Source organism: Heteronotia binoei, chromosome 13 (genome assembly GCF_032191835.1).
Source record: "Heteronotia binoei isolate CCM8104 ecotype False Entrance Well chromosome 13, APGP_CSIRO_Hbin_v1, whole genome shotgun sequence".
Classification (NCBI taxonomy): domain Eukaryota; kingdom Metazoa; phylum Chordata; class Lepidosauria; order Squamata; family Gekkonidae; genus Heteronotia; species Heteronotia binoei.
The window spans coordinates 22,167,892-22,239,520 of NC_083235.1; the positions used below are offsets into that span (position 1 = coordinate 22,167,892).

Genomic DNA, 71,629 nt, shown 5'->3' on the forward strand with positions numbered 1-71,629 from the left:
CTACCCTTTATGAGCATCAGCATGGCTCAAGAAGACTTTAAAATAGTTGTTTCTAGGGTTGCCAAGTCCAATTTAAGAAATATCTGGGGACTTTGGGGGTGGAGCCAGGAGACTTTGGGGGTGGAGCCAGGAGACATTAGGGGTGGAGCCAAGATCAAGGCTGTGACAAGCATAATTGAATCCAAAGGGAGTTCTGGCCATCACATTTAAAGGGATGGCACACCTTTTCAATTCCTTCCTTCCATAGGAAATAATGAAGGATAGGGGCACCTTCTTTGGGGGCTCATAGAATTGGTCCCCCTGGTCCAATCTTTTTGAAACTTGGGGGGTATTTTGGGGAGAGGCACTAGATGCTGTACTGAAAATTTGGTACCTCTACCTCAAAACATAGCCCCCCCCAGAGCCCCAGATACCCACAGATCAATTCTCCATGATTTTCTATGGGGAAAAATCTCCCTAGGGAATAATAGAGTTCCCAGCAGACATTTCCCTCCCCTCCCCCTGCTTTCTGACGACCCTGAAGCGGGGGAAGGGTCTCCAAACCGGGGGATCCCCTGCCCCCACCTGGGGATTGGCAACCCTAGTTGTTTCATGTATATAAATGAGCATATATTTGACCTGATTAGCCCAGGCTGGTCCAGTCTCATCAGATCTCGGAAGCTAAGCAGGGTCAGCTCTGGCTAGTGTGCAGATTGGAGACCACCAAGGAAGTCCAGGGTTGCTATGCAGAGACAGGCAATAGCAAACCATGTCTAACATCTCTTGTCTTGAAAAATTCCACCAGGGTTTTCAAGACAAGCGACAGCTGTATCTTAACAGAGAAAGAAAGAAAGAAAGAAAGAAAGAAAGAAAGAAAGAAAGAAAGAAAGAAAGAAAGAAAGAAAGAAAGAAAGAAAGAAAGAAAGAAAGAAAGAAAGAAAGAAAGAAAGAAAGAAAGAAAGAAAGAAAGAAGCATACACCAATTGCCAGGGGTGGAATTTTAGCAAGAGCTCCTTTGCATATAGGCCAACTCTCCCTGATGTAGCCAATCCTCCAAAAAGAGCCTTGTAAGCTCTTGGAGGATTGGCTACCTCAGGGGTGTGTGGCCTAATATGCAAAGGAGCTCCTGCTAGAATTCCACCCCTGCCAACTGCATTCATCGTGAGGAAGTATTATTCTTACACTTCTTTCTGGTTTCTAATTAGGATGTGGGCAACAAGCAAAGCAGAGAAGCACAAACTGCACTGAAATCCAATGTCATGGAAACAAACAGCTTTACCAGACCAGGAACAGAGCAGCTCTTCTAGACTGGGAAGCCAGATCGAAGGTGGTCACATGCTAGAATGTGGTCACAACTTACCAGCATTTGCCCAAAGGAAAGAAAAGGCTGCAAGCAGGAGGGGGATCCACAGCTTCATCTCCAGGCACAACTGCAGTGGCTTCCAGATTAGATTGCCTTGACAAGTGATGCTGAGATAGGTCCTTCAGATGCAGCCTTTTAAAGATGACAAGGACCAATCAGCGTGCAGATACAGAGGCCAAATGCAAGGTTTTCTGCAAACGGAACACGAGCTCTTCCACTGAACTATATCCTCAGAGAGGCTTTAATTATGAACTTATTGACTTATGCAACTTCCAGAGTTCAGCAAACACGCTTAAAGAGTTCAGCAAACACACATGGACTGGGAATTGTATTCCAGAAATCTCTTTACTGGAAACTGTATTCCAGTCATCAAACTTCCTCAAAAGGATGTATTGTTCTCAATCGAATCAGATGCAAGTTCTGAGAATTTAAGATGTTATGTCATGTTTAAGTACACGTACTGACATAAACCAGTTCATATTGGTTTAAAATGAATGCATGGCTCAATGGTAGAGCACCTGATTTGCATACCGAAAGGGCACAGAGAAAGTCTTTGATATTACAGTACGCTTGAGGGAAAACAAGCCAAGTCTTGTGTGGAGCATCAGTTGAATCCCACAAATTCCATTATACTGAGAAGAAGAAGAAGAAGAAGAAGAAGAAGAAGAAGAAGAAGAAGAAGAAGAAGAAGAAGAAGAAGAAGAAGAAGAAGAAGAAGAAGAAGAAGAAGAAGAAGAAGAAGAAGAAGAAGAAGAAGAAGAAGAAGAAGATGATGATGATGATGATGATGATGATGATGATGATGATGATGATGATGATGATGATTTATACCCCACCCTTCACTCGGAGTCTCAGAGGTGCTTACAGTCTCCTTCCTCCCCTCACAACAGACACCCTGTGAGGTAGGTGGGACTGAGAGAACCCTGACAGAACAGCCCTGAGGGAACAGTCACTGACCCAAGATCACCCAGCAGCTGCATGTGGAGGAGTGGGGAATCAAATCAGGTTCTCCAGATTAGAGTCTTAACCACTACACCAAACTGACTTTATTGAGCACACAAGGGGTGGGGTGGATCAGTATACAGTTATCAATGCGACCATGACATCACCTGTATTGTCCAGGACTGCCAGTTAAGATCCTCTTCTGAAGCCCAGCTCTTTGTGCCTCCAGTTGCAAGCTGGAGGCAGATAGAAATCAGAAACAGGGCCTTTTCAGTGGTGGTGTCATGCCTTTGGAAATCGCTGCCCCTTGAGGCTCACCTTTGAGTACCAGGCATTACACAGGCTTTTAATTAAGGTCTATTGTATTACACGATGAGCAGGCTCTCAGATTGGTGCTGAAGTAGATAGCTGAAATCCATTCAGCAATTCTGCAGAAGGACGATGCATCCCTTTTTATTTTATTTCTTAATTTGTCCATGTGTGTGCTAAGTGCCATCAAGTCAGTTCTAACTGATGGCAACCTTATGAATTAATGTACTCTAAAATGTCCCATTATTAACAACCTTGCTCAGGTCTTGCAAACTGAAAGCCATGACTTGAGTGGATTGAATCCATCCATTTCATATTGGGTGTTTTCGCACTCACATTTTACTGGCGCCACGACCCTCCTCACGCCGGCGGATCTGCATTGATTTCGCACTAGAAGCGCCGGCGCAGCCCATTGCGCTGGCTACTTCCGTCGCTAAGCCAGCGCAAACGTTTTCCTGCTTCTTGGCGGTTTCCGTTTGCGCTGGCTTAGCGACGGAAGTAGCCGGCGCAATGGGCTGCGCCGGCGCTTCTAGTGCGAAATCAATGCAGATCCGCCGGCGTGAGGAGGGTCGTGGCGCCAGTAAAATGTGAGTGCGAAAACACCCATTGAGTCTTCCTCTTTTGTTGCTGCCCTCAGCTTTTCCTAGCATGATTGTCTTTTCTGATTACTCTTGTCTTCTTAAAGTATGATAGCCTCATTAGGGTTTGTAGAATCTTTCGGGATCAAGTGCCGTGTTCTACTAGAGAAAGTTTTCCTTCCAGATGTTTCGTTCTCAGCTGTGCACAGCAGCCAAGAAGGTCTGAGCACCTGCTCCGGCTGCAACGCCACTGAGGATGTTCTCCGCAGCTGAGAACGAAACGTCTGGAAGGAAAACTTTCTCCAGTAGAACACGGCACTTGATCCCGAAAGATTCTACAAACCCTAATGATGTTACCAGCTGTGAAAACCTGAAATCTTTGATATGATAGCCTCAGTTTAGTCATTTGAGTTTCTAGAGAAAGTTCAGGCTTCATTTGTTCCACAACCCACTTATTTGTCTTTTTGGCTATCATAAGAACATAAGAGAAGCCATGTTAGATCAGGCCAATGGCCCATCCAGTCCAACACTCTGTGTCACACAGTGGCAAAAAAAAATTATATATATACACACACGCACACACTGTGGCTAATAGCCACTGATGGACCTCTGCTCCATATTTTTATCTAAACCCCTCTTGAAGGTGGCTATGCTTGTGGCCACCACCACCTCCTGTGGCAGTGAATTCCACATGTTAATCACCCTTTGGGTGAAGAAGTACTTCCTTTTATCCGTTTTAACCTGTCTGCTCAGCAATTTCATCGAATGCCCATGAGTTCTTGTATTGTGAGAAAGGGAGAAAAGTACTTCTTTCTCTACTTTCTCCATCCCATGCATTATCTTGTAAACCTCTATCATGTCACCCCACTGTCGACGTTTCTCCAAGCTAAAGAGTCCCAAGCGTTTCAACCTTTCTTCATAGGGAAAGTGTTCCAGCCCTTTAATCATTCTAGTTGCCCTTTTCTGGACTTTCTCCAATGCTATAATATCCTTTTTGAGGTGCGGCGACCAGAACTGCACACAGTACTCCAAATGAGACCGCACCATCGATTTATACAGGGGCATTATGATACTGGCTGATTTGTTTACAATTCCCTTCCTAATAATTCCCAGCATGGCGTTGGCCTTTTTTATTGCAAACGCACACTGTCTTGACATTTTCAGTGAGTTATCTACCACGACCCCAAGATCTCTCTCTTGGTCAGTCTCTGCCAGTTCACACATCAACTTGTATTTGTAGCTGGGATTCTTGGCCCCAATGTGCATTACTTTGCACTTGGCCACATTGAACTGCATCTGCCACGTTGATGCCCACTCACCCAGCCTCAACATATCCCTTTGGAGTGCCTCACAAGCCTCTCTGGTTCTCACCACCCTGAACAATTTAGTGTCATCCGCAAACTTGGCCACTTCACTGCTCACTCCCAACTCTAAATCATTTATGAACAAGTTAAAGAGCATGGGACCCAGTACCGAGCCCTGCGGCACCCCACTGCTTACTGTCCTCCACTGTGAAGACTGCCCATTTATACTCACTCTCTGCTTCCTATTACTCAGCCAGTTTTTGATCCACAAGAGGAATTGTCCTCTTACTCCATGACTCTCAAGCTTTCTAAGGAGCCTTTGATGAGGAACTTTATCAAAAGCTTTCTGGAAGTCAAGATAAACAACATCTATCAGGTCTCCTTTGTCCACATGTTTGTTCACCCCCTCAAAGAAATGTAACAGGTTAGTGAGGCAAGATCTTCCCCTACAGAACCCATGCTGAGTCTTCCTCAATAACCCGTGTTCATCAATGTGCCTACTCATTCTGTCCTTGATAATGCTTTCTACCAACTTTCCCGGTATTGAAGTCAGACTGACTGGCCTGTAATTTCCCGGATCTCCTCTGGAACCCTTTTTAAAGATGGGGGTGACATTTGCTACCTTCCAGTCCTCAGGAATGGAGGCAGATTTCAGTGAAAGATTACAGATTTTTGTTAGAAGATCCACAAGTTCAACTTTGAGTTCTTTCAAAACTCTTGGATGTATGCCATCCGGACCCGGTGACTTATTAGTTTTTAATTTGTCTATCAGTTGTAGGACCTCCTCTTTTGTTACCTCAATCTGACTCAGGTCTTTCAGCACCCCTTCCAAAATTAGTGGTTCTGGGGCGGGCAAAAAGTTCTCATCTTCCACAGTGAAGATGGAGGCAAAAAATTCATTCAGCTTCTCAGCCATTTCCCTATCCTCCTTCAGTAATCCTTTTACCCCATGGTCATCCAAGGGCCCCACTGCCTCCCTGGCTGGTTTCCTACTTCTAATATATTTGAAGAAATTTTTATTGTTGGTCTTTATGTTTTTTCCAATATACTCCTCATAGTCCCTTTTTGCCTGCCTGATCACAGTCTTGCATTTGATTTGCCACAGCCTGTGTTCCCTTTTACTGTCCATGGGTTATGTAAAACTTTCCTTCAACCAGGGCCAGCCCTTTCAATAGGAGTAGTAGATAGGGGGCACCTATCATCATCAAGCCGCGATCCAAAGTGACAGCTGCCCCGCCCACACATGCGCGCACACATACAAAAAACGAACGCCGTATGTTTCCTTATGGGGGAGTGATACAACAGTCCCCAATGGGAAGCTAGGGATCCATCCACCCCAAGGATTGCCGGATGTTTCCTAAGGGGGAAAGGAGGGTCTAGCACAGGTGTAGTAGGCTTCATATTGTTTGGGGAAAGCGTGTTTTGCAACACAGACATTATTTAGAGAATTGTGGAGATGCAACAGTTCTAAGTGGACATAGTTTGGAGAGGAGACATACCCAACGGATAAAATGATGGCTTTAAAACTGAACACGGCTAACCTTATACGTGTAACACGTTCATTTAACATCAGGTTGCATCAGGTTGCATGTCGATACAGCTCATGCTCTTTAACTTGTTCATTAATGATCCGGAGTCGGGAGTAAGCAGTAAAGTGGCCAAGTTTGCAGATGACACTAAATTGTTCAGGGTGGTGAGAACCAGAGAAGATTGTGAGGCACTCCAAAGGGATCTGTTGAGGCTGGGTGAGTGGGCGACAACATGGCAGATGAGGTTCAATGTGGCCAAGTGCAAAGTAATGCACATTGGGGCAAAGAATCCCGGCTACAAATACAAGTTGATAGAGTGTGAACCGGTAGAGACTGACCAAGAGAGAGATCTTGGGGTCGTGGTAGATAACTCACTGAAAAAATGTCAAGACAGTGTGCAATTGCAATAAAAAAGTCCAACGCCACGCTGGGAATTATTAGGAAGGGGGTTGAAAACAAAGCAGCTGGTATCATAATGCCCCCCTGTATAAATCGATGGTGCGGGTTCATTTGGAATACTGTGTATAGTTCTGGTCACCGCACCTCAAAAAGGGTATTATAGCATTGGAAAAAAGTGTAGAAAAGGGCAACTAGAACGATTAAAGGTTTGAAACACTTTCCCTATGAAGAAAGGTTAAAACGTTTGGGGCTCTTTAGCTTGGAGAAACGTTGACTGCGGGGTGACACGATAGACGTTTACAAGATTATGCATGGGATGGAGAAAGCAGAGAAAGAAGTACTTTTCTCCCTTTCTCACAATACAAGAACTCGTGGGCATTCAATGAAATTGCTGAAGTACTTCTTCACCCAAAGGGTGATTAACATGTGGAATTCACCGCTACAGGGGGTGGTGGAGGCTACAAGCATAGCCAGCTTCGGAGGGGGGGCGGGGTTAGATGAAAATATGGAGCAGAGGCTATTAGCCACAATGTTTGTGTGTGTGTGTGTGTGTATATATATATATATATATATATATATATATATATATAGGCCACTGTGTGACACAGAGGGCGTTTTCGCACTTACCTTAATCGGCAGCGACGCCCCTCTTCACCGCACAGGGTCTGCACGGTTTTTGCACTAATTGCTGTGGAGCACCTGGAAAAGCCGCAAAGTCCCGCGGCTTTTGCGGCGCAAATGTAAACCGCCAAAAACCAGTTCACATTGGCGCCGCAAAAGCCGTGGGACTTTGTGGCTTTTCCAGGTGCTCAGCAGCACTTAGTGCGAAAACCGTGCAGACCCTGCACGGTGAAGAGGGCATCGCTGCCGATTAAGGTAAGTGCGAAAACGCCCAGAGTGTTGGCCTGATCCAATACGGCTTCTCTTATGTTCTTATCATGATCTGCAACTTGTGTTTCACAACTTGGTGCACGCTTAAAGTCACTATTACTTACTTGAGCTCTTTTTAAGATTGGTAATGGATTGGATAAAAATATGGAGCAGAGGTGAGAGAAGCCGTGTTGGATCAGGCCAACACTCTGCATCACACAGTGGCAAAAAAAAACAAACACATTCCATCAGAAGGTTCACATGGTGCTAGAAGCCCTTCCACTTTGCCCCCCCAAGCACTAAGAATACAGAGCATCACTGCCCCAGACTGTTCCAATAAAATGCTGTGGCTAATAGCCGCTGGTGGACCTCTGCTCCATATTTTTATCTAATCCCCTTTTGAAGCTGGCTATGCTTGTAGCCTCTACCACCTCCTGCTGCAGGGAATTCCACATGTTAATCACCACACATTGCCAATCTTAAAAAGGGCTCTAGTAAGTAAATTGCCATTGTTGCTTGGGGTGTGGTCCTGGCAAGGGCACTGGTGTAAGCCCTGGGAGGGCACTGTGATGGCCCTCCCACCCACTGGCAAAAGCTGCTGTGGCGGAGCCGTCTGCCTGCACTGCAGAGCACTCCATGGGGCTGCCCGTCACTCTGCTGGCTGCGTCAGATACAGGAGCGAAGCTACGGCAGCCTCACAGCACACTCCGCGGCAAAGGCACGCAGCTGCTTCCTGCCACTTTTGGAGGGGGCAGGGCATCCTGCCTAGGGTGCTATTCTGCCTGGAGCTGCTGCTGCCTCCAACACCAAATTTCAAAAGAATCAACTTTCTTCCTGGCAGCTTTCTTCATTGTCCAACCTTCACACCCAGGCATAGTAGTGGGAAATCCTGTTGCATGAATTAACTTGATCTTGGTCACCAGTGACACCTTACATCTCACCAGTCTCTAATTTTGATGCATTTATTTTCTTCACTGTTTTTCTCCAGAATCCAATCCAAACAAATGGTGACCATATACCCTAAGCCTGTTATTCCATTTGAGCCATAAACTTAATGGAGGAAGTAACTGATGTCCCCAATTTCACCCTCATTCTCTTACTGGTCTCATTTCCCCCCTTAACCTTCACGCTTCTGGGATATAAAGTGAGGCCCAAGAATTTCAGCTTTTATGTTCCAAAAATTGGTTCCCCTCTCAATACTGAGTTCCAGCAACTGGATCCTAAACCCACTTGTGGGAACACAGAGTGGGGAATGTGCTCACGCCTCTGCGTTGGCCCTGCTATCCCAATGCAGGTGTCCGTAGAGATGGCCCTCAGCTCCTCCACCTCGCCTTCACCCATGCTGCTTTCTCCTTCCTCTGATAAACTCCACCAGACTTCATTCACCACGACAGACTGGTATATCTTTCTCCTGCCTTCTCTCCCTCCCCCATTTCTCTCTTTAATTTAGTACTAGTTGTTTAGGTTAGGGCTTAGTATAAGTCAGCATTTGTAGGACATTTATTTATTGTGTGTGACACGCACACATGTATTCAGTTTGCTAATTCCCTTTGCTATTATTTTTTTTCTTAATGAATCCTTAACTTTAAGTTCATATCTGTTTCTTTTTAAGAATCGGCATAAAAATGTTTTGAGGCATTAGATCAAATCTTGGACCATGTTAGACATAAGCAACATGAGAGCCAGTTTGGTGTAGTGGTTAAGTGTGCGGACTCTTATCTGGGAGAACCAGGTTTGATTCCCCACTCCTCCACTTGCACCTGCTGGAATGGCCTTGGGTTAGCCATAGCTCTCACAGGAGTTGTCCTTGAAAAAGGCAGCTGTTGTGAGAGCCCTCTCAGCCCCATCCACCTCACAGGGTGTCTGTTGTGGAGGGGAGAAGATATAGGAGATTGTAAGCCGCTCTGAGTCTCTGATTCAGAGAGAAGGGAGGGGGGTGTAAATCTTCAGTCTTTCTTCTTCTCCCAGTAATATTTGCCCTAAGCATAGGTATATACAGGCTTCTCACCCCTTACATAGAGGATGCTCTTTTGATCAAAGTATGTACATATGTGAGCCATTTGGGTAACACTTCTTGCTGTTCTATAGTCTCCTTCCAGCCTACTTGTATCAGGGTTTTTTTCAGGGCTTTTGCTGTAGCAGAAAATCTTTTGCATATTAGGCCACATACCCCTGATGCAGCCAATCCTCCTGGAGCTTACAGTAGTAGAAGAAGAAGATATTGGATTTATATCCCACTTTCCACTCCGAAGAGTCTCAGAGCGGCTCACAATCTCCTTTACCTTCCTCCCCCACAACAGATGATAGAATAAATATAAGATTCATTAATTCAATGAAGAAGGAGATATAAAGCCTAAAGAACCCCCACCCTTCCCCAGTTTTTGGCAGTTGAAGCTCTGTGTGTTTTCCTCTGCTACTGGTTTCCTGCCTCCCTCGATGTGGCTTGGTGGTTAGGCCATTTCCTACTGCAGTTTCTCAGCAACCCTTTATTTTAAGCTTAGAGTTAGAACCCTCCCTTTCTGTTTCCTGCTCTATCTCTCTAGCCAGCATAAGTTACCTATTTCTGGGGAAATGTTTTTCATGAACTAAGCAAGCCAAACTGTTATAAATCTATGATATTTAGCATGAAGAGTAGGGTAAGATATGGTACAAATAATTAGCCACTAGGGCAAAATTAGTTTTAGAGCTGTATACTCAGTTGAGTCATGCGCACTGTTACTGCATAGATAAGAGGTGTCAGAACTGGGAACATCAAAGGGCACCTGCAGATGTTTGTGAGTGGTTATCCGTCACCCTTCAGTGGTTAGTGTTTGTTTGAAATGCAGAATCACAGGGTTAGTAAAGTTCACAATATGGAGTCGGTTGTGCTAACTGAGTACCATTCTAGCTAAGCATATAGATAAAGTTACAAGTTCTGACAAGAGGAAGTGTTGCTGGGCGGGGATATTTGTAACTTTTACCTTATATGTCCAAAGCCCTGAGCCTAACGGCCGTTGTAGGAAGACTGTAAACTCTGCGCCAATGGCAGATAGCCTCAGAGTGAGATAGGGATGTCGTCAGGGACCCTATAAAAGGCGACGGCTTGGCCAAAACAGACAGAGAGGCAGCCTTGATTTCTATGTCTCTCTCCTTCTGCAGAAGTGAAAATAAAGTGTTTTTTTCTGAACAACAAAGACTCCTGCCTGGTAATTGGTATCTGGGAGAAGGGGCATTGCCCCAAAAACCGGTTAACACAGACACCCTGTGAAGTGGGTGGGGCTGGAGAGGGCTCTCACAGCAGCTGCCCTCTCAAGGACAACCTCTGCCAGAGCTATGGCTGACCCAAGGCCATGCTAGCAGGTGAAAGAGAAGGAGTGGGGAATCAAACCCGGTTCTCCCAGATAAGAGTCCGCACACTTAACCACTACACCAAACTGGCTCTCACAGTAGGCCCTTTAATTAAAGCCCTGTAAATTCTTGGAGGATTGGCTACAACAATGGGGTGTGGCCTAATATGTAAGAAGTTCCTGTTACAAAAAGAGCCCTGCAAATGGGAAATATCACTCCTTCATGTATTAAGTCAAGTAGACCATCATTACAGATGATGTACTAAGAGCCCTATAAGCTCTTGGAGGATTGGCTACATCAGGGGTGTGTGGCCTAATATGCAAAGGAGTTCCTGCTACAAAAAAAAAGCCCTGAGTGTTTTTTTAGACTGCTCAACATGTACTGCTTATATGCTGTGTTTTGTTTCAAATGGCCGCATTTACCGTAATTGTTTTAATCATTTTACTTAGAGGGGTCAATGGAGAAATTCCTCCACTCTGACTCCTATTCATTGCCTTTTGCACCCCACCCACTTCCTTTACATTCAGTACAATAAGAGCTGTGTGCAAAGAACAATCAGATCCTGGGGAGATTTTTAGTTCACTAGATCCTCCTTTGGCCAGAAGCTTAAAAATATAAGAAAAACCCTGCCAGATGAAACCAATAGTCCATCTAGTCCAGCATCCTGTCTCACACAGCAGCCAACCTATTTCTCTGGATGACCATCAACAGGGCAGAGAGGCCAAGCCCTAATGTTACTTCCTGGCTCTGGGATTCAGAAGCATACCGCCTCTGGAAATGGAGGTTCCCCTCAGTCACCAGGACTTGATAGACTTATGTTATCTTCCATGAATTGAGCTAATCTCTTTTTGAAGCTGTTTATAACTGTGGCCATCACTACATCCTCTGGCAGTGAATTCCACATTTTAATCACTCGCAGTAGGTCTGTCCTGAACCTACTGCCCACTAGTTTCATTGGATGCCCTCAAATTCTAATATTTTGGGAGAGAGAGAAAGAATTCTCTTTGTCAGTGCTTTCGAACCTGGGGATAATTTTATAAACTTCTATCATGCCCCCCCTCAATCCCCTTTAGTTTTGTAAGCTGAAAAGCCTCAGACTCTTCAGTCTTTCTTCACAAGGAAGATGCTCCAACCCCCTAATCATTTTGGTTATCCTCCTCTGTACTTTTTCCAGCTTTGTAATGTCCTTTTGGAGATCTGGTGACCAGAACTGTACACAGGATTCCAAAAGAGGCTGCACCATACATCTATACAGGGGCATTACAATATTGGCTGGTTTATTTTCAATCCCTTTCCTAATAATCCCAAACACAGAGTTTGCCTGTTTCACCACTGCAGCATGCTGAACCGATACTTTCATTGAGCCATCCACTATGACCCCAAGCAAGCAATCCCATCCAAGAGCCAGTTTGGTGTAGTGGTTAAGTGTGCGGACTCTTCTCTGGGAGAACCGGGTTTGATTCCCCATTCCTCCACTTGCACCTGCTGGGATGGCCTTGGGTCAGCCATAGCTCTGGCAGAGGTTATCCTTGAAAGGACAGCTGCTGTAAGAGCTCTCTCAGCCCCACCTACCTCACAGGGTGTCTGTTGTGGGGGGGAAGGTAAAGGAGATTGTGACCGCTCTGAGATTCAGAGTATAGGGCAGAATATAAATCCAATATCATCTTCTACTACTACAACTACTAGTAGTAGTAGTACTACTACTACTACTAACCATGGCTGTCCTTGCTTAGGTTCCAAGTTCTGACAAGCTTAAACTAGTCTGGGTTATTCTGGCTCTTAATGGCTATTACTGGCTGGCAGAAAAGCAGCTGTGCTAAAAGGGATGGAGGCAACTGAGACAGAAAGGAAATGTTTCAGGGGGGGTGGAATTCTAACTTTAATTTTCGTTCCATATATTTAATTTTAAGGCAGACGTGTTTAGTTTCAGATCACCAAAATTTATTACTTTAAAAGTGTAGCTAAAAAAGATTTAAACTGTGGGGGTTTCCACCTGAACTCAAGTCAAGAGTCAGGGGGGAGGGTTGCTTGCGATGTCTTCCCCATATTCATTTCAGTTTTATTTGAAGAAAAAACACAACAGGAGTCCATTTTGCTGCAATTAACTCATCTCTGTGTTTATTAAGTACATTTTGTTATTTTGATTATTTGGTAGTTCACGTTTTTCTACCATGATATTTTTAGATAATCAAGATCTATCCAAAAGGGTAACAGACAAGGATGTTAAATTTCAGGCAGTCATCCAAACAACCACCAAGGCCATCGTGGCTGAACGGGACCTGGGTGGTCCACACCATAATCATGGGCATGGCCAGAATGGTCCTCATCGTGATCATGGAAATGGCGAGAATGGTCCACACCATGTTCATGGAAATGGCGAGAATGGTCCACACCGTGATCGTGGGCATGGCCGGAATGGTCCACACCGTGATCATGGGCATGGCCAAAATGGTCCACACCATGATCGTAGGCATGGCCAGAATGGTCCACACCGTGATCGTGGGCATGGCCAGAATGGTCCACATCGTGATCATGGGCATGGCCAAAATGGTCCACACCGTGATCATGGGAATGGCCAGAATGGTCCACACCGTGATCGTGGACATGGCCAGAATGGTCCACATCGTGATCATGGGCATGGCCAGAATGGTCCACACCGTGATCGTGGGCATGGCCAAAATGGTCCACACCGTGATCATGGGAATGGCCAGAATGGTCCACACCGTGATCATGGGCATGGCCAGAATGGTCCACACCATGATCGTGGGCATGGCGAGAATGGGCCACACCATGATCATGGAAATGGCCAAAGTGGTCCACACCATGTTCATGTAAAAGGCGAGAATGGTCCACACCATGATCGTGGGCATGGCCAAAATGGCCCACACCATGATCATGGGAATGGCGAGGAGGGCCTATAAGTCCTCCATCAGGATCAGTAGGATCTTCATAATCTCCCAAAAAAAAATCTGTGTTAGGGCCAGCTGGATCTTCCTCAGCTCCTGGTTCTGAATCTGCAAGAGAAATAATGACCTTTATACGGTGGGAAACCATACTCATTACTGATAACAGACTGTTTTGGGGGGAAATGGTCTATGTGGATTTCTGCATAAGCACTTGCTTGATCTCAGCATCATGCCTACTTAAAACTATTTGACTGAAGTATATCTATTGGAGCTCATGGGCAAATGCAGCAAAGTCACATGGGGTGATAACAGACGGGCAGTTTGGGGCAGTTGGGAGGTGTCCCAAATTGGGACGGCTGGAAAAGAGCCGCCCTGACACTTCCAGATGCTCCCCAGCGAGGTGGCCCCATTCCATCTGCAAGGCAACTTCAGATGAGGAGGCACCTCAGAAGCTGGACTGCTATTTTTCTGCCCTGAGTGCTCTGGTTAAGTTTTACCGTTTGGAGGGGGGGGGGACGGAAGTGGCTTGGGGCGGCTTGGCAGTTTCACACCACCAAGGCACCTCGCTTGTGCTTCCAGACACAGACGAGGCGACTGGCTGTCAGCTCAGAAATTTGCTTTTTGAGACAGCCTGCGGAGGCTGGGGGACGGGGTGAGTACAGGATGGTGAGAGGTAGCAGATGTTTGTGCGTGGAAAGATTTTTTGGGTCAATTTCAGAGCCGTCTCTGAGTCAGCCCAAAGTACCGATCTGTAATGACCCATGGTGTCCATTTTCACAGACTGTACCACATCAGACTACAGGCAGGGGATCTCAAGGATGACAGGACAGACAAATGGAAATACTACTTTACTCGGAGAGTGATTAGAATGTGGAATTCGCTGCTAGAGGATGCAGTGAGGGCCACAGGAATAAACAGTTTTAAAGGGGGATTAGATAGATACATAGAGGGTAGATCTATCAATAACTATTGGCCATATTGACTGAGGGGAACCTCTTCATTCAGAGGCACTAATCCTCTGAATCCCAGAGCCAGGAAGCAACCTCTGGGGAAGGCCTCAGCCTCTCTGCCATGTTGTTGGCCCTCCAGAGGAACTGGTTGGCCACTGTGTGAGACAGGTTGCTGGACTAGATGGACCCTCACTGGGCTGATGAAGCAGGGCTCTTCTAATGAGGGGAAGGCCTCAGCCTCTCTGCCCTATTGTTGGCCCTTGGCCATGATGTGAGACAGGATGCTGGACTAGATGGACCCTCACTGGTCTTATCCAGCAGGGCTCTTCTTAAGAGGGGAAGGCCTTGGTCTCTCTGCCCTGTTGTTGGCCCTCCAGAGGAACATGCTGTGTGAGACAGCATGCTGGTCTAGATGGATGACTGGTCTGATTCAGCAGGGCTCTTTTTATGAAGGGAAGGCCTTAGCCTCTCTGCCCTGTCTTTGACCCTCCAGAGGAACTGGTTGGCCACTGTCTGAGACAGCATGCTGGATTAGATGGATGACTGGCCTGATCCAGCAGAGTGCTTTCCTTAATTAAAAATAGCTATCAACACACAAAAACAGAAAGAAGAGGTCTAGCACAGCCTTCTCTTTGATTTCTTGATTTCCGACTTGTCAGGAGGACCAAAGAAATATAGTAATAAGTTTCTCCATCATTTTTCTACAAAGGTTCATTCCAGGGAAGGTGAATATAAGAAATATGGGTGGGATTCTTTAAGCAGCAAGAAAACAAGTGATGAACATGCATCCATTTGTTTTCCAACCCTTACAGTGCCATGCTGAGCAGTTACACTCTTCTAACCCCGTTGACTTCAATGGACTTCTATGAGTGTTATGGCACAGAGTCACAGTGTTAGAGTGCCTTGCAACCCTTTTTCCACATCTGTGTGCATTAATGTACACACCAGTGGAGTGACATTGGGCTGAAAAAACAGTCTGGAGCCCCTTTCTCCTTTTAAAAATGGTATAAGATAAGATAAGATAAATTTATTTTTATATCCCGCCCTCCCCCGCCAAAGGCGGGCTCGGGGCGGCTCACAGACATGGAAGACCATGATATACATGAAATACAATATAAATGAACAATTTTAAAATTACAATTCAGTTAAAATACAGTTACATGATTAATTAATTAATTAGATAAAACAGGTGCTATAAAGTGCTACAGATCACCATCATGGACAAGATGGCTGGATGGGTACAGATCCGTTTAGCCAGGTTCTGTCTCAAAAGCAAGTTGAAACAGAGAAGTTTTGCAAGCCCTGCAGAACTGATTCAGGTCCCGCAGGGTTCGTACCATCTCTGGAAGTTGATTCCACCATCGGGGGGCCATTGCTGAAAAGGCTTGCTCTCTAGTTGTCTTCAGTCTAGCCTCTTTTGGCCCAGGGATTTTTAAAAGGTTTTGAGAGCTAGATCTCAGTGCTCTCTGGGGAACATATGGGGAGAGGCGGTCCCTAAGGTAGGCAGGTCCTCAGCCATGTAGGGCTTTAAAGGTGATAACCAGCACCTTATAGCGAACACGGTACACAACCGGCAGCCAGTGCAGATCCCGCAGCCCAGGCCGCACGTGTTCCCACTGAGGTAGTCCCATCAGCAGCCTGGCCGCCGCGTTCTGCACTACCTGGAGTTTCCGTGTTCGGTATAAGGGCAGCCCCACGTAGAGGGCATTGCAGTAGTCTAATCTCGAGGTGACCGTTGCGTGGATCACAGTTGCTAGGTCGCTGCGTTCCAAGAAGGGAGCCAACTGCCTCGCCCTCTTAAGGTGAAAGAAGGCGGCTCTAGCAGTGGCAGCTATCTGGGCCTCCATTGATAAAGAGGATTCCAGTAGCACTCCCAGGCTCTTGACCTTGCGCCCTGGTATCAGTGGCTCACTGTCAAAAGCCGGTAGGGTGACCTCCCCTCCCGGTCTGCCGCGGCCCACACAAAGGACCTCAGTCTTCGCCGGGTTCAACTTCAGCCCACTCAGCCTGAGCCAGTCAGCCACGGCTTGCAATGCCCGGTCCAGGTTTATAGGGACATCACCAGTCCGGTCATCCATCAATAGATAGAGCTGGGTATCATCAGCATACTGATGACAACCTCACCTGATTCTGTATCAAAGCAGAATCAGGTGAGAAGAACAATGACTTGGTAAAAAGTAGAAATGAGACCAGCAATCAAGGCAGGAGTTGAATTCTAACAGGAGCTCATTTGCATATTAGGCCAAACCCCCCTGATGTAGCCAATCTTCTAAGAGCTTACAAGGCTGTTTTTTTGTAAGCTCTTGGAGGATTGGCTACATCAGGAGTGTGTGACCTAATATGCAAAGGAGCTCTTGCTAAAATTCCACCCCTGGCCATAGGCATAGACAAAGGTGGCCACCTTGGAACTTACCTGCAGGTGCCCAAAGGAAAGCAAAGCCTGCAATCAGGAGGGGGACCCATGGCTTCATCTTTAATCACAACTGCGAAGGCTTCCAGACGTTGAAGTTCGAGCACTGATGCTGAGATCCTAAGACTGTTGCTTTATAAAGGCAACAAGGACCAATCAGGGATGAAAGAACAGGTGCCAGAGACTGAAAACAGGATTTTCCACACAACTAGGAGGAGCTCTGCCAGTGAGCTACAGACCTTCGCTACTTGTATCCTCCAGGAGACTTTGATTAGGGAGGCAATTGGCTTATTTGCCTTCTGGATCATAAGATTAAAGAGTTCAGCAAACACAGGGAGTTTAGGGGAAATTTTTTTCCAGGAGACAATAATCGGAATCCTCTGACTTCCTCAGAAGCATGCAACATGCTCAAGAAGATCAAACGCAAATCCCAAGAATTTAAGATATTGGGGGAATTTTCAGTCACGGCTATTTTCAACCAACAGTTGACATCTCTATGAATCTAATACCTGGAGAAGGGCTATAACTAAGGGGTAGAGCATCTGCTGTGCATGATGCGAGCGTGCAAACAGTCCTCCATGTTATGGTGCACTAGTTCTGGGGAAGGGAAGAAGAAGATGATGATAATGATGATATTGGATTTATATCCTGCCCTATACTCTGACTCTCAGAGTCTAGGATCTGTCACAATCTCCTTTACCTTCCCCCCACACCACAACAGACACCCTGTGAGGTAGGTGGGGCTGAGAGAGCTCCTGCAGCAGCTGCCCTTTCAAGGACAACTTCTACGAGAGCTATGGCTGACCCAAGACCATTCCAGCAGGTGCGAGTGGAAGAATGGGGAATCAAACCTGGTTCTCCCACATAAGAGTCCACACACTTAACCACTTCACCAAACTGGTTCTCAACTGGTAGTGGAAACAAGCCATGTCCATATGGGATTTCAGACTCCATAATACTGAGATGAGTAAAGCATGTAAAAATTCTGGATTGGAGTGAGGGGGTGAAATAAGCATACAGATGTTGCCCCTCAACATCTGTCACAGTGACCTGATAAGTGTCAAGCTGCAGGGGACTCGGGGGACATACCCATCAATTTGCCTCTCCCTTCCACCTGTTTTTGCTGCACTCTGTAAAATAATAGCTGTGTAACAAAAAAAGGGCTTTTTTGTAGCAGGAACTCCTTTGCATATTAGGCCACACACCCCTGATGCAGCGAATCCTCCAAGAGCTTATAGTAGGCCCTGTAAGAAGTGCCCTGTAAGCTTTTGGAGGATTTGCTACATCAGGTTTGTGTGGCCTAATAGCGGGGAGGGCAGGATACAAATAATTTTTTGTTGTTGTTGTTAATATGCAAAGGAGCTCCTGCTACAAAAAAAGCCCTGAAAAAACCCCTCATGATCTTTTAGCAGGAAGTTTCAATGGACAACCTGTGAGATTGCTGAGGCTGTGGGGCCTGTGAGAACCTGTTTGGTGTGGTGGGTAAGTGCACAGACTCTTATCTGGGAGAACCACTCCTCCACTTGCAGCTGCTGGAATGGCCTTGCATTCTGGCCCCTTTGGAGAGCTGGGCAAAAATTCACAGAGGCCTAGTGAGATTCAATAGCCTGAAGTAGGATTACCAACCTCCATGTGGGGCCTGCACTTCTCTTGGAATTACAACTGCTCTCCAGACTACAAAAATTAGTTCCCTTGGATGAAATGGCAACTTCAGAGGCAAACTCTACAGCTTCATGTCCCCATAGGGTTGCCAAGTCCAATTCAAGAAATATCTGGGGACTTTGGGGGTGGAGCCAGGAGACATTGGAGGCGGAGCCAGGAGCAAGGGTGTGACAAGCATAATTGAACTCCAAGGGAGTTCTGGCCATCACATTTAAAGGGACAGCACACCTTTTAGAATGCCTTCCTTCCATAGAAAATAATGAAGGATAGGGGCACCTTCTTTTAGGGCTCATAGAATTGGACCCCCTAGTCCAATCCTTTTGAAACTTGGGAGGTATTTTGGGGAGAGGCACTAGATGCTATACGAAAAATTTGGCACCTCTACCTCAAAAAACAACCCTCCCAGAGCCCCTGACACCCGCGGATCAATTCCCCATCATTCCCTATGGGAATCGTTCCTGGAGGTGCATAATAGCTGTGGGGGTGGAGCTTCCCCTGCCGGCCAGCTGGCTGGGGGAGGGGGGAAGCCTGTAAAACCAGAGGATCCCCCGCTGAGACCTGGGGATTGGGAAGCCTATGTCCCCAGTAGTTTTCTCCCCTCCCCAAACTCTGCTCTCCTCAGGAAATGTCCTCAAATCTCCAAGAATTTCCCAGAGTTGGCAGCCCTGCCCCTGGCAGAAGAAAAGACACCATGTTTCTAAACCCTTCCCAATCCTGCCCCCACCCCCAGCACCAGATTGCCTGAAATGGTCTCTCCAGATTGTGCCTGGGCAATAAAGTTGTCCAGCTGGTTACCCAACCAGATGTTGGACAAGCCACTGTGGGCCTTCTCACAGGCCAGCTTGCTAAGCCACAATCTCTCCAGGTTTGGGCAGTAGGCTCCCACTGTCTCTTGGGCCCACTGGTATCAAGATAAGTCTGGGGCTGACCTGGGAGCTGGACATATACCACTTTTTACTGGACCCAAAGGAATTCCTGCTTCCCTTGTAATATTGCATGGTGAGGAGCAAGTCTTAGTCTCTCTTCTGCAAGCACACTTCCAAATCTCTGCTGTGGACAAGCAAGTCCCTCTTCAAGGAAGAACTGTCTGATGGTTTGTGAGTTTTTTGGAACAGTACCCCAAAATAAGGCCATGAGACATCAGTGAGTAGTATAAGTAGCTGGTTAATGGCTGACCTACACAGGGCCGGCCCTACCACAAGGCAAACTAGGTGACTGCCTACGATGCCAGGCTTCTGGGGCACCAAATTGGGGGCCCCCATGTAACTCAGTGACATTATCAGTGCAGAAGTTAGCATTGCCTAGGATGCCAGACAGTCTAGAGCTGGCCCTGGATCTACAATCCAAACTGCCTAAATTACCATGAGTTCCTGCTAACTAGCAGCCTACCAGGGCCACCAGCATCGGGGGATGGGCAAACTCACTCCGGCCAGTGTTGCTTCTGGCTTCATTTAATCTCACCTGGTTGTCAAACAATGCCAAAAGGTGTTTAAAGTTGTTCCAGTAACTCAGGACTTCACATGACTGATGGTGCTCAGTCACCAAGCGAGTACCCTCCTTACTCCTGCCTCCCCCTCCAAGTGCAGCCCACCATGCAGTTCTTCTCATGCGAGACAGAGGGCACTGAGGAATGACATGAGATGGTTCTGCTGCGGTAAAGGGGAATCAGTAGAGATATCCACTCTAGTCTGGATCCATCCAACCCTATAGCTGCTGTTGTCCTCCTCACATCCTGGCTACTCCCTGTTCCTTTTGCAAATTAGGAGACATCTCTTCTCTGCCTGTTCCCTTAAAAATTGTTATTCAGAAAAAAAAAGAGATTCAGATCCATCCAGTATTTTCATGCAACCTGCCTACCACTGACCTTTCTCCATCAAAATGGAGATCTTGCACAGCTACTTTGAATCAGATTGAAACAGAGGTAATTTTAAACCAAATATTAACTCTGGGTAATCTTGTCCTTGGGCCACAGCCTAAATGACAAGGAGTTCATTACCAAATGCTTCCTTATTTATCCAGGCAATAGGAGTTTCCCAGAAAAGGCATCCTTCTGCTAATCCAGAGCTGCTCTGCCAGCTCTTCTGATTGGTGTCTCAGTCCTTTATTAGGGCAGAAACCAGTACAGGTCCAGAGCTCATTTGCAACATCCTGCAGACTGTCTTCAGTGTTTCAAAATATCATCTTTTCCATCAACATCAGTGACAATGAAGATCTGGGCTCTGCTTCTGCTGATTGGTATTGCCTTCACCTTGGTGACTGCACGTAAGTTGATGACATTCGTATTCTTGAAGAGGGGCTGTGACTCAGTGGCAGAGATTCTGCTTTGTGGGTAGAAAGTCCCAGGAATTCAGTCCTGAGCATCTCCAGTTGAAGAATCTGGCAGTAGGTGATGTAAAATCCCTCCACCTGAGAATGTAGAGATCCGCTGCCACTTTGAGAAGACAATACTGAAAGACCAAGGGCATATCAGTATAAGGCAGCTTCATATGTTCATGTGTTCCTGTCTCACCAGGGTCCAACTGGTGACCAGATCAGCTTATCTGAACAGGGATAGAAGTCTCCCAGGGTCCTTCAACTAAGTGAAGAAATTTTCTAGGGAGTATACAGTCCCCCCACATTCAATGTATTCTGCACTTGTAGCCACACCTCATTTTCTCAAATGCAACATTCCTCCCCCCACACCTTGTAATCTCAAACAAGTGAGTGAACAATATATGGCATCAAAGCATTGGAAACATCCTTACCCTTTCCTCCTCTCACTTAAAGATAAGAGTCTAACATGATGAAACCTTCTGATGAGGAACCACAATTCCCCATCTCAAGATGACCAGCGGTAAACTTAAGTTGCCTTAGGCAGCAAAAACATGAGGTGGTCTGAGATGCAGATGACAAGTTTTAATGTTTCTATTATGTCCCTCTTCAGATTACCATGATGAACCAACAGCTAATGCAACCACTGAAACTGGTAAGTAACTTGGAGGATGAGGCATGATATGTTATTTACCAGTCGCATGTCCTTGCATGGTACAGTGAGACTAGTCCTGGTTTAGATGCAGTGTCTGGAATTCCATCACATCAAGGGGAGCTCTGGATGGAGGGAAATGCGCCTAGTGGTCAACATGATCACCAAAACCCCAAAAGCAGGTAGAAGAAGACTGCAGATTTATACCCCACCCTACTCTCTGAATCAGGTATCTGAGGAATCAGAATTCCAGGACTTCCAGACTTCTTGAGAGACTGCTCTTGAAGATTACAAATCCTGCTCCCTCCCCCCCCCCCAGTCTTTTGATAAGACCACAATTCTGCACATACTCTATTTTCTCCATTCAGCTTTCTCTTCGTTCTTTGTAAATGAGAGCACTGCACTGTACTTCTGTACATTGTGATTTCCTCTGCCTGTTGTTCATATCACTTATATGCAACAAGGACACCATCTGGAAACTCCTTGAGGAAGAAACACAGACTGCCTTACGCACTTACAAAGACGACAAAGTTGAGGGGACAACATTAAAGTGTCTCAGTCAGCAAAGTAGCTTGAGTTGACTGAGACTGGAGATGACAACAATGAGCTCAGATCGTTTTCCTGTCCCCACCTAGAACATTATGAAAATATGCCAGAAACCTAGGACACCCCCAGTACATGTCTTGGTTCTGCATTGTTATTGACTAGCAAAATGTCCACCCTTCTCAGCACGCTGCCACCTCAAAGTAAGGTAGATAATTTGCTAGTAAATAATAGCATACATTTCAAGTTGTTATAGGCTGTAGGAGTGTCATAGGTTTCTGGTATATCTCTGCATGCAACATGAAGAATTAATGTTTTACAGATCATTTCAGAGGGTAGCCATCTTATTCTGCAGTAGAACAGTTAGGTTCGAGTCCAGTGGGACCTTTAAGACCAACAAGACTCAGAAGGTGGTAGAGGTGTTGTAAGGAATGCTTGTAAAGGATGCAAAGGTACAATGCCAATTGTAATCCAGCTCTCCTTCCAGCTCTGCCAGACACAGCTTAGCTGATTGGCCGGGAGAAATGCTGGGGGAAATGGTAGGGGCAATCACCGTCATGCTGACACCAGGATATCACTTCTGGCATAACCAGGAAATGATGTTATTGGGTCAGGTGATGCTCTAATGTTGTGTTAGGTGCTACTCTAACAGATGATGCTCCATGGTTTTTAACCACAGAGGTCTGGGAGAATGCTAGGGCATTGCGTCAGTGTGATGGCATCACTTCTGGTCTAGCACATTTTCTGGACTATATTTCTCCCTCTGCAGATACAGATGCTGGACACCAAAGGCCACCTTCTAGGCCACACTGGCTACCTTGGTGGATTATTTGGTGGCTGAAATAGTCTAACCCCAGTCGGACAGATGTTTTCTCCAGCCTGAAGCTTGCCAGTGTTTGTGCACGGGAGTAAACAGGAGTAAAGCTGAGGGATTATAGCAATAAAGCAAATTTTCATTCCAACAAAAAAAAAATGTGAGAAATTTTTTTCATTCTTGGTAGTCCTGTCTTTTATGCAGTCTACTTAAAATTGAACGTGGCTCTGTACCATGGGTGGCCAAACTGTGGCTCAGGAGCCACATGTGGCTCTTTCACACATATTATGTGGCTCTTGAAGCCCCCACCACCTTGTTGGCTGACCTTGGCAACATGATGGTACTAATAATGGTAAATGAGGACACCAAGAATAAGGGCAAGTGAAGGTCCTTTTAAAAAAAAAAAGAAATTGCATTTATTTTCAAGGAATTATGAAAAAAGTCGGCACCCCATAGGTAGCATATACACTGTAAGAAAACTATTACTAAGTATTACCTCTCATTCTTTTAGGGTTTGTAGAATCTTTCGGGCTCAAGTGCCGTGTTCTACTGGAGAAAGTTTTCCTTCCAAACTTTCTCCAGTAGAACACGGCACTTGAGCCCGAAAGATTCTACAAACCCTAATGATGTTACCAGCCGTGAAAACCTGAAATCTTTGATCTCATTCTTTTCTTGAAGAAGTTCTAAGACAAAAATTATTCCATAACTTCATAAGCTACCTAGCTTCTCTGCATAAACATCTCCTGTTCTTAAGAGATGAGGATAGAGGAAAAAGCCAGGACTGGCTCATTGCTATGGAGAAGAGATGCTTTGGGGAAGAAAGAAGTAGACCCCAGGAAACAAATAAGTAGGCACCACTCCATAATCCTTGAAACAACCCTTCAAGAAGGTCTCCATACTGTATCCTCATATTCCAGAGCTCAGCCTGGGAGGCAAATATTTCTAATGCCAGGGCTATTTTTGCAGCAGGACTCCTTTGCATATTAGGCCATATACCCCTGATGTAGCCAATCCTCCAAGAACTTACAGGGCTCTTATTACAGGGCCTACTGTAAGCTCTTGGAAGATTGGCTCCATCAGAGGTGTGTGGGCTAATAGGCAAAGGGGCTCCTGCTACAAAATGAGCCCTGGCTAATGCTATCCACTAAGTTCATGGATAAGGTGGGATTTGAACTGATGGCTCCCATGTACGGTATCTCCATCAAGATGTCCAGTCATCCTTGCCAACAGCAGGTCCTTTTCCTGTGGACCAATTTCCTTCTGATTCTTCACTGCTCTCCTCTGCTGAAGAAGCCTTCTTTGGAGAACGTCTCCCATAACAGTATTGTTCTTGATAGCTAAGATGGCCTGACCCGTCCATACTTGCCCTGCCTGGGCAGCAAGGTGGCCATGGTGCCAGACCTGACAAGGAAAGAGTTTGCAAGAACTTCCTCTTTTCCCCAGGACGACTTGGAGCTTTAAAATGGATGCAGGAAGAAGTCACAGAAGTGGTATCCATGGTAGAGGAAGAGGCACTTCTCAATCTGCTTTGGAATAAAGGACCTCCACCACACCTCGTGTGAGCCTCTTCCTTTCCATCTTCCATGTCAAGAGGGAATCTGTTTTTGCGAGCCATGTCTATCACTTCCCATACGATCTGCTCCAGGCGGCTCATCTGAGATGGCTTTTTGGATGACCCCAAGGTCCCTTTTTCTCGAGGCAAAGTGTACAAGCACATTCTTGAAATGGCGTTCTTCAGGCGCTGTAGAGGAGATTCGACCTCTTGCTTGGAAGGAACATTCCAGGAATCCGGGATGTTCGGGAAGGCTGAGAACAGGTGGGCAGGGGAAATCTTCTGGATAGGGGTCTTAGATACATATGAGTAAAGACAGAAGAAAGCATCTGCAGTTATGGCCAGGGTCTGGACCTGCTTGAACCGACCTATGGAAGGAAAACAGAAAGTGTAAAAGGAAAAAAAAACAAAATAGGGTGGGGCAGGGTTGCCAGACTAAAGGTGGTGCCCAGAGATCTCCCATTTTTACAACTGATCTCCAGCTGGGAAAAGTCAGCTTCCCCAGAGAAAATGGCTGCTTTGAAGGGTGGATTCGGGGCTTTTTTTGTAGCAGGAACTCCTTATAGGGTTCTTCCTATAGGGCCTACTGTAAACTCCAGGAGGATTGGCTACTTCAGGGGTGTGTGGCCAAATATGCAATGGAGTTCCTGCTACAAAAAAGCCATGGGTGGATTATACAGCATTGTACTGCATGGCATTCTGCCAAGGCCCCTCCCCTCCCTAAACCCCACCTTCTCCTGGATCCATCCACAAAGTTTCCAGGTATTTTCCAACACAGACCTGGCAACCCTAGTGTGGTGCATTAGACTAGGATTCAGGAGAACCAGCTTCAAATCCCCACTCTGCCATGAACCATCTGTACCACCCTGAGTGTCCTGGGAGAAGTGTGGTGTAAAAATCAACCAAAATGACAACGCCATTCCTTGCAATGGAGTAGGGTTGCCAATCCCCAGCTGGGGAGATTCCCCCAGTTTGGAGGCCCTCCCCCCGCTTCAGGGTATTCAAAACGGAGGGAGGGAAATGTCTGCTGGGCACTCCATTATACCCTATGGAGACCAATTCCCATAGGAAATATTCACGGGTATCTGGGGGTTGGGGGCTGTTTTTTGAGGCACCAAATTTGCAGCATAGCATCCAACACCTCTCCTCAAAAGACCTTCCAAGTTTCAAAAAGATTGGACCAGGGGGTGCAATTCTATTAGTCCCCAAAGAAGGTGCTCCTAGCCTTCATTTTTTTCCAGCGTAGGGAAGGCATTTAAAAGGTGTGCGGTCCCTTTAAATGGGATGGCCAGAACTCCCTTTGGTGTTTAATTATGCTTGTCACACCCTTTCTCCTGGCTCCATCCCCGTCTCCTGGCTCCACCCCCAAAGTCCCCAGATATTTCTTGAATTGGGCTTGGCAACCCTACAATGGAGCCTATGTGGGCACCTATGATATAGGCCCCATTTTGTTCCCTTTCTATTATTGGCAATGTCTTGGTTCTGCCATTAGAGGGCAGTGGTGCATGGTAAATCTTAAAACAAAGCACTGCTGGATGGTAAGCCTCACCCCAAACTCTTAATTGCAGTTCATAGGGAGCTAGTATGGTTACAGCATTGAACTAGGATCAAGGAGATGTGGGTTCAAATCCCCTCTTGGTTGTGAAGCTCTCTGGGTGGACTTCAATGGTCACCCTCCATTTTGGAGTGTGAGTAAAGCATGCCTCCTATTTGAATATCTCTAAATCCCAACTCTGCGCCTATCGATGCCTTGACCTGGGTAGCCCAGGCTATCCTGATCTCTCATCAGACCTCAAGTCAGCCCAAGCAGGGTCAGCCCTAGTTAGTACTTGGACAGGAGACTACTAAGGAAGCCGAGGGTTGCTATGCAGAGGCAGGCGATTGCAAACCACCTCTGAAATCTCTTACCTTTACCTGAAGGTTTCAGGATAGGCCAATGCCATCAGATCTCAGAAGCTAAGCAGGGTCAGCCCTGGTTAGTACTTGGGTGGGAGACTACCAAGGAAGTCCAAGGTTACAACCAGGGCTTTTGTTTTTTTGTAGCAGAAATTCCTTTGCATTTTAGGCCACTCCCCCCTGATGTAGCCAATCCTCCAAGAGCTTACAGGGTTCTTATTACAGGGCCTACTATAAGCTCCAGGAGGACTGGCTGCATCAGGGGTGTGTGGCCCAGGGGTGGAATGCTAGCAGGAGCACCTTTGCATATTAGGCCACACACCCCTGATGTAGCCAATCCTCTGAGAGCTTACAAGGCTCTTCATACAGGGCCTACTGCAAGCTCCAGGAGGATTGGCTACATCAGGGGTGTGTGGCCTAATATGCAAAGGAGTTCCTGCTACAAAAAAAAAGCCCTGGCTAGAACACGGAGGCAGGCAATGGCACCCCACTGCTGAACATCTTTTGCACTGAAAATCCCTAAGTCGGCTGTGACTTGACAGCATTTTCACAGCCACACCTATTGATCATGGAGGCATCTGGCACTTACTTGCTAACATGAGGTAAGGATCCTCCATCTCCAGCCGTTGAACCTGGGCTCTTAGGAACAGCTGGAAGTCAATGCCTTGGGCCTGGGATGGCATGGCAAAGAAGCGAGCCGGGATCCACGACGTAGGTGGGGTCTCCTCTTGCACAAAGCCCAGGTTGGAGAGGACGGTCTCTGCATCCACCTCACATTGCTCCAGCACCTCTGAGATACTAGCAGGGGAAGAAGGGAGTGTAAACATATGAGCATCCACATTTGGATTTGCCTGTTATAGTAAAAGATGATAAAAGTTGTCCTTTTTTCCTATGTATTTTTTAATTCAAACTTGTTACAAAGTTATGTACAAAACATTCCACTACCCTCCTGTGACCCTCAGTTTCCTCAAATTATCATTGTGTCTGAACACAAAAATTTGGCACGTGCATGTCTGTGTGCATTTCCCAGCTGCCAGCCACATATACCACACCAGAGCTGTCCACAAGCTCCTTTCCTGTCTCAGGTCTGCCTCATCAGGATATCTCAAATATTCCCACCATGCAAAATAGGATGCCGTACCAGATGGACCTCTGCTCTGACACAGCTTTTCGCATGTTCACACAGAATTCATTTTTGCATCACATGCAGGGCTTTTTTTGTAGTAGGAACGCCTTTGCATATTAGGCTACACCCCCTTGATGTAGCCAATCCTCCTGGAGCTCACAGTGGGCCCTGTACGAAGAGCCCTGGAAGCTCTTGGAGGACTGGCTACATCAGAAGGGTGTGGCCTAATATGCAAAGGACTTCCTGCTACAAAAAAAAGTCCTGATCACATCTATATGATTTTGTTTGATTTCCCTCTCCCTATTCTTATGCCAATTGTGTTGACTATTGAAGGAGCAGAAAAATACCCTGGTAGGTCAAGCCCTGTAATCTCTAAAAACCCATCACCCCAGCTAAATCTTAGTTCCGTTTCCAACAAAAGCCAGCCAAAAAAAAGAATGCATAGTTATATCTTTTTTTTTTAATCTCACCTGTCCTTCAAAGAATGACCTGGGATTTTCCTCATTGTATCATTGCAGCATGAAGGGATGGTTAGGGGTCAAGGGCCCTTTAAGAGGTGGCAGAGTGCACCCAGGGACAGAAGAGCACCAGTTGGGGAAAGGCTGGTTGTGGGGGGCAGGAGTCACACTGCTGTGGAGGATGTGCCCTCCCAGGACAAATGCAAGCAGGGCTGGCCCTAGGGCGCATGGTGCCCCAGGCAAGCCCGCCATCTGCTGCCTCTCCATCGCCCTCCTCTGCAGGTTCCCACTGCCCACGCCATTCCACTCCCCGGAAGTACGGTGGGGAGGGCATCCAGGTGGCTGGCTTCTTCACCTCCCTTCCGATTCCAGAAGGGAGGCCGAGCAAAGCCACCAGTTGCACGCCGGCTGGCTTCACTCGCCTCGTATCAAAGCCAGCCAGCGTGCAACAGCCAAGTGGCTTCCAGAACCGGGAGGCAAAATTAACGGCAGGGAATGAGCTTTCATGAGTCACTGCTCACTTCTTCAGATAGAGCTCGGATGTGCGTCCATCTGTCCTTATATCTTGGAGAATGGAGTGATTTCAGATGCTGAATGACAAGAGCAGGGGAGGGACAACAGCAGGCATGACTGGACCAAGTGTGATAAGCAGAGGGGTCATACTTGTGAGCTCCCCCACTGGCTTCAAAGGTGAGCAAGAACCAGAGCCCCTGTCTCCTCACTCCATATCTTGTGCACCACCACAACCCCATTGCGGGTTCATGCGGTCTCCAATGGGAAGCTCTTCACACCCAAGCCCTCAACAAGTCTTCTCCGTACTTACCTGGAGCTAGTTTTGTTCGTGCTGACTGAGAAAGCACTGGACGTTAGGCTGTGGTCCAGGTTGAGCTGTAGATCAGACCAGGAAGCACCTTTGGGGGCTCTGCCAAGGAAAACAAAGACAGTAAAAAAGACTTGAGGGCATCTCCGTTGGGCTGTAGCTGCTACAGTTATCGGGGAAACGGGCTGAAGAGAATTCTTTGAGAGCTCGCCTCAGCACAGGGCAAAGAGGTCACAGAGAGTACAGCTGAGATACCATTGAGAGGATTGATTGGAGGGGCCTCAGATGTCAAGCAGAGGTTTGACTGGATGAGCCTGGCCCCTCTGTAGCCACGGCCCTGCTGAGGCAGCTTACATCATCATTACAACTAGTCAACACACTGCTGTTAAGACTAGGCTTGCCATCTGCCAGCTATTGAGAGGCAAAGTCTTACTGATACTCCCGCATCCCCACCGGTGCCCAGTTGAGCAGCAGTAGAGAAAAGACAGGAAGGATGTCAGTGACATTCTAGGAATCTTGCCAATTTCTATGGTTTTTACCACAGAACTTGGCTGAAATTCTAGATCTTCAGTGACATCACTTCTGGGTTCCAACCAGATGAGACATCAACATGTCACTGATGTCATTTCCCTCTGCAATGCCCTCCTCCCCCCCTCCCCACCAAGTCTCCTGATGATTCTAGCCACACGCCTGGCAAGTGTAAATTAAAATGAGATTTGTCAACAGGCCTGGAGAAAAACATCCAGTTCTTTAATAAAAGTTTCTTTAGTGGAAATGAACAGTCAAAGCTTTTCATGGTATGGAGGGAAATAACATCACTCAATAGTCGCTGCAGATCAAACAGATATAAAAGGAATAGCTAGAGGGCCCAGTTTAAAAGCTGGCAGCCCTGACCTACAGCACAAGCTCCAACAATCATCATTTGAAGCAGCCATAAAAGGAAACAATAAGACACTCCATTTTAAAATGATCGATAAATACCAGCAATCACTGGGAAAGATAAAATAATAAACCAGTCATTTTAAAAAAAAATACCACTAACCCATAAAGGGGATAGCTTGTTTTCAGCGCTGTCAGTTTACTAGGAACATTTGGACACACAGGTTTTTGGAAGGCAAACTCTAAAAATGAGTAACTGGCCTTGTTAAGGTTGCAGTCTTGTGTATATTTACAGGGGAGTCAGGAAATGTAGTCAGACTTATTTCTGAATAGGCCACACATAGAGTTGCACTGTAAAAGTATCACCTTATGTTTCCCCAAAAAAGATGCACAGTGTAAGAGTTTCTTTTTTTGTAGTATTCAGACATATATCCAGAAACGCACAGGTGGAATTCATCTCCAAATTACTGCCGTTCCATTAATAACATGATTGTTGCTGAAATACAGCACTGCACATGCCACTAGTCCTGTACAGCTGTGGATGCTAACCATTATTACAATCAAATGCCACTGTATAAATGCTTTTTTAAATAAATAACAATGGTGCATAGGTACAAAAATGAACATAGATCACAGCTGTAGTCCGTGCACATATGATTATGCCTGCTTGGATTGCAATAAAGTTTTCTTTATATGGAAGGGAGGGAAGGAGGGCTTTTTTGCATTCTCATTTTCATTGCTTGTAAGTTCCTTAGGGCTTTTTTGGGGGAGGGGGGGTCTCTTCCACATGTGTTTTTCCCCTCTAGTGGTCAATTTGATGTTACACTGGGTTATGTCCAACATAAAACCCTGCAATTTAAATCTGCCAGACATAAACTACTGCAATATTAAATCGACCACTAGATAGAGCAAAAGCTGTTGAACAGAAACCCCTCAAAGAAACAGGAACAAATAGGAAGGAAGGAAGGAAGGAAGGAAGGAAGGAAGGAAGGAAGGAAGAAAGAAAGAAAGAAAGAAAGAAAGAAAGAAAGAAAGAAAGAAAGAAAGAAAGAAAGAAAGAAAGAAAGAAAGAAAGAAAGAAAGAAAGAAAGAAAGAAAGAAAGAAAGAAAGAAAGAAAGAAAGAAAGAAAGAAAGAAAGAAAGATCCACTAACGTAATGCCCATTCAAAATGGACTGCAGGATACATGCCATTGTCTATGAAATGTACCCTTCTTTTTTTTCAAAAGCATTCTTCAAAATATAATTTCCAAAATCAAACAGTAAACCTCTCAGATATCTCAGGTGAAATATTGCTGGATTTCAGAGCAAAGCTAAACGTTTTGGCTCCTGTTACTCACCTTGACTCGGCTATATTTTTGTCCAGTAGCAGTGTGGCTGGAAGGAGAGGGGAAAAAAAATTCTTGTGAGCAGGAGAATCAGCGGATCCCTCTAAAGCCCTTGTTCACTCTGCAGTCCTCTATTAACCTGCCTTGCCACATGCCCTTTGGAATGGGGCCAACCTGGTACGAAGGCCGGTGTGATATCTCTCCCACTTTGACCTCTCAGCTTGGATAAAGACATCTGCCTTCATTTAATCATTGTGCTCAGCAGCAAAGCTTCCAAGACCAAAGGTCTGGGTTTTTTACAACCTACTGAAAGTGGTTGTTTGGCTTCCCTCATCCTTTAACTTGTGGATCCAGAAATATGACACCACTTAGGGAGGGACGGTGGCTCAGTGGTAGAGCATCTGCTTGGTAAGCAGAAGGTCCCAGGTTCAATCCCTGGCATCTCCAAAAAAGGATCCAGGCAAGTAGGCGTGAAAATCTTCAGCTTGAGACCCTGGAGAGCCGCTGCCAGTCTGAGAAGACAATACTGACTTTGATGGACCAAGGGTCTGATTCAGTATAAGGCAGCTTCATATGTTCGTATGTTTACCACTTACCTTCTGCTCCCAGAGTGAGGTCATCTTCAAAGCTGGTTCTGTTGCTACAAGGTCCTGCAAGGAAATCACCCACAGTCACCCCCAGGGCTTTTTTTTGTAGCAGGAACTCCTTCGCATATTAGGCCATACACACACACCCCAATGTAGCCAATTCTCCAAGAGCTTACAGGGCTCTTAGTGCAGGGCCTGCTATAAGCTCTTGGAGGATTGGCTACATCAGGGGTGTGTGGTCTTAATATGCAAAAGAGTTCCTGCTACAAAAAAGCCCTGGTCGCCCCAATGTTGGACAAGGGTCAATTCAAGCAGATTGAAAGGGGACCTGACAAAAGCTAAAAACTGGAGGGAAGAGGAAGGTGAGCAAAGGAATCTTCCAAGACGGGCAAGAATTCATCATTAAAGCAAAACCGGTAGCTGCTATCATTTTTTTTTATGAACTAGGGTTGCCATCCTCCTGGAGAAAAGGGCTAGTTTGGAGGGTGGGCTCTATGGCCTATAAGACAGAGATGTTCCACCAGGCATATGGTCAATGGAAAGCAATGGTTGATCGCTGACCCAAACTTGTGGTGCTTCAGTTCCCCTCCCATCACCTCAACGGTCTAGCCTGAAACACCAGCGGTTCAGAGATCTGACACAGTTACAGTTGCTTATATACTCTCCAAAACATTCCAGAATGCCCCTCCCACGTATGCATTATTACACCGCTCCAATTACCATACAGAACTTTCAACTGGCTGCCGTTTGTGCCACAATCCTCTCCTCTGAAAGAATCACCACTTCTCTCACTGTGCCATTTCATGCTGTTGTATATGTGGACTCATGTGAATGTTCTTTACCAGTGTTCCTGCCTGGCTCATTGGAGCCTAGAGCTTGGGGACTCTAAAGCAATGGGCAGTAGGATCCAAATCCCTACCGCCTTGGTCCAATCAGAAGCCCCCTGCTGGTTCAAACGATCCAATGGCATTCTAGCATGGGAACCCAAGACTGTATATAGTTTTAGGGAGGCAGTCTTTTCTAGTTTACTAGTTACTATGCTAGAATAACTCAATAAAGAGCTATGATCACGGCTACCTCATCTCTTCAATGCTTTGAACCCACTATACTATAAATGCAAAGCATCACATTGTCACTCTCTCAGTCTCTGGGACAGCAGGATCCATTTCAGCTTTAAGCTTTGTTTCACCATGTTCTTTCTGCAAGCTTGGCTCTTCCATAATGTCTTTTTCAGCTTCATTCACAGTTCCGTGATCTTACACAAGTTTTGTCACAGCGCCCAAAAGTTCATCTGACTAGGGTGGGCGTTTCATGGCTTCTAGATCTGCCCTTCTAGTGCCCCAGCTTCCTCCAGCTTCAGATGGGTCACAAGTTAAAGGGACATTTTCTTCTGTTTTGAGGCACATACCTGTCTTGACACAGACACTGTCTTCTCAGAGAGCCCCGTGGCGCAGAGTGTTAAAGCTGCAGTACTGCAGTCCTAAGCTCTGCTCACGACCTGAGTTCAATCCCCGGTGGAAGCTGGGTTTTCAGATAGCCGGCTCGAGGTTGACTCAGCCTTCCATCCTTCCGAGGTAGGTAAAATTAGTACCCAGCTCGCTGGGGGGAAAGTGTCGATGACTGGGGAAGGCAATGGCAAACCACCCTGTAAAAAGTCTGCCATGAAAACATTGTGAAAGCAACGTCACCCTAGAGTTGGAAACGACTGGTGCTTGCACAGGGGACCTTTCCTTTCCTAAGAGCCCCGTGGTGCAGAGTGGTAAAGCTGCAGTACTGCAGTCGGAGCCCTCTGTGAGTTCGATCCCAGCGGAAGCTGGTTTAGGTAGCCGGCTCAAGGTTGACTGAGCCTTCCATCCTGCTGAGGTCAGTAAAATGAGTACCCAGCTTGCTGGGGGGGAAAGTGTAGATGACTGGGGAAGGCAATGGTAAACCACCCCGTAAAAAGTCTGCCGTGAAAACATTGTGAAAGCAACATCACCCCAGAGTCAGAAACGACTGGTGCTTGCACAGGGGACTACCTTTACCTTTTTTTTACTGTCTTCTCAGTGTCACCAATCCACCCAATCAGGGCTTTTTTTGTAGCAGGAACTCCTCTGCGTATTAGGTCACACACCCTTGATGTAGCCAATCCTCCAAGAGCTTACAGGGATCTTAGTACAGGGCCAGCTGTAAGCTCCAGAAGAATTGGCTCAATGTTCCCACTTGCTGCAGAGTTTTGTGAGCAAAAATTCTACTTTGTGAGCTACTGGCATTAAAGTTGTGAGCTACTGCATAAATTAGGGTGCTCTGGGGTCATCCTTCCTGAGCTAAGACAAAAATGTGTGAGCTGGAGGTGAAAAATCTGTGAGCTAGCTCACGCTAACTCAGAGGGAACACTGGATTGACTACATATGGCGTATGTGGCCTTATATGCAGAGGAGTTCCTACTACAAAAAAAAAGCCCTGCACCCAATGGCCACATACTGTCTTTACATAAATATGCAACAACCTCTTGTTGTTCAGTCGCACAGTCGAGTCCGACTCTTTGCAACCCCATGGACAAAGTCACGCCAGGCCCTCCTGTCTTCCACTATCCTCCAAAGTCTGCTCAAATTCATGTTTGTTACATCAGTAATGCTGTCCGGCCATCTCATCTTTTGCCGTCCCTTTCTTCTTTTGCCTTCTGTATTTCCTAGCATCAGGATCTTCTCCAGGGAGTGCTCCCTTCTCATTTGGTGGTCAAAGGATTTGAGCTTCAGCTACAACTAGTAAAGACTACTTTAAAACTACTAAGACAGCAGTCCTATGAACACTGATGTGAGACTCAGAGACTGAAACTTAACATCTCAAGAGATTGGGGATGCATTGTAAATAACAACTCAAAGAGGCTCTACAGTCAGAGATTATGCAGTCCAAAGAACTTTCACAAAATGGCATATTACAAACTCTTCTTACCCAAAAAGCCGGATCTTCACTGTCCTGCCATTTGGCTCTCTGGGTGGCAGAGTTCTAACAAGACTCTTTGTGTGTTGGGGGGGTGGGGGTGATGGTTCCCCTAACGGACAAACTTTGACACAGCTTTGAGCTGGGAAATAACTGGAAATTTGAGGGGTGGAGCCTGAAGAGGGCACAGTATGGGGAAGGGAGGGACTTCAACGAGCTGTAATACCACAGAGACCACCTTTCAGAGTGGCCACTTTTTCCAGGTGATCTCTGTCACCCTGGAGATCAGCTGTCATCCCAGGAGATCTCCAACCACCACCTTGAAGTGGGCAGCCTGCTGAGAGAACACAGGCAACTGAAACATCCCACCAGAATTCTGAGGTGCCCAAGCTCACCTTAACCCCATTTTTATGAAGCTCAACACAGAAGATGATTGAAGCAACAGGAAATACTTACCTGAGGCACCCTGAGCAGAGAGGCTGTCCATGAAAGGGTCCCTGGAAGAGCTGAAAACCAGAATCAAAAGCACCTTCATTATCACTCAAGTGAATCCTTCTATTTGGTCCTAGCTGAGATATTATCAGCAATCAACCCCACTCAGCAAAGCCTGATCTCAAAACGAAGTCCCCTGGGCTTTGAGACTAAACAACAACTTTCCTGTTTGGCTACAGAGGCACTATTGAGGTAGACGGGTACGAACTCAAAAGGGCAGGCTTTGACTTTTTACCAGATGGCCCTGTAAGAAGAGCCCTGTAAGCTCTTGGAGGACTGGCTACATCAGGAGTGTGTGGCCTTATATGCAAAGGAGTTCCTGCTACAAAAAAAGCCCTGGCCACATGGAATAAACATCAGATGTCAAAGAGAAGGAAGGAAAATAGATGGAGGAGGGGGAGGGGGGAGAGGTGGAAAGAAAACTTTAAATGCATTCTCTGACTTGGCTTGGAGAAGTGATTTAAAGAGACAAACGCCTTCTCTGAGCTGGCCAACAGAATGGTGGAAGCTTTGAGAGCCATACAACATATGTGAAAGAGCCAAATGTGGCTCCTGAGCCACAGTTTAGCCACTCTGCATAAGAATATGTCTTTTTATTTAGGATTCATTCATCTGTCTAGTTCTCACTATTCTTGTATTCGCAAACACCCTTTTCTCAGGTGAGGGATAAAGTGTGAAGTAAGAATGGTATTTGGCAAAAGTGAGAAAGCCTCTCTCTCATATAATTTTCACCCTCAAAATAGCAGTTCCAGCAACTGAGTATGGGAAAGAAAATACTTTAAAAAAAAAAAAGTCAGTACATCTTGATACAGACAGGAATTGTCAACACTGAAAGATCATGACATAAATGAAATTTAAATTCAGGTGTTTGTCCATGTTTACAAACTAGTAAGGAAGAACTGAATTAAGTGTGTTTGTGTGTCTGTTAGGGAAAATCAGTATATTCCTGGCTGTGAGGTTATCTCTCTCTCTCTCTCTCGGCTTGACTTCGCGAACGAAGATTTAAGAAGGGTGCAGTAGTCCACGTCTGCTGCAGGCTCGCTGGTGGCTGACAAGACCAATGCGGGACAGGCAGATCCGGCCACAGTGGCTGCAGGGAAAAGTCTGATTTGGGGTTGGTGCTGTAGCAGTGCGATTTTTCCTCAATCTCCTTTTGTCCTCAAGACCAGCTATGCGCGCGTTCTCAAAGGAAGAGACAGCCTGGTGGATGGTGTGCCTCCATGCTTTGCGATCTGAGGCTAGGTCAGACCATTGGTGATGGTTGATGCGACAGGTGCCAAGGGATTTCTTCAAGGAGTCCTTGTACCTCTTCTTTGGTGCCCCTCTATTTCGATGGCCAGTGGAAAGTTCACCATACAGAGCAATCTTGGGAAGGCGGTGGTTTTCCATCCTAGAAATATGCCCTGCCCAGCGCAGCTGCATCTTCAACAGCAGTGCCTCGATGCTTGTAACCTCTGCCCTCTTGAGGACTTCAGTGTTGGTCACAAAGTCACTCCAGTGGATGTTGAGGATGGTGAGAAGGCAGCGCTGATGAAAGCGCTCAAGGAGTCGCAGATGATGACGGTATAAAACCCACGATTCGGAGCCGTAGATGAGGGTTGTCAGCACAACCGCTTTGTAAACATTGATCTTTGTGACTTTTTTCAGATGCTTGTTGCTCCACACTCTTTTGTGCAGTCGGCCAAATGCACGGTTTGCCTTTGCCAGCCTGTTGTCAATCTCCTTGTCGATCTTGGCATCTGAGGAGATGATGCACCCCAGGTACCCCAGGTAGCTGAACTGCTGGACTGTCTTCAGAACTGATTCACCCACAGTGATGCAGGGAGGGTGATAATCTTCCTGGGGTGCAGGCTGGTGGAGAACTTCTGTCTTCTTCAGACTAACTTCTACGCCGAATAGCTTGGCAGCCTCTGCAAAGCAGGACGTCGTATGCTGCAGAGCTGATACCGAGTGGGAGACGAGTGCAGCATCATCAGCAAACAGTAGCTCTCGGATAAGTTTTTCCATTGTCTTGGAGTGAGCCTTCAGTCGCCTCAGGTTGAACAGGCTGCCATCAGTGCGATAGCGGATGTAGCGGTTATATGTAAGTACAGACAAACTGACATGAATATGCCTAATGCATGTTGATTACAGAACTGCTCCCTCTAGTGGGACAAAATAGAAAAACAATGAATGGCATAACAAAAGTTTGAGTTCAGTGGGTCTTAAAGGTGGCCCGGGACTTAAACTTAGTTCTGCCGCTTCAGACCAACACAGCTGCTCACCTGAATGACCAGCATGAAAGATAACCTTCCAAAGGGCGAACTGTGTTAGTATGTGGCAGTAAAAATAAATAGGAGTCTAATGCAATTTTTTAAAAAAAACACCTCATTTTTAAAAATTCCAGCGTAACCTTTTATGGATTACAGTCCACTTCTTCAGGTATAATGCAGTGGATCCCCACTAGACAGACCTTTTCTGAAGTAGGTATTAACAATAAAATAAACATGCATGGTCAAGAAGCTGTCAGATGCAGGAAATACAACGTAAAGAATGGAAAATCCAAATCTAATCAAGAAAAGTACAAAGATCATCCACTAGTTGTGCTCCCAATGGCTGGGGAGTCTAATTCCAACTGTAGCCATGAATTTATAAGGTATCCTTATATATAAACCTCTCTGCTTCAATTCTTCCACAATATGGGGGTAACAGTACGGGCCTACCTTAAAGGGAGGTTGTAAAGATTACTGTGATAATATACACGGTGCATAAGCTAAGAAGTATGACAGCATCCAGTCTTTTTCTAGTGCATAAAGGCAACCATAGTTCCTCAGCTCTGTAATTCTGCTAGTTTTTTAATGAAAAAAAATTCATAGTGTCCTGCAATTATAGTAGATAGTCTTGTATACTGACAACAGAGAGCAAAGATTTAAAAAACCTGCTGTTCTGTGATGCAGTCTCATTGAATAAATCCATGCTGGTCACCTGTTGGCAGTGCTTAATTCCTAAAAAGAGAGATCCAGGATCTCAAGAGAACCACCCTCACTGAATACTCCTCTAGTTAACCCTAAACGTTCAGAGAAAAAGGATGCTGATGGCCAAGGTCAAAAGGATAAACAATGGTGACATCAGGGGGTGTGGCCTAATTTGCAAATGAGTTCCTGTTGGGCTTTTTCTACAAAAAAAAAAGCCCTGGTCCCACCCAATGCCTCAATGGATAGAGCAATCCTAAACAAGTCTACTTTAAAAAGCAAGCCCTGTTCAAAACGACTTCATATCCGGAAAGTGTTTTTAAGATCACAGCCTCAGAATCAAGGTCAGGCATTCACTTGCATTGTATTTAGGGGAAGGGGGGGGGGGTGTTCCTCCCTCTTTCAAGTCCAACTGCAGCTTGGGAAACAACCCATCCTCTGCTACCCTTTTTCTCTGTCGGCTGTGATTGTTGCTGAGGATATGCTGCCTTCTTCTCAGTTCCTCTGCAACTTTCAGTAAATATGAAAAACAGCCCTACGTTGTATGTTTTTACCAGATGCTGCTACTGCCTTCAGCTTGTTGCAAACCTTTATGAGCTCTTAAGAAAATGGGTTTGCATTTTTTCTTTACTTGTAATATTAAATTGTACAGCACCATGGAATGTTTTAATTGTAATTGCATTTTTTTGTTTGTTTTAAACTGTAATTATAGATGTCTGAACTGACCGTTAGCCGCCCTGAGTCACTTGTGGAGAGGGTGGGATAGAAATCTAAATAAATAAATAAATCTTTATTGTGAATGTCAGTTGGTTTTAGTGGCTAGAATATGGGAGAGCCAGGTTTAAATCCCCGCTCGCACCACAGAAACTCACTGGGTGATTTTGGGCCAGTCATACAGCCTAGCCTTGCCTAGTTGCCTAGTTAATAGGGCTGCCAAGTCCCCCGCGGCCTTCAGTGAGGGACTTTTTTCGCTTGTGCATAGCACGCGGGGCGTGATGATGTCACTCACAAGTGATGGCATCACACCGGACGTCACGCACCAGCCACTCTAAGAGCTTCCGAGAAAACTCTATGGTTTTCCCGGACGCTCTAGGAATTTGGGAGGGAAACTTTATAGAGCCTCATTTTGGGCAGGAGCTCACAGGAGCAGAGCTCCAGAACCTCTAAATTTTATTGTGCTCTTTCTTTCTTACCACCATCACCCAAAAAAAACTTGTTTCTGGGCTCCATTGTTCAATCCCCCTGTGAGAATTTTGCTGAACTCTAAGATTTGACAAACTTCCCAATATTTTTCCCCACAAAAAATGAGGAAATAACCAAAACATAGAAAGCAGACAGATTGAAATCTTCATCATACCACAGTGGCCACATAGGAGAAAGCAATTTAAAAAGTATGATGAGAGTAAGGTTTTATTATGACCATTCTAATTCAAGAAGCATTTTGAGGTAGATGCTGAGCTGATATAATTCAGTGCACCTTCCAGTGATGTCAGGGTGTGTGTGGCATATGCAAATAAGTTGTGCTAATGAGCTCCGGCACCTCTTTTTCTACAAAATGACCCCTGGATTCAACTCAAATGAAGTTCTCATCACATTATTACTGAATCCTAGTTATAACCTCCATGAATTGTGTCTACTTCACTCAGGTAAACTTACCTGCATTGGTCCAGCCAGCTCTCAATCTTACTGGATGAATTTCCTGTTTGAAACAAGACAAAGAGATGCATGTATCTACTGCTACAGCTCCTCAGGTATTTTAACATTTATTAATTCGACCTTTTTTGTTATCCCAGGACACCTTGTGGTTACCTGCCTTTCCCCTCCCGACCTCTGCTTTTCCTTTCTGACCCTTCCCTGACTGTTCTCCCTCCCTGAACTGGAATTTCTTAGATTTGTTAGCCAGCAAACTAAGGAAAAGTGAATGGGGGACAAAATTTAGACGAAAACCTTTGTGTAGGAGGAAAGGTTAAGCATATACCCCCTCCCATCCACCATTATTCAAGAACCAGCATGGTCTAGTTGGTAGAGTGTCAGGCCAAGATCTTGGAGACATGAGTTCAAATCCCAATCTGCCATGGAAGCTTGCTAGGTGACTTTGGGCTACTCATACACTCTCAACCTAACCTCTCTCACAGAGCTCTCACATAATAAAATGAAGCAGGTGAGAATGTTATAAGTAGGGTTGCCAATCCCCAGGTGGGAGCAGGGGATCCCCCAGTTTGAAGGCCCTCCCCCTGCTTCAGGGTCATCAGAAAGCAAGGGGGGGACATCTGCTGTGCACTCCATTATTCCTTATGGAGACCAATTCCCATAGGGTATAATAGAGAATTTAGAGAATTGATCCATGGATATCTGGGGCTCTGGGGAGGCTGTTTCCTGAGGTAGAGGCACCAAACTTTCAGAACAGCATCTGATACCTCTCTTCAAAAGTCCCTCCAAGTTTCAAAAAGATTGGACCTGGGGGTCCAATTTTATGAGCCTCCAAAGAAGGTGCCCCTGTCCTCCATTATTTCCAACAGAGAGAAGGCATTTAAAAGGTGTGTAGCCCCTTTAAATGTAATGGCCAGAACTCCCTTTGGAGTTCAGTTATGCCTGTTGCAACCTTTTTCCTGACTCTTCCCCAGAAATTTCTTGAACTGGACCTGGCAACCCTCGTTATAAGCCACTTTGGGTATCCACTGAACAGAAAAGTGAGGTATAAATGAAATTCAAAACTGTTAATAAACATATCAAACATTTTTCCTGGAAACATCTGTCCCCTCAGCTGCTTTCCCCCTAAACCTGAAAAGGGGACTCAACAAACGTGTGGAAAATAGGTCTTTGAATGTTTGAGAGTAGGGCTTTGAACATTTGAAGTTATGCTGGCTCAATGAAACCTCCAGGAATGAGTCAGAGGCAATATATCTCTGAATACCACCCTAATGACACAGAGGGACTACTGCCTTCTTGTAGACTAGCATCTGTGGGCAGCTGGATCCTGGGCTAGATGGACCCTGAGTCAAAGCTAACAAGCTTCTCTTATGAACCAGAATGTCTAAAGGTTGAGGACTCCTTTCTCATCAGTCAGGCTCATAGGGGGCCATGGGGGGGGGGCGCAATGACCCCTATGGATGAATGTCACCCCCACAGGGAAAAATCAGAAGAAATAAACCATTCAAAAATATTTTTTTGAAAACAAATAATCAAAAATATAGCATGCATGTGGTGTTTCCAAAATGACTCCAGGTACAGTCAGGGAAACTACAGTCTCATTTTCTTTCTTTTCTGAGCACAAAATAATTGGGTTTTTTAAAATGCAAAATAAAATAAAATGAAATTGCAAAATGCAAGAGAGAGTCAGAGAGATCCCGCCCCCCTCATATAGACAAAGAAGTCAGTAGAGTCACTAGGGCTATAGGTGGGAGAGCTGTTCTGTCGGCAGCTTCTAACTCTCTTATTTTCCTCCCTCTCTCTTTCCCTGGCTCCCCTGCCCCGCAGGATTTCCCAACTCCCCACCACCCAACATTTTCTGGCTGCACCCCTGCCATTAGCCATTTCTCCACTTTAAATAACTTCCCTACCCCCATGGCTTTATACCTGGTTAACAAAAGCTGTGTTCTGCCACCTGAATTGTGCTGCAATCCCATCTAATTAGAGCCATCCACCTGGAAAAAGCTGTGTTAAAAACACCAGGTGGGCTTTTCAGGAAAGGCATCTGTTTTATTTTCCTTTTGGTCCCTTTCTGCAACTGTTATTTCCTACATTTAAATCCCCCTGCCTCCCCTTCACACTTGCTTTAAAAAGAAGAAGAAGATATTGGATTTATATCCCGCCCTCCACTCCAAAGAGTCTCAGAGCGGCTCACAATCTCCTTTACCTTCCTTCCCCACAACAGACACCCTGTGAGGTGGGTGGGGCTGGAGAGGGCTCTCACAGCAGCTGCCCTTTCAAGGACAACCTCTGCCAGAGCTATGGTTGACCCAAGGCCATTCCAGCAGGTGCAAGTGGAGGAGTGGGGAATCAAACCCGGTTCTCCCAGATAAGAGTCCACACACTTAACCACTACACCAAACTGGCTCTCCTACAAAAAAGAAAGAGAAAGGGAGTGGGGAGAAAAAGACAAAGCAGGAAGCCAGAAACAATTTTGCAAAACAAAACAGAGAATGCACAGCCCATCCTGGCCATGGGGGGGCTTACAGCACCATCCTAGGCAGAGTTATACCCTTCTGAGTCCACTGAAGTCAATGAACTTAGAAGAGTGCAACTTGGGGGGTGGGATGGCCCTTTTCAGGCCAGTGCAAAGAGGACTTTTATGCACAATGTTCATTGTTTAAACTGTAGGATCTCCAGTTGCAGGGAGGTCAAAAGCTGAAGGTTAGGGTTCCTCCAAAACCCTGGAGAACAGATACCAACCAGAAGAGACCACCTCAAGCTAAAAAACCAATGGTGTAGTATAACAATAAAGGCAGACAGGCTATTTTTTTTGGTAGCAGTAACTTATTTGCATATTAGGCCGCACTCACCTGATGTAGCCACACCTCCAAGACCTTACAGGGCCTACTCCAGGAGGACTGGCTACAGGAGTTCCTGCTACCAAAAAAAAAATGGTCTGAGACATCACAGAACCAGAGTTAGGTGACAAGAGAGTTGGAATTCAGGGGCACAACTTGAAATCCCCAGTTGTGCCACTGAAGTCAGGATAAAAATGCACAAATCAAGAGGAATAATATTAAAAGAGATCTTGCTGCTTAGCTGTCAACCACAGATGACTGTGGCTTCCCAACTGAAGGGACAGATTGGCACCTTAACCAAATACTGCCTCAGCCATCCCTCTTGCATCTCTGCTTCAGGCAGAATGTCTACCTTTTTAGAAAAAACATCCACTGCTATCGTATGTATGAGCTGAATCCCCCAGTCCCTTCTGCTAAGCGTGGTGTTTTCTCTGGCCCAAGGAGCCTTTCTTTGTGGCCCTCAGCATCAGATGAAGGTACCTTGCTCTTGAGGAAAGTGGCACTGTTAGCAGAACGGCTCCATGGAATATCAGCCTATATCTGCTCATTTGCCACTGTATTGTATTGAAAAGGAAATTTCTTTAGCAGTTGAAAATTGCTTCAGGGATAGGGAGGAGCTTGTTTGGTGACATCACAGGGGGACAGCCAATCAGCACCATGCCGTTGCCCAACCATATTCTGCTTGAAGGGTTTTTTTCAAGACCTTGATTCTGGAGAGGATTATGTCTGTCTTCACCATCAAAATACACTTAGATATCCTTGCAATGACCCCAAGTACATATAATCTCTCACTTATAGTCACTCTTAAATTTACTTTGTTGACAAATCATTGCACAGATATCTAAGTGTATTTTGATAGTCTGGTCTGTGGTTTCCTTGCCTTCACCATCAGGCACTTTGATGCACCTCCTCACCTTTCAAGAATGCATCTTCCAAAGAGGACCGCAGATCAGGTGTTTCCTGGGGATCACTGGATGTCTCTTCTTCTATAGCCATCCTGGGCCGTGTGCAGTGCTGATTGGCCCATGCCTGTCGGCGCTCCCAAGAGGCTGGGCTCAGGCGTGGTGAGGAACCCTCCATAGCTAGCAGAAAAGTGGGCAAAGAGAAAGAAATTGTCTGGGATATTTGATGGCAAACCAGTGACTTTCTTTTCTTTTTTTTAAATTTAACTAAGTCAGCTTGCCTGCCTTCTGAAATCTGGAAAACAGCTTCTTCTTGGACTCAAACTGGAGGTACACTTTGTTTGAACCTCAAAGCCATGTATTTTCTAGATACTAAGTTCATTTGTTCTCCTTTCTCATCTTTAACTTGACTGTTCTGGGAGGAGAGAAGCATCTGAAAGTTACCAACATCCAATGCAATATTGAAGCTATAGTAGGTTTACCATACCCCTTCAAGGGGCAGGAGCCCCCACCCCCAGTAGGCATTTTCCCACCACAGTTGAGCTGGCCAATGGCAGTAAATAGGGGGACACCAGCAGCATCTTAATACACTGACGTCAATTCCCTTGGGCCTGGAACTCTATGATTTAACCCAAATGCCAGAGGATCTTAGTGTTGCCTGACAATATACTGATGTAACTTCTGGGAGAATGTGCCATGAGTCAGCCTGAGACAACCAATGCTGGGGGACTCTTCATGAGAAGGGTACTCCTCAGGTGTGGAGGAGCTTCATGTAGTCAGCCATGAACTAATGGCTGTGGAGCTGCAGACTAATCAAGGCTCACAGGCAGCAGCTGACCCAGAGCCACCAGCTCCTAGCCCTGATGCAGCAGAGAAGATCCAGTTAAGAGAAATCAGTCCATTGGACTCTCTTCCACCCTTTGAGTGCCAGAGACAGATGCTTAGATAGGAGTTGCAAGCAAGGAGGCAGAGTGCATGTCTCCTGGCCCATCACCAGCTGCCTGCTGATGAATAGCCCGGAGTAGTTGAAGCTGTACCCCCAAGTAGCTGGCTGTTAACAACGGCTTGTTAGGAAGTGTCTGTAAAAACTAGGGTGCCAATCCCCAATTTGGGGCAGGGGAACCCCCGGTTTGGAGGCCTTCCCCCTGCTTCAGGGTTATCAGAAAGCTGGGTGGGCACTCATTTATATCCTATGGAGACCTATTCTCATAAGGTATAATGGAAAATTGATCCATGGTTATCTGGGGCCCTGGGGGGGAGTGCTGTTTTGTGAGGTAGAGGCACCAAATTTTTTAACATAGCATTTGGTGCCTCTCCTCAACCCTCCCCCCCCCCACAAAGTTTCAAAAAGATTGGGCCTGGGGGTCCAATTCTATGAACCTCAAAGAAGGTGCCCCCATCCCCCATTATTTCTAATGGAGAGAAGGCATTTAAAAGGAGCTTGGTCCCTTTAAAATATGATTGCCAGAACTCCCTTTGGAGTTCAGTTGTGCTCGTCACAACCTTGCTCCCAGCTCTACCCCCAAAGTCCCCAGATATTTCTTGAGTCAGACCTGGCAACCTTAATACAAACCCAGTGCTGGGGGCGCTAGTGTTGTGGAAGCAACAAGTCACCAACCTCTTGACTCAGTGACCGCAAGCTCTGAACTCTGCTCCTCTCACCCCGGGATCAGTTCTGCACTCTGACATCTTTCTCCCCGAATGACCATGGACTTTTGGACCTTGCCTCCTGTATAATGCTTTGAACTGGACTCTGCTTGCTTGGTAACTGACCTTTGGACTGAACTTTGACTCTGGAATTTGGCTTGACTGAACCTAGATTCTGACAGCAGGGGGAGTGAAGGCGCATCACCAGCAATGCCATTCCATCAGCAGCGAGGTCCCCTGCCATACTAGTAAGTCTCCATGCCATACATGGGTTGTATCTGACTTGGCTTTCAGCACCAGGCTCTGTGCATTCATGTGAATGCAATTCTCCACCTGACTGATGCTGCTGTTTGTCTCAAATGCTACTTGGGGCTGTGAGTTCTTCTTGCTGTTTGAGCACACCCAAGCAGATGAGGCCTGCAAAGGGAGAGATGCTATCTTACCCTCAGTCATAACGTGACGGGTGGGACAAGCTTACTGGCAGGAAAAGCTGAGGGCAGCTGTTGCTTGACAATTATCTGCAATGATAGGTATCTCCACCCCACCGAATGTATTCAAAGGACACACAGTCAGTTGGTTCTACCATGTTTTTGGTGGCCTTACTCATGCACCCTTTAAAACAGCCTGATACACTGTAGGTCACCTACTTAATCTTTATCTGGAAGGTTGCTACTGAAGGCAGTAAAGGGAAATTCTTTTATTTTTTTTCCTTTGGCTGTCAAGTCACAGTTGACTTATGATGACCCCTTATGGGGTTTTCAAGGAAAGAGATATTCATAGATGGTTTGTTTTGCTGTTGCCAGCCTCCACGTCATGGTCATGATATTCTTGAGGGGACTGAGCTTCAAGAGGGAATTAGATAAACATATGGAGCAGCTTCAAGAGAGGAACTGGGTAAACATATGGAGCAGAGATCTATCAGTGGCTATTAGCCATAGCATATTGTTGGAACTCTCTGTCTGGGGCAGTGATGCTCTGTATTCTTGGTGTTTGGGGGGGGGGCACAGTGGGAGGGCTTCTAGTGTCCTGTCCCCACTGGTGGACCTCCTGATGGCACTTGGGTTTTTTGGTCACTGTGTAAAAGAGTGTTGGACTGGATGGGCCATTGGCCTGATCCAACATGGCTTCTCTTATGTTCTCTTAGGTTGTTGAGTTTACAAGCTTTATTTAAGTTTCAAAAGTAAGTTTGTGGAAAGGGGAAAGGGACAAAGAAAATATAAACTATATTAATAAAGACTCCGCTAACATATAAAAGATACTAAAGAAGTCCATACATAAAAAGGAGATTATTCTCTGTAAGCATTAAAGGTAGATTAAAGACTCTCAATAAGTTCAACTTTAACTGTGAGTTGATTCTTCTTACATTTACATTATGATCATGATATTCTTTAGAGGCCTCCCATCCAAATACTAGTCAGAGTCAACCCTGCTTAGTTTCTGAGATCTAATTAGATTGGGCTTGCCTAGGCTAATCAGGTCATTGTGGAGAAGTCTTAACCAGGTCTATTCAGAAGTAAGTCCCATTTTATTCAACAGTGCTTACTCCTAGGAAAATGTTCTAAGGATCAGATCCTAAGACCTGGGGGTGGGGGGATGTTCTGATTACAAGCTGCTGATGTTTACCTTATTTGACTTGCATCTGGGGCTCACCTGTCAATTGTTTGTATTCCAAATGATACAGTTCTGCCTGATTTGAGGTCTCTTTACATACCACTACGCAGGGCTTTTTTTGTAGCAGGAATTAGGCCACACACCCCTGATGTAGTCAATCCTCCAAGAGCTTACAGTAAGCCCTGTACTAATTGCTCTGTAAGCTCTTGGAGGATTGGCTACATCAGAGGGTTGTGGCCTAATATGCAAAGGAATTCCTGCTCCAAAAAAAGCCCTGCCACTAGGTTAGAAAGCCCAGAAATTCAAGAGCCTTAAGGCAAAAATAAAGATTAATGATTTGGGTAGAGAGGCTGGTTTTCACATATATGGTTAGCTCCCACATGCAGAAGAGTCGTTGCCAGAAGATAAACCCTGGATTCGATCTAGCCTCCATTTTTGCTCAAGCTCATTGAATCCTCCTCCATACTAGACTCTCCATCCCACCTGGCTTTTGATCTGGGTGAGTCCCATCCAATACTCCCTCTAAGCTGTGGAGTCTTGTGAGCAAAAATTCTACTTCATGAGCTACTGGCATTAAAGGGGTGAGCTACTGCATAAATTAGCTTGCTCTGGGGCCATTTTTCCTGAGCTAAGGCAAAAATGTGCGAGCTGGAGGCTAAAAAACTGTGAGCTAGCTGACACTAACAGCTTAGAGGGAACACTGGCCCCATCCCATGCTCCCCAGCATAGCCCTTCCGGGTGGTCAAAGATGACCCATCCAGCTACTGTAACTAGCCCCAAAACTGGTTGGATCCAACTCTCTGACTGTCCAGCTCCTGTTTCTCCTTAACAGAGGCTTGTTACACAGAGATCAAAGCACTGCATGGCATGATCAAACTTCCTGTGCCTGTAAAGTGCTGTCAACTTACAGCTGACTTATGGCAACTTCAGCAAGGGGCTTTTGAGGCAAGGGAGAAGCAGGGAAGGTTGTCATTTGCCTTCGTCTGCAGAGAACTTCTTTGGTGGCCTCTCTTCCAAGTACTGACCCTGCTTTGCTACCAAAATCTGACAAGTTCAGGCTATATCAGGCTGCCTTCCCTCCCTGAACAGTATCCCCTGCTAAATGCATCTGGAGGTCAAGCCCTTGGACTCTCCCCTGGCCTCTCTTCCCAGCATAAATTACGGTAGCTTGCTCTGGGGCCATTTTTCCTGAGCTAAGTCAAAAATGTGTGAGACCGCTGGACAAGAGCGGCCTACCAGGCGGTGGATCGACCGTCAATTCTTCAGACTCCAGTGACCACCAGGGGGCAGACAGGCAGACCCTCAGGGACCTCAACCAGAACACTGCAGGAATATTGCCGAGGCCCAATCCACGGATATCCCCGTCCCTTCTAATAAAGTTGATGAGAAACCTTTTTGAGTGAAGGACGCCGAGTACACCAGGGAGGAGGAGTGTGGGACTGTGGCTGCCAGGGCTACCCAGAGAGAAGAAGCAGTAAGCGCAAGGGCTGTGAGTAGGACTTAGGTGCAGCTAACCTCCCCTCCAGCCTGGTCTGAGGTGTACCGTCCTTGGCCAAAAAGAGTCCTGGAGGGGCCTCCCGACCCCTCCCACAGCCCAAGACCAGGACAGCCTGACAAAATACTTAGCTGCAAATTAGGGGCATTACCGAGGCCAGCTGCCCTGCTGGCAATCCTAGGTCTACCATCCAAGATCCCCCTCAAGCACAATGTTTGTTTGCATTATGAAGACACTGTATGGCTGCCAGGGCAACCAAGTGATGTAGCTGCATGGTGCAAAACAGCCTTGAAGACAGGGTCACGCAAGATTTGGCACAGCTTGTATGTGTCTCGCAAGGCAACCTAGGAGCCAAGATGTACCTTGCCTTGGCATGGTCATGACTGCTGGAACGGCTTGAAAAGCTTCCCGCCTGCGGGCATCCCCCACACCATTCTGTTTGCATAGCTCTATATTCCACCTCCACCTCCACCCCCACCCCCACCTCCACCCCACTACTTTAACATGACACTTCATTAGCTGTCTGATTCCTGTGAATGGGATTTGCCTAAAGGAACGCATAAAGGAAGTGGGGGACTTTGGGTTTTTTGTAAATAGTTGTACTGTTTCTTACAATGCAATGGCATACCAATTTACTCCAAACTAAGGGCATTGCGCAGAGTAGTAAAGCTGCAGTACTGCAGTCTGAACTCTCTGCTCATGACCTGAGTTCGATCCCAGTGGAAGTTGGTTTCAGGTAACCGGCTCGAGGTTGACTCAGCCCTCTATCCTGCCAAGGTCGGTAAAATGAGTACCCAGCTTGCTGGGGAGGGGGGGGGGGAGTGTAGATGACTGGGGAAGGCAATGGCAAACCACCCCGTAAAAAGTCTGCCGTGAAAACGTTCTGAAAGCAACATCAGCCCAAAGTCAGAAACGACTGGTGTTGCATAGAAGAGGGGACTACCTTTACCTTTAAGGGCATTGTGGCTAGGTACAGACAAGCAGTTCTATGCGCACCGGAGGCATCCCAAATTAGACCACCCCCAAAATGGAGCTGTTTCTGTTGGCAGCAGAGGAGAGGGCTCACAATAATGGATTTAAATTAAGGGCAAGAAAGTACCAGCTGGATATTAGGAAAAACTTATTTACAGTGAGAGTTGTTGAACAGCAGAACCAACTCCCTAGGGAGGTGGTGAGCTCCCCTTTACTGGCAGTCTTTAAGCAGCAGCTGGAAGAACACTTGTCAGGGATGCTCTAGGCTGATCCTGCACAGACCTGGGGGTTGGACTAGATGGCCTGTATGGCCCCTTCCAACTCAGTGATTCTGTTATTCTATGTTGCCCCCAAGGGACTTATCATTACTCAGGGACTGGTCCCGCAAAGCTTCATTCAGTATGCACGAGTGGGCCGTTTTTTTGCATTGAAAAGCAGCTAGAACTTTAAAAGGCGGGTCAAACAACCAAACTCAAAATCTCAACACTCCTGGGTATAATTAGGAAGGGAAGGGAAGGTTTGCTTCCCTTTAGATCTTGCTCTCTGTATCTAACCCTGCTGCTGTCACGCATGGTTGGATAATGCCGTCTCAATAGACCTGAACGTGCATGAGGCTGCCTTATACCGAATCAGAAAATCAGTTCATCAAGGTCAGTATTGTCTACTCAGACTGGTAGCAGCTCTCCAGGGTCTCAGGCAGAGGTCTTTTGTCTTGAACCTGGGACCTTTTGCATGCAATGTTCCCTCTAAGCTGAGTTAGCATGAGCTAGCTCACAGATTTTTAGCCTCCAGCTCATACATTTTTGTCTTAGATCAGGAAAATTGACCCCAGAGCACACTAATTTATGCAGTAGCTCACAACTTTAATGCCAGTAGGTCACAAAGTAGAATTTTTGCTCACAAGACTCTGCAGCCTAGAGGGAACATTGTCTGCATACCAAGCAGATGCTCTGTTTCTGAGCCACGGCTCCTTCCCCATGCACTATAGAAGTAATTCGCAACTGGGTTTTCCTGGAAAATCTAGGAAAGATTAGTGCTTGGAAAGTGCATTAGCTAATGGGTGAAAGCATAGTCTCTGCACCACCAAGCCCCACCCAATCTCTCTTCCCTCTCTCCTTCTTTTGCTGTTCTCTGCCTCTCAGTTCATATTAATGCTATCAAAGGTGCCTTGATCACAGTTGCCCAAGCCGACAGTTTCCAGTGGCTGCTACTCACCCCGGTTTCAGAAGAGAACGTCGGGTGCTAGGAAGACCCCCTTGCGGAGCTGGCGCCTGCCTCCAAAGAGTCCATCCTGGCTACCCAGAGGGGCACCAAGAAGCTGTCATGCCCAGTTCTGTTCCCCCGCCCTCAACCTCACCAGATCTACATCAGCAAAGAATGGAGGAAGTTGATCTGTTTTGGAGAGGAAACTTCACATGCAAAAAAAATAAGGTTAACATGAAAGTTTCAAACAGTGGCCCACATCCGGCGCTGCCAGGAAAAGTTTAACAGGCTGTTGACAGATGGCAGCAAAGGGAGGTCAAAACAACATGTGGGCTGCTTAGATCTTACCCAGTACAATTCTCTCTCTTTCTGTTGACAAGCCCCTGACAGTTTGAGATGCAAATGATACACTGGCATTCCATTTGTGGAGAAGGGGAAACCCACATGCCACATGTTTGGGGGATGTGATTCATGTGACAGCATAAATATGCAAACTGGCAACGTGTGGATTAGGCTAGCAAACCCCAGGAGCTTGTGGGGGTGGACATCACATGATGCTGTGACATCACACCCAGTTGTAACTGGAAGTGATGTCACTCCTTACCAGGACACTCTTAACAATCCCCCCCAAGCTCTATGGTTCGGTGTGTTTGCTAGACCATTCCAGCAATGAGTGATGCTGCCCAAATTTCTCCCCCTGCTCCACTGGGAAGCAGCAGGGGACGGGGTGCAGGGACAGGGAGATTCCCACATCAGGACAGCTGCTCTCCATAACATGGATTTTGCACGTGGGTAGAGCCATGAAATTTAAAGACGTTTGCTCCTTGGGAGGACAGCTATGGCGAACCTAGGCAGTATAATAAAAAGTAGAGACATCACCCTGCCAACAAAAGTCCATATAGTCAAAGCGATGGTATTCCCAGTAGTAATGTATGGCTGTGAGAGTTTGACCATAAGGAAGGCCAAGCACAGAAGAATAGATGCTTTTGAGCTGTGGTGCTGGAGAAGAATCTTGAGAGTCCCTTGGACTGCAAGAAGATCCAATCAGTCAGTCCTAAGGGAAATCAACCCTGACTGTTCCCTGGAAGGTCAGATGCTGAAGCAGAAGCTCAAATCCTTTGGCCACCCAATGAGAAGGGAGCACTCACTGGAGAAGATCCTGATGCTGGGAAAGACAGAGGTCAAAAGAAGAAGGAGATGGCAAAAGATGAGAGGCTGGACAGCGTTACTGATGTAACTAACACGAATTTGAGCAGACTTTGGAGGATGGTGGAAGACAGGAGGGTCTGACGTGACTTGATCCATGGGGTCGCAAAGAGTCAGACTCCACTGTGCAACTAAACAACAACAAAGAGCTTCCACAGAACACAACCCTGATCTTCCCATAGGCTGAGAATAGGTCATTTGATACCGCAATGCTCCCTCTAAGCTGTGGAGTCTTGTGAACAAACAATTCCACTTGGTGAGCCACTGGCATTAAAGTTGTGAGCTACTGCATCAATTAGTTTGCTCTGGGACCATTTTTCCTGAGCAAAGACAAAAAATGTCTGAGCCAGAGGCTAAAAAACTGAGGAAGCTCACACTAACTCAGCTTAGAGGGAACACTGAGCATGACTCCAATAAATGTTTTCAAATCCAGGCTGGTTTTTAGCCTGAACAACAGAGAGGGGGCTTTGGCTTCTTCAGGCTACTTTGTGTTCCACTGATTTGATGGATACTCTGGGGAAGGGATGAATATATGGGGGGGAGCATTCATAACTCCTATGGTTCCCCCCAGACAGCCCATTAGCCACAGCCCTGATCATACAACCTAAATGTGAGAAGAAGACTGAATGCTATCCTTGTTTCTGATTCCCTGTCCATTTCAACAGGGCTTTTTTTGGTAGCAGGAACTTCTTTGAATATTAGGCCACACACCACCTGATGAAGCCAATCCTCCAAGAGCTTACAGGGCTCTTAGTACAGGGCCTTCTTTAAGCTCCAGGAGGATTGGCTACATCAGGGGGGTGTGGCCTAATATGCAAAGGAGTTCCTGCTACAAAAAAAGCCCTGCATTTCAATACACCACCATTTCAGTCTGAGCATACCATATCACTCTGTAAAGCATCCCTGATCCAAACAGCAATATTCTCCAGCCCACTGCTAAAAGCAGGCAGACATCGTGTTCCTGCCACAGCACCACTGTCTGCACAATGTCACCAGGTCCTGCTCAGGTCCCACGTAGGGATTTTGAATTATGGATGAGAAATTCATTGAAGATGCCATTTGCAAAAAGTGGGACACTCTGCCTTCCCCCTTATGCTGCCACCCACCCCTGAATGTTTAGCCTAGATTCTTTCTGATGGGATTCCACTCCAGCAGTTGGTTAGAATCTAATTTCACAGGGGCCCTTGGCTGGGAATCCCCACAATGATGCAGTCAGTAAGTGTGCTGGTGCAACACATTTCTATAGCACTTCTATCTCCTTGTCACAGCATAAAAACATCAGAAGAGCCCTCCTGCATCGGACCAGTGGTCCATCTAATTCAGCATTCTGTTTCACCCAGTGGCCAGCCAGTTCCTCTGCAGGGTCAACAACAGGGCATAGAGGCTGAGGCCTTCCCCTCATAAGAAGAGTCCTGCTGGCTCAGACCAGTGGTCCCTGCAGTCCAGCATCCTGTCTCACACAGTGGCTAACCAGTTCCTCTGGAGGGCCAACAACAGGGCAGAGAGGCTGAGGCCTTCCCCTCCTAAGAAGAGCCCTGTTTGATCAGACCAGTGGTCCATCTAGTCCAGCTAGGGTTGCCAAGTCCTCTTCAAGTCCTGGCGGGTACCTATTGTACCATAGAGTTTTACCTCCCAAATGGCTAGAGTGTCCAGGAAAGCCATAGAGTTTTCCCAGAAACGCCTAGAGTGCCCCGTGTGTGTGCCACCATTTTGATGATGTCACTTCTGGGTGATGTCATCATGCCAGTGACGCGGGGGGAGGTTCCCCCCACTGGCTCAATGTGGGCCGGCTGGTTGGGAACCTCCTGGGTAGGGGATTCCCCATCCGGACCAGGGGCTTGGCAGCTCTAAGTCCAGCATAGTTTCACACAGTGCCCAACCAGTTCCTGTGGAGGGCCAACAACAGGGCATTGAGGCTGAGGCCTTCCCCTCACAAGAAGAGCCCTGCTGGATCAGACCAGGGATCCATCTAGTCCAGCATTCTGTTTCATGCAGTGGCCAACCAGTTCCTCTGGAGGGTCAAACCATCAAGGCATAGAAGCCAAGGCCCTCCCCTGATGTTATCTCTCAGCACCAAGTTTCAGAGGTTTACTGCTTCTAAATATGGAAGTGCCCTTTACTCACTATTGGTGGGCCATTGATAAATACCTTCCATATCACTGCTTTTGGCAGGGAGGAAGTTTGCCTTGTAGCAGTAGCAGACTGACCATTCCAAGGCTGTTTCCTGCTTATTATCATGATGGAGATGCTAACAAAATGGATCAGCAGGGCAACAAACAGGATGTATGGCAGCAATGAGGCAAAACACCACCACTCTGGGCTGTGTCAGACTGGGAAAACTGCACTGGGGGTGGGGGGGGCAGAGTTTAAGATCTCCTTTTCTCTCACACTTCCTTCCTAACCCAAAGCAGTCCCTGATTTTTGAGACTATGAGATGGCTGTGGCCAGAAGTTTTTTTGTAGAAAAAGCCCAGCAGGAGCTTATTTGCATATAAGGCCACACCCACTAACATCACCATTGTTTCACACCGGGCTTTTTGTAGGAAAGGCCCAACAGGAACTCATTTGCATATCAGGCCACACACCCCTGGTGCCAAGCCAGCCAGAACTACACTTCTGTGCATTCCTGCTTTTAAAAAGCCCTGGCTGTGGCTATTTTAGAGTACCTAGGCAGCACGAAACATCATTGCTGTGTTGTGGTCCCCAAACTCAGAGAGAACGTAATTAGGATTTCTGGCCTTCTGTTGGGAAATTCCTGGAGATTTTGGCGGTGGAGCCTGGGAGGGTGGGGCTCCCTCCCCAGGGTCCACCCCCAAAATTTCCTGGTGCTTCCCAGCCCAGAACCCTACTTGTGGGCTTCCCTCTGCCATGAGTTCTTGTGGGTGCACCACTTGTCATGTCCAAGCCGTTCTGACAGCTTTATCATCCATATTTTTTTATAAAAGGAGAGAGAAAATGTTTACTCTTTCCATACCATCTCTGTCATGCCCCAAATGGCTTTTTCAAAACTAAAAGACACTAAAAGAAGCCTCAACCTCATTATGGATGTTTCTTCTAGTTGCTTTCCCCGCTATCTTTTTATGATGGAACAACTCGAACTGCACATAGAGTATTCTCAGCGTGAGTTCACCATATAACTGCACATAGTGCTTAAGCTAGCAGACAGCCCATAGTTCTTCTCTCTTCCCTCCATAAAGTATCGCTAAAGGAAGAGCATTTGCATCTTACAAAGTTGTCAAATTTCAAACAGCAGCTGGATCTGCAGACATTTAGCTGGTCACCATGATTATAAGCCACAACATCTGTCATAACTCATGTGTATCTTCATTTCCCAGCAATACGCTTTATGGCAGTCTTACCACAGTTGTGCTAGATAGTTCTAGTAGAGTTGCCAGCCTCCAGGTGGCACCTGGAGATTTCTCGCTGTTACAGTTGGTCTCCAGATGACTAAAGTCAGTTCTCTTCAGAAAATGGCTGCTATGGAGGGTGGACTCTATGTCTTTATTCCCAACTAACAACCCTCCCTTCCCCAAAGTCTATCCTTTCCAGACTCTGCCCCCAAAATCTCCAGAAATTTCCCAATCCTGTCTAACAGTCTCTACCATAGAGTTTACCATAATACCATAATTATACCCAGGGCTTTTTTTGAACAGGAACACAGTTCCGGCTGGCTTGGTGACAGGGGGTGTGGCCTAATACAAGAAAATCACTTGGTGTGGCCTAGTATGCAAATGAGTTCCTGCTCTACTAAAAAAAACCCCTGTGCAAAACAATGGTGATATCAGGGGGCATGGCCTTATATGCAAATAAGTTCCTGCTGGGCTTTTTCTACAAAAAAAAAGGCCCTGATCTTGCCGTAGAATTTACAGCAATTTCTACAACTATCCTTGCCAGTTCTTGGTCACTCTAGGAATTGCCAGGAACTCTGTAGTCAGAACTTCCTGTAAGTTGATGAGGTCCTGTTTTTCTTTTTTCTTTTTCTCCCCTGGTCTGATTGGCTAATGGAGACCCTGCATAGTGTTCTTGACCACCAAAACTCCCACTGCTGTCTGCAGGGGTTGTTTTGCAGAAAAATAGGTGACGGAGCTCATCCATGGATTGTTATGCAGCTGCACCTACTATTCAATGGACAAGGAGGTAGAACTCTCAGAAAGAGAAGGAGGAGGAACTCTCAGAAAGGTTCAGGAGCTCTGCTCCTGTGAGCTCCCACTGAATCTGAGGCCTGGCTGTTTGGTAGAGTAGCAGTAGCAAAGGAGGGATAACTGACCAGTGTAGAGATCTCAGAAATTCCTGGAGAGTTGCTTAATGCCATGCAATCAGTTTCCTATTACTCCCACCCCACCCCCACCCCCCCAAAAAAGAAAAACCACTATGGCCAACAACAGATGGCCAGCAAAGAGATCTGGCCAGAAATGGAGTGGCTGGGAGCCGCCATACAGCACACAGCCCACCTCCAGAACAGGGGCAGGCTGCATGTGCCCCGGAGGAGCTTCTGGAGTGCTCCTGCGCCTCACAGCCACTCCCCAGGCACTTCCCAGCCATCCAGACAGCCAGGAAGCACCTCAAAGCCGCCTCAGAATTCAGGCACCACTTTGTAAGTGGTGCCTTTCTTGAGGCAGCTTTGATCCAGCCCCAGGAGGGCTGTGGTCGGGACGGGGACTGGACTGGAGTCATATGTGTGTGTGTGTGGATACGCTTCTTTGGTCCGCCTGCCTCCTATCCACTGGGCAGCTTAAACTGCTTGTCTGTTATAACCCACTGAGACACATTCTTTTTCAGGCAGTAGCAAGCTGCTGTTTCCTGTCAAGGACTGAAGAGTGAGCTAGACCCAAAGACAAGCTGGAAGACTGGCTAATATTTTTGCACAGTTTTGTTCTAACTAGTTTGCCTGTGAAAACAAGATCCCTAGTCTTACCTTGGATGTCATGAATTGGCAATAAATTGGACTTTGTTTACCGAGCAATGGAACATGAGACTTTCAGATTTTGTACAGCCTTATGTATGGCCAATATCCCCTCGAAGCAGGGGAGTCTTGTGTGCAGAATTTCCAAGTGAGCTACTGATATTAAAGTTGTGAGCTACATTATGAATTAGTTTGCTCTGGGGCCATTTTTCCTGAGCTAAGACAAAAATGTGTGAGCCGGAGACTAAAAAACTGTGAGCTAGCTCTCACCAACTCAGCTTAGACAGAATGCTGTGTATGGCTTCTCCCCACCCCCCTTCTGTGATATAATGCAAATACATTTTATAAGCAAGGTCCACAGTGAAGCACCAAAGTGTCTTATTAGCTCTGACGTCACAGTCATCCGGTGCTGATTTCTGCAGATATAGCCACTATTCCAGCTAACTAGTTACCCTACAGGAGCCAAAGACATTAGATAACATTACTGACACTCCCCTTTTCGGCCTCCGGAAAAATACTTTTTATGGAAAGCAGAGATCCTGCCTCCATAGGCTCATGCCAAGTTCCCATTGGAGGAGATGTCAAGGCTAAGGTGTATGGAAAAAGAACTGTGGAATCCTTGGAGTGGCTCTCAGTCAAGGACATTATCGCCTCTCTACTGGCCTCTTTCCATCCATTGAGTCAAGGACGCTGTCTCTGTACTGGCCCGTCTCCATCCACTGGACTTTCATGGAAACACATTGCATAACAGAGCCAGATTTCTACCCAGAGATTCCAAGAAAGTGAACTCCGGTGTGGCCTGGAGCTCTGTTTTATTATGTGTGCTGTGTGATGTATATACAGGGTCGCTGGCTTCTTGCTTTATAGACAAAGCCTCTGTACCTCAAACAGCTCCATGACAAGCAAGGATTAACAGTCTTTCCTGGTACGCAGATGCAGCAATGTGGGGAGGGGGAGGAGAGCAAAGCCCCCTGATTGTTATTGCTTTCTGATTTGTTGCACAGTGTTGCAAAGCATGATGCAGCTGTGCATAAAAACTCGATCTCTGGGCTTATGCTTCCTGGCCTGGTGTCTGAGTAAGGGAAGGGAGTCTCCTAGGACAACCACACAAGCAGATAAAATCCTGTTCCTCTTTAGCAGTTTGGTGTTGTGCTATAGTGCAATGAGGGGGTCATTTTGTAGGGAAAGAGGTGCCGGAGCTCATTAGAAGAAGATATTGGATTTATATCCTGCCCTCCACTCCGAAGAGTCTCAGAGCGGCTCACAATCTCCTTTACCTTCCTCCCCCACAACAGACACCCTGTGAGGTGGGTGGGGCTGGAGAGGGCTCTCACAGCAGCTGCCCTTTCAAGGACAACCTCTGCCAGAGATATGGCTGACCCAAGGCCATGCTAGCAGGAGTGGGGAATCAAACTCGGTTCTCCCAGATAAGAGTCTGCACACTTAACCACTACACCAAACTGGCTCTCATTTGCATATGTCACTGACATCACTGGAAGGTGTACTAAATTATATCAGCTCAGCGTCTGCCTTAAAACACTTCTTGAATGATAATTGTCGTAATAAAACCTTACTCCCATCATGCTTTTTACATTCCTTTCTTCTATGTGGCCACAGTGGCATGATGAAGATTTCCATCTCTCTGCTTTATATGTTTTGGTTATTTTTCCATTTTTTGCAGGGAAAAAATATTAGAAAGTTTGTTAAACCTTAAGAGTTCAGCAAAACTCTCACAGGGGGTTTGAACAATGGAGCCCAGAAGCAAGGGGGCTTTTTTCTTGGGGGGGGGGGGAGAAAGAAAAAGCACAATAAAATTGACATTCCGGAGCTCCGCTCCTGTAAGCTCCTGCCCATAATGACGCTCGAGTACAAGAATAATACACTAACAGCCTGTTGAAGAGCCCCGTGGCGCAGAGTGGTAAAGCTGCAGTACTGCAGTCTGAGCTGAGCTCTCTGCTCATGACCTGACTCGATCCTGGTGGAAGCTGGGTTCAGGTAGCCGGTTCAAGGTTGACTCAGCCTTCCATCCTTCCAAGGACAGTAAAACGAGTGCCCAGCTTGCTGGGGGAAAAGTGCAGATGGCTGAGGAAGGTAATGGTGAACCACCCCATGAAAAGTCTGCCATGAAAACGTTGTGATGCGTCGTCACCCCAGAGTTGGAAACAACTGGTGCTTGCACAGGGGACTACCTGCTAACAGTCTGCAGCACTGTGAATTCCTGCCCTGCTCCAGCCAATGTGCAGCTCCTCCTCCCAATACCTTCCAAGCAGCTTGGAAGGGAACCTCCACCAAGCGTGTTTCTCTGGACCTGCTCCAGGACCACTAGTAGCAATATGAGACCAGTTGCAATGTAGCCTGCATCCGTATAGCAATGAATCCCTATGTTGCTTTCATTGCAGCCTCAAAGGAGTATCTTCACAGTCAGTTGAACTGTGAATTCCTGTCCTGCTCCAGCCAATATGCAGCTCCCCCTCCCCATACCATTCAAAGCAATCTGGACACAAAGTACCTACATCTTTCCCCTTAAATCTCTGGAACAAAAAGGGCTAGAAATGCAATTTTTTAAAAAAAAATTAACACTGGGAAATCAGGGAAATGACTGCTGTAATAGATTGTTTTACTGTTATTGTACTATAGCACAATAGCAATTATTGTTTTGGTTTTTTTTAAAAAAGAGATTAACAAAATTTGTGGCAGGATAGGAGCTTTCATCTGTCACTGCCCACTTCTTCTGATACAGTTATCACGTGCGTCCAGGGGTGGAATTCTAGCAGGAGCTCTTTTGCATATTAGGCCACACATCCCTAATGTAGCCAATCCTTCAAGAGCTTACAAAAAAGAGCCTTGTAAGCTCTTGGAGCATTGGCTACATCAGGAGGGTGTGGCCTAATATGAAAAGGAGCTCCTGCTAGAATTCCACCCCTGAGTCTATCTGTCCTTATATCTTGGAGAGTGGACTGATTTAAGATGTCAAATAACAATAGCAGGCATCATTAGATTAGGTGTGATACGCAGAAGGGTAGTAGGCATGGAAAAATCAGCACTGATAATAAGACAGGAAACTTAGGTCTCAATTCAGTCCAGGTGGATGCATTGTCTTGAGCTTCATTATCAGATTTAACAGGAGCGTGTCCAATTTAGACCAGGACCTTGCTACTGGTATAAGTCTATCAAATGCTCAAGATCCTTGCAGAGGAGCTAGTGAGTTAGTTCCCTGTTTTTCCTTTGTCTTATTAGCCAGACTGCATTTGTACAGTCAATCAAATTAGGCTTTGCATATGTAAAAAAGGTAGGAGCAGTTGTTCAGGAGAGTTGCAGAGTTGCATCTTATGTGGCTCTCCGATGGGTTGGGCTCTGAGAGTCAGTTTGGTGTAGAGGTTAAGTGTGTGGGCTCTTACCTGGCAGGTTTAGGTTTGATTCCCCATTCCTCCACATGCATCTGCTGATGTGACCTTGGGTCAGCCCCAAGTTCTCTCATAGCCAGGGGTCATTTTGTAGAAAAAAAGGTGCAGGAGTTCAGTAGCATATCTCATTTGCATATGCCCCAGGATCTATGTTCAGTGGGGAGAGAACATGTGCATGATCTATGTGCAGTGGCTGGAGGTTCAGGAGCTCTGCTCCTGTGAGCTCCTGCAGAATTCAAGCCCTGCTCAAGAGCAGTTCTGGGAGAGCTCTCTCAGCACCACCTACCTCCCAGGGTGTCTGTTGTGGGGAGGGGAAGGGAAAGGAGATATGTAGTTCTGAGATTCCTTTGGGTAGTGAAGAGCAAGATATAAATCCAATCTCCTCTTCCTCCTCCTCCTCCTCTTCTTCTTCTAGATTCAGTCCACTGCTTTCTCTCCCCCACATGTCAGACAACTTTTGTCAAGAGGACAGAATCTTTCAAATGGAGTGTGGCAGAGGGCATAGAGGTAAAATGAACCAGATAAACTCACAAATACATGCTGGCTAATTAATGGCATCTAACAGGTTTCCTCGAGAGGTGGTGGGCTCTCCTTCCTTGGAGGTTTTTTAAATGGAGGCTAGATGGCCATCTGACAGCGATGAAGATCCTGTGAACTTGGGGTAGGTATTTGTGGGTTTCCTGCATTGTGCAGGGGGTTGAACTAGATGACCCTGGAGATCCCTTCAACTCTATGATTCTGTCTAGTCAGAAACTTCTCCACTCCCTGGTGTTCTTGGTAGTTTGATGGATTGGCAGCTTGACAACAAATTCCCAAGCTCTCCAGTTATAAAAATGGTTTCAGGAGTAAAGTAACATAGTCCCAGATGATTAAAAAAAAAACGTGCTCTGAAAGAACTTCAGCTTCTTAAAGCAGTTTGGATAAAGGTAAAGGTGGTTCACTTTTTCCCTCTTCCTTTACCTTTACCTTTATCTTCTTTCTAGTTGAATTGCGTGGGTAGTTTGACTGCATTTCTTTAAAGGTAGCAGGATTCAATGTTTTCAACCTTGTTTTCTCCAGGCGTTATCCCTGTACTCTCCAGCACTGTAGTTGGAGGCTGTTAATAGTAAGTTGTTTTCAAAACAGCTCTCAACTCACAGTAGAGCTCACTTCTAATTATATTTGGAACATCTCTGCATTGCTTTTAGATAAGCTTACAGAGGCTTATCAGGGTTACAAAACAAACTTTACAAAACAAAATAAAATAAAGAGAACATGGAGCCTGGCGTTAAGCACCAGAGCCCATTTCATTATCAGAGACCGTTGAATTGCAACCAGGGCTTTTTTTTTTTTTAGCAGGAATGCACAGGAATGTAGTTCTGGCTGGCTTGGTGTCAGGGGGTGTGGCCTAATATGTAATGAGTTCCTGCTGGGCTTTTTCTTCAAAAAACGCCCTGATTGTGACTAATAACAGCGCTTAAGACAACACATCCTCCTGGACTGAATCAAGACCTAGACCTCCTGTCTCATTATCAGTGCTGATTTCTCCACGTCTACTACCCCTCTGCATAACACATCTAATCCAATAAAGCCTGCTATTGTCACTTGGCATCTGAAAGCACTCTACTCTCAAATTATATAAGGACAGATGGACTCACATTCTAGCTCTATCTGGTGTAGTGGTAAAGTGCCCAGACTTTTATCTGGGAGGACCAAGTTTGATTCCTCACTCCTCCACTTGCAGCTGCTGGGATGGCTTTGGGTCAGTCATAGCTCTCGCAGAGTTGTCCTTGAAAGGGCAGCTTCTGGAAGAACTCTCTCAGCCCCACCTACCTCACAGGGTGTCTGTTGTGGGGGAGGAAGGTAAAGAAGATTGTGAGCCACTCTAAGACTCTAAGATTCAGAGTGGAGGGCGGGATATAAATCCCATTCTTCTTCTTCTTCTTTCTTCAGTGAGCAGTGACTCACAAAAGCTCCTTCCCTGCCACAAATTGTGTTAGTCTTTAAAATGCTTGTTAAATAGTGGGTTCGATACATGAAGAGGCTGAGTTCTGTGATCAAAGCTCTTTATTGTGTTTACAGCAGGGGTCGCTTCATAGAAAAATAGGTGGTGGAGCTCATCCAGGGATTGTTATGAAGCTGCACCTACTATTCAATGGACAAGGTGGGGAGGGAGAGGAGGAACCCTCTTGCTGAATCCAAGATCTGGGTTACAGCATGGTCACGACTCACGGGTAACTCAGAAGACTCCTGAACTGGGCCAATGGGGCCAACTCTGTACACTCCAAAGTTCCCGAGCTAGAACATCATTGGGTCATCTAAACCAGCAGGGTAGGCTTGCCAATCCCCAGGTCCCAGCAAGGGTTCTCCCGCTTTCCCAGGCTCTTTCCCACTTCCAGTCAGTTGGCTGGTGCAGAGAAGCACCGTCCCCACAGCCACCATGTGCCTTTCCACCTCCGGAGGCTTCAGACTCCACTTGGAAAGGCTTCCTCTTGGGATGGTGTGTCTGTGTCTTTAAGGCTGAATGGGGGCGGGGGGAGCAGGCAGAACAACATGGCTGCTCCCAGTGGCTGTGAAAGCAGCCCAGACCCTCCATTGGTTGCACAATCTTTTCAGAGGTCGTTTGCATAGGAAAGGTAAACTTGAACCTTTGGTTGCTCTGTGTTACTTTGAAGAAGTTGGAAGTTCAGCAGCTCATGAGTAGAGATGCCAATCCCCAGGTGGGAGCAGGCCCTCCCTCACTTCAGAGTTGTCAGAAATAAGGGGGGAAGAGAAATGTCTGCTGGGCATTTCACGGAGATCGATTCCCATTGGGTATAATGGAGAATTGATCCGGGAGTATCTGGGGCTCTGGAGGAGCTGTTTTTTGAGGTAGAGGCAACCACATTTTCAGCATAGCATGTGATGACTCTCCTCAAACTACTCGCCAAGTTTCAAAAAGATTGGACCATGGGGTCCAATTCTATGAGACCCAAAAGAAGGTGCCCCTATCCTTCATTATTTCTAATGTAGGGAAGGCATTTAAAAGGTGTGCGGTTCCTTTAAATGTGATGGCCAGAACTCTTTTTGGAGTTCATTTGTGCTTGTCACAACTTTGCTTATGGCTCCACCCCCAAAGTCGCCAGATATTTCTTGAATTGGACTTGGCAACCCTAAGCAGGGGGCTGTTTCCATGTCTCTGGGTTCAGTCCTAAAGGCTCCAATGAGCGAGGCAGGAACTTACCCGTAACATGAAACACAGAGTCCACATACACAGCAGTGCTACTGAAGAAGATATTGAAGATATTGGATTTATATCCCGCCCTTCACTCCCAAGAGTCTCAGAGCGGCTCACAATCTCCTTTACCTTCCTCCCCCACAACAGACACCCTGTGAGGAGGGCTCTCACAGCAGCTGCCCTTTCAAGGACAACCTCTGCCAGAGCTATGGCTGACCCAAGGCCATGCTAGCAGGTGCAAGTGGAGGAGTGGGGAATCAAACCCGGTTCTCCCAGATAAGAGTCCGCACACTTAACCACTACACCAAACCGGCTCTCCTGCACTCTTGCTCTTTTTCTCCTGCTACAGACAGACTAACATGGCTACCTATGATTTTTTTAAAAAAAAAGATCCCTGGAAAAGCTGTTCAGTGGACCAGCAAAGAAAATGGCAGATATGACCAGCTTAAGCTTATTTTAGCATTGCAGTGTTAGCACTGCAATCGTCACTGGTTTTTGTGTTTGGAAAATAACAGCCCTTTTGTTTAGCATTTTAAAGTGCAACGGAGCAGCTGGCAAAGAGTTAAACTACCTCTCCCTTCCCTGCATGACCCCAAGGCAAATCTGCAGGGGTCTGTAATTCATGTTTGATGAATGGAATATGTGTCAGCTGTTTGAATCCTTGAGTAAACATACAAGAGGATTGTGCCGCATGAGAATAAACTGTAAATTAGGGCCTTGAGGATTTTTGCGGCTGATGTTTTACCACAGCAAGGAATTAATTAAGTAGCCCCCATTTCTCAGCTTTGGCTTCCATCGCACTCCCTATATTATTAAGAGAAATAATACCAGCTTAGCTGGCAGGGAAACTATAAGGCTCCCAGAGATAATGGGCCAGAATCACTTTCAGCATCGAGAAAGCACTACCGGAAATATTGTCGTTAAATATATCCAAGAAGCTGCTGAATAAAAATTTAAATACAGATGTAACACTATGGAATCAACACTATGAGAATAATAGGGGTTGGGAGTGGTAAGCCTGTTAAAGGTCCCTCTATACGGGTTTCTCTACACTATTCTTTCTTTGTTTCTTTCTTCTATTTTTCTTTCTTCTGAATGGACTTACTCTTTTGACTTAGGACTAAATGACATGTTAGGCTTCTTGGCAAGTCAGTTTGGGGTTCCTGGGACTTGATTTGCTGTCCTTGAAGTCACACAGCTGAGGGAAAAGGCACGTTTTTAAAAAGTCTCCAGGAGGCCAGTTCTGCACATGCTGAGCTGAAATGGCACCAAAATAGCTTTCCTAATTCTGGGTTTAGAAATTCCTGGAAATTTGGAGGGGGAGACTAGGGAGGGTGGGTTTGGGGAGCGGAGGGACCTCAGCAGGGTATATATACTGTCACAGAATCCACCCTCTCAAGCAGACATTTTCTCTGCAATCTAGAGATTGGTTGTAATTCCAGAAGATCTCCAAGCTGCACCTGAAGTTTGGCAACCCTGTGTGACCAGTAGGAAGTTATCTACATAACTTTGGAAATGCATAGGATGGAACTACTCCATTTGGAGCTCCAAAGTTATGCAAGCAACTCCCTGCTGAGGCTGCTTCACATCTTGAAAAGCCTGGAGGGTAGAGTTCCCAGCCTCCTGCTAGGGGCAGATTTTTCCCATATTTGGGAACCACTGGCACAGGATTGGCTGGCAAGGGAGCCCTGCCCCCAAAGAGCTCCATCAGCGCCCGGCATGCTCAGTGCAATGATGTCACCCAGATGTGACATAATCATGCCAGGCATGTTGCATGGGGACACTCTAGCATTTTGTTTTAACAACTCTTTGGTACCATAGAGGGTTTGTGGGGGGTTTACCAAAATGCTAGAGTGGCTTTGCACAATTACATCACTTCTGGGTGACATCACTGCATCACACATTCTTTACTCACACAAAGGAATTCCCCCACCAGCAACCAGGTAACAGCTGGCAACCCTAGTGGAAGGGGAGGCAGGAAACCCTCCTTGCCCCCATACTGTTCTCAGCAGAACTGGACTCCCCAGGGGCTTTCAAAATGCCTTTCCCCTCAGAAAGTGACCATCCACAGGTAAAGCAAGTCAAGTCCAGGGAACCCGATCCTGACTTGCCAAAAAAAAGGTAACATAATTTGGCTCTTAACACGCTTTGTTTCAGGTTTGTTTCAGCTTTGATTTCTGTTTCTTTTCAGATTTCTGTCATCCCAGCCCTATTGCACTGTTCATCGGATGCCCCATCCTGTTGATTGTACTTGACTTAAAGTGTATCATCCTGCTGGAGTCTCAAAGGCACCCTCCAAATAAATAAATGTAATAAATAATAATAAATCTGTGCTCCGCAGTGCTACACACCTTGCTCTTGGAATGCTAGCTCTTCTGGCCTACCTCTGTAAACTGACATTCAAGACCCCTAAAACTCTCTGAGCAGCCATTCACAAACAGCAAATATTTTACCAAACAGAAACCAGACTCTAAAGTGGCTTGCCAGGTGTCCTGCCCTCCTTTTTCTTTGCAATCCCAAACAGTATGGTTATCAAAGACCCAACAAAGCTGCATTTGATTGGGTGGTTCACAAGTTCTATTCTACAGGCTCGGCTGAAGCTAAGTACAGGAGGGACCCTCGTGTAGAAGCTAGCTAACTATCAAGAGGAGCTGATTTCAGATACAGGAGAAGCAGGAGCTGAAAGAAGCGAAATCCTATGCTTTCTCCTTTTTCTTTGCTTTGTTGTTCCCAAGTCGGGAAGATTCACATATCCAGCCTGATGTATCAGGATTCAGCATCTCTGCATCCCACTGACCTAGTTAGTTACAAAGGAAAAAAATAACCCTCAAAGATGCATGAATTAGTGATGGGACTGCAAATGTTAAGTTGCAGTTAGCTTCTTCAGTGCTGAAGCGTCTACCAGTACTGTCACCAGCCTCAAGGTGGGGCTGGCATTACAACATCTCCAGATTTCAGAGATCACTTCCTCTGGAGGAATGGCAGCTTCAGAGGTCAGAAACAACAGGATGCCATCGTATCTAGGCAAAAATGGAATTCTAAAGGCATAAGACATTCCTGCTATACCAAGAATCTACAGTGATTTATTTAAGTATATGGTGACAACAGCAAAAGTCCTATTTGCAGCAAAAGGAAGGCACAAAGGTGCCCAGGTTTGAAAGACTGGGAGGAAAAACTCTATGAATATGCAGCAATGGCAAAACTGATATCATGATAAGCCCGTTTCAGAATTTCAAGAGAAATGGGAAGTATTTTTATTATATAGCTGTAAATTAGGGATAGATCAAATTTAAGATGTAGATAATGAAGAATTAAGGTAACATGCTTGTAATCACAAACGGAATAAAGAATAGAATAGAATAGAATAGAATAGAATAGAATAGAATAGAATAGAATAGAATAGAATAGAATAGAATAGAATAGAATAGAATAGAATATCAACGTACATCTTGAATGGAATGATTGTAAAATGTATGGAAATGATTTTATTGTGTATGTTGTTTTAAAATTTTATGTTGTTTTAACTATTGTGAGCCGCCCTGAGCTCGTCAAGGGACGGCGGGATATAAATTTGATAAAATAAAATATAAATAAATAAAAAATAAACTATTAGTAAAGACGCTATGAGGACTATAGGGAATGCTAGAATAGAGAAATGTATACAGATAATTTAAGCAAGTTTTAAATAAGTACATATATTTATATGATAAATAAGATGCATATGGCTGTAGGTATTAGAAAACTGTAGTAGATGATGATTGAGTTAGATATTTATGTTATATGCTTATTTATTTTATTTTATTAATTGTATGTTTGTTTATTTTATTAATTGCATTTTTGATCACCCTTCTTGAAACCAGGCTCAAGGCGATTCACAACAGATTATAAATTATACGTGTGATTTAGAGATTGTACATATTTCCTTTTTAAATGTATGTTTGATGTTAGAGATTGCATGCATTTCCTTTTTTGTGTGTATGTTTTATGTCTTGCTTAGCAATATAAACTTAATTTTTAAAATTAAAAAAGACACCCCTGCTGAGCTCCCTTTCCTTCCCAAACTCCACCTTCCCCAGGCACTGACCCCAAAGCTCCAGGATTTCCCAAAGCCAAGTTGGCAACTCTAACCAGGGATCCAGCAGAAGGACTAGCCTAAGGGTATAAGATGAAGGCAAACTTTGCTTAAGCAGCTCTATGCTTGGCCAGCCTCCGGATGGGGAATTGCACAGGAATCTTATTTAGGGTTGCCAATTCTCAGGTGGGGGCAGGGGATCCCCTAGTTTGGAGGCCCTCCCCCTGCTTCAGGGTCATCAGAAAGAGGGGGAGAGGAGGGAAATCTCTGCTGGCATTCCCATTATTCCCTATTAAGATCGATTCCCATAGGGTATAACGGAGAATTGATTTGCAGGTATCTGGGGCTCTGGGGAGGCTGTTTTTTGAGATAGCAGCACCAAACTTGCAGCATAGTATCCAGTGTCTCTCCCCAAAATACCCTCCAAGTTTCAAAAAGATTGGACCAGGGGGTCCAATTCTATGAGCCCCAGAAGAAGGTGCCCCTATCCTTCATTATGAGCCACAGAAGAAGGTGCCCCTATCCAATGGATGGAAGGCATTTAAAAGGTGTGTGGTCCCTTTAAATGTGATAGCCAGAACTCACTTTGGAGTTCAATTATGCTTGTCACAATCTTGTTCCTGGCTCCACCCCCAAAGTCCCCAGATATTTCTTGAATTGGACTTGGCAACCCTATTTGTACATTACTTTAAGCAATCTGGGGGTAAAGACGATATAGGCAGTGAAATCCAAATCTCTGGCAAGGCCCCAGATTCATTCTTGCTTTGTACTGCAAGAAATATTTCACATCACACTGTGCAGCGCACACCAATGCACCATGCAATAAACCTTTTGCAATGTTAAACCTCACTCATACGTCCATTAAGTAACTTGACGGGCTGAATCGATTTTCTCTGTAATATATTTCTCAGTAATCAATATGTTTCTCCAGAGTTAGGAAACACTTCTAGTAGATTGCAAATAAAAATCCCTGACCTTTCTGTACTTAACTGTGTTAAGCTATTTCCAGCAGTCGTTTTATTGTCCAGGGTCAACCTGCTAAGTTTCTAGAGGGATGCATAGTGTGTTGGGAAATGGGATTTCTTTTGCATATTGGTATGTGCATACAAAGGCCCATGGAAGCAGAATGGTGGGACAGTCTGGGGAAAGGGAGCTCCCACATTTCAAAATGAAGATTTAAAATCGAGATCTCCAGGGCTTTTTTTTTTTTTGTAGCAGGTCCTCCTCTACATATTAGGCTGCACACCCCTGATGTAGCCAATCTTCGTGGAGCTTAAGGTAGGCCCTGAACTAAGACCCCTGTAAGCTCTTGGAGGATTGGCTACATCAGGCGTGTGTGGCCTAATATGCAAAGGAGTTCCTGTTACAAAAAGAAGAAGCAGCCCTGAAGATCTCTTCTCAAGTAATATGCAGTGCACAAGCAGGGAAGGCTTTCCTCATAGAGTTGCCAATCCCTAGGTGGGAGCAAGGGATCCCCAGGTTTGGAGGCCCATATCAGTGGGTATCTGGGGCTTGGGGGGAGCTGTTTTTTAAGTTAAAGGCACTAAATTTGCAGCGTAGCATTTGGTACCTCTCCCCAAAATACCCTCCCAGTTTCAAAAGGATTGGACCAGGGGCTCCAATTCTATGAGCCCCAAAAGAAGGTGCCCCTATCCTTTATTATTTCCAATGGACGGAAGGCATTTAAAAGGTGTGTGGTCCCTCTAAATGTGATGGCCAGAAGTCCTTTTGGAGTTCAATTATGTTTGTCATAACCTTGCTCCTGGCTCCACCCCAATGTCTCCTGGCTCCACCCCCAAAGTCCCCAAATATTCCTTGAATTGCACTTGGCAATCCTAGCTACATCAGGGGTGTGTGGCCTAACATGCAAAGATGTTCCTGCTAGAAAAAAAAACTCTGAAGATCTTGAATAATGTGCAGCACACAAGCAGGGAAGGCTCTCCCCACTTGGCTGTATACACTGAGTCATTCTGTTGTTGTGCGCTTATGTGCTTGTCAAGAGAGGAACAGAGAAATCCTCCAAGATAGGAATGGAGTTCCTCCACATGCAGACATTGTACATATTTTAGATGGAAGTATCACACGCAAGATGCAAAACTGTGACTTGTGCATTTAATTTCTTTATTTCTCATGAGTGACACTAATAAGTACAATGGTTTTAAGTATTTTAATAAGAACACATTAATAATGATTTATTAAAGTACACATTAAATGAAGATTTAACTTAATGACGATATCTCCATGTTAATTAAAGCAGTCAAAGCAGTATCATCAAGGAGTAAATTCCACAGTTGTGCTTTTTTCCCATTCCGCAAACAAAATAATCTTCTTAAAGTACCTTTAAATAATTCTTGTACATCATATATTCTTTCATATATTCTATTCTTGTATATCATATATTCTAATAATTAACTGTGGCCCCATCCACAGATACTTAAATCCACAGATTGGGGCCATGGTGACTGAAGGAAGATTTTTTTTTCCCCCAAACCTGGGGGATACCCCTATGTTTCCAGAAAAAATCTGCAACTTTTTTAAAAGGAGGGTGCAAAAAATCTTCAAAAATAGAGAACATTTGTCTGTGCTTGCACAGCACTGATACTGATGCCACCTGTCCTGCTGGCACTGACTCTTCTCATTTGCATCTCTGTATGCCTGAGTGACGGTACTGTGGGTTGAGGCGGAGAAGAAACCACCACTGCTAGCCTTAGAATCATAGAAGCATAGAGCTGGAAGGGACCTCCAGGGCCATCTAGTCTCAAATGCCTGCAGAAGGCAGGAAATTCACAAATACCTCCCCCCACACACATGCACCCAGTGAGTCAGTGGCCTCTGCTCCATGCCCAGAAGATGGCAAAAAAAAAAAAAACCCTCCAGGATCCCTGGTCAAACTGGCCTGGAGAAAAATTGCTGCCTCTCCAACTTTTTAACTTTTGCACTATTCACCAACTTTTTCAGTATTGGGAAATAGTTTTACTGACATATATTCTCATTAGTAGGATGAAGGTATATGTTGCAGTTTTGTTAAAACAATTAAGACATTTATTTTTTAAAAAAAATAGAGTTTCAGGACTATAACATCAAATTCTTCTCTTGTCTCTTTAGGTAAGGCCTAAAATACACCAAGGCTTTCCTGAAATATGTTTATTTCAAACCAATTGCCTCACACTTCCAAAAAAGGAGACTACCACATCCTCCCTTGGGGAGCATTGTTTGTTTCCCAGCCATTCTTCAGATAATAGAAGCCTTCCTGATTTTTTAAAATTATGTTTATCCTCTCTTCAGTAAGAAATTCCAGCTCTGAGTAGCAGAGCTATGCATTTGCTTTTCCCAAACAAATAGGTGTTTTTTGTTTTTTGAAATGGTTGAAAAGCCTCTTCATTTATTTAAGGAGAATAAATGAAGAAAGTGATAAATAGTGGTATTTGTTCATCCATTACCTGAGAGATTACTTTCTCTCTCTCGTCCTCCACTTCTCCCTCCTGCTCCTTTCCCGGCTGAAGGCTGGGGCTCCATCTTTCATTGCTACTACTGCTAGAAGGCCAAGATGGTGGCGAGAGAATCTAATCCATCTCTCAGCATCTCAGACTCCATTTCTGACACATCCAAGCTAATACACCTTGGGGAATGTAACCTGTTGAGCACCTGGATATCAAGCAACCTGAGAACTACATTTCCCGGGATGCACTGGGGCAGAGGGTCTCCAACATGGTGCCTGCTGATACCCTTTCTGGCACCCACAAAGTGTTATTAGAAAGTAAGCAGGGCCAGGTGGGGCTGTTGCCCAGCAAGGCTTCTGATTGGACACCAGATATTTAATTGGCTGTGCTGATTTTTAAAAGTGGTACTTTGGCAGCAGCTGCCACCACCATACAAAGACCTGCACACTGTGTGACTGAGGGTAAACCATGACAGCCATTTTATTCTCACAGAAGCATAGAGTTGGAAGGGGTCATCCAGACCATCTAGTCCATGCAGGATCAGTCTACAGCATCCCTGAGAAGTGTTTATCCAGTCACTGCTTGAACACTACTAGTTAGAGAGAGCTCACCACTTCCCTAGGCAACTAAGTCCACCGCTGAACTACTCTTACTGTTTTTTTTTAAAAAAAACCTAACATCCATCCATTATCTTTCCTCCCGTAATTTAACCCATTGCTGCAAGTCCTCTCTTCTGCTGCCAACTGGAAAAGCTCCCTGCCCTCCTAGAAGTGATAGCCTTTCAAATACTTAGAGAGAGTGATCGCATCTCCCCTCAGCCTTCTCTTCTCCAGACTGAACATTCCCCTCAGCCTTTCCTTTTCTCACAACATGAAGCTAGTTGAAGGTTACCCAGCAGGTTTCCACCTCAAACTGGGGGTTCAAACCTGGGTCTTCTTGATCCTACTCTGACACTCTAACCACTACACCACTCTGGCTCTCACCTAAGCTGCAACTGAGGCTTGTTTTACACACACACACACACACACACACACACACTACCTTTTAAGGATTTTGGCCCAGGCTTACATTCACCTATATATGGGTGAATCCCAGAGTTTTTAGGCACACAATGGCTATCACACACATTCATTAATGCACTTTCAATCCACTTTCCAACTGGATTTTACTATGTGAACTGGCAAAATCCAGTTGAAAAGTGCCTTGAAAGTGGATCTAAAGTGCATTATTGAG

At 45.9% G+C, this 71,629-nt stretch overlaps 1 protein-coding gene across 2 annotated transcripts; it reads right to left on the reverse strand.

Annotated features, from left to right (window-relative positions):
• Nucleotides 1-23,234: 23,234 nt before the first annotated feature.
• On the reverse strand, nt 23,235-50,320 carry TESPA1 (thymocyte expressed, positive selection associated 1). Of its 2 annotated transcripts, XM_060252449.1 has the most exons (9): nt 50,189-50,320; nt 43,261-43,428; nt 39,513-39,555; nt 34,870-34,919; nt 31,501-31,554; nt 30,917-30,953; nt 28,703-28,801; nt 26,885-27,093; nt 23,235-24,767 (listed from the first exon to the last, which is right to left on the reverse strand). In XM_060252449.1, the coding sequence occupies exons 2-9, from the start codon at nt 43,424-43,426 to the stop codon at nt 24,049-24,051; spliced, it is 1,377 nt and encodes a 458-aa protein (XP_060108432.1). In that variant the 5' UTR covers nt 43,427-43,428; nt 50,189-50,320; the 3' UTR covers nt 23,235-24,048. The 2 variants fall into 2 exon arrangements, with proteins under 2 accessions (XP_060108432.1, XP_060108433.1); XM_060252450.1 differs by lacking the exons at nt 39,513-39,555; nt 43,261-43,428; nt 50,189-50,320 and adding an exon at nt 37,608-37,867.
• Nucleotides 50,321-71,629: the final 21,309 nt, after the last annotated feature.

What these genes read in the sequence shown, in the direction of transcription:
- TESPA1 (XM_060252449.1), bottom strand. Translation starts at nt 43,426, where the DNA reads ATGGAGGGTTCCTCACCACGCCTGAGCCCAGCCTCTTGGGAGCGCCGA. An exon ending in CTCTGCTCAGGGTGCCTCAG is followed by an intron (nt 31,555 to 34,869) that starts GTAAGTATTTCC and finishes ATTTCCTTGCAG; the next exon opens with GACCTTGTAGCAACAGAACC. An exon ending in CCTCACTCTGGGAGCAGAAG is followed by an intron (nt 30,954 to 31,500) that starts GTAAGTGGTAAA and finishes CTCTCCTTCCAG; the next exon opens with CCACACTGCTACTGGACAAA.